This window comes from Furipterus horrens, unplaced genomic scaffold (genome assembly GCF_987537825.1).
Source record: "Furipterus horrens unplaced genomic scaffold, mFurHor1.1.pri manual_scaffold_3, whole genome shotgun sequence".
NCBI lineage: Eukaryota > Metazoa > Chordata > Mammalia > Chiroptera > Furipteridae > Furipterus > Furipterus horrens.
In genome coordinates, this window is record NW_028327173.1 from 37,312,945 (window position 1) to 37,367,849 (window position 54,905).

The 54,905-nt window shown below is 43.1% G+C and overlaps 2 protein-coding genes across 4 annotated transcripts; one reads left to right on the plus strand and one right to left on the minus strand.

The window, feature by feature from the left end:
• Positions 1–873: 873 nt before the first annotated feature.
• On the minus strand, positions 874–26,714 carry YIPF1 (Yip1 domain family member 1). Of its 3 annotated transcripts, XM_090269502.1 has the most exons (11): positions 26,601–26,714; positions 26,266–26,337; positions 25,829–25,908; positions 22,425–22,588; positions 18,514–18,594; positions 18,180–18,267; positions 14,918–15,034; positions 11,321–11,487; positions 10,788–10,970; positions 5,294–5,391; positions 1,263–1,360 (listed from the first exon to the last, which is right to left on the minus strand). In XM_090269502.1, exons 3-10 carry the CDS (start codon positions 25,857–25,859, stop codon positions 5,302–5,304), a joined length of 921 nt encoding a protein of 306 aa, XP_090125628.1. In that variant the 5' UTR covers positions 25,860–25,908; positions 26,266–26,337; positions 26,601–26,714; the 3' UTR covers positions 1,263–1,360; positions 5,294–5,301. The 3 variants fall into 3 exon arrangements, with proteins under 3 accessions (XP_090125629.1, XP_090125628.1, XP_090125627.1); XM_090269501.1 differs by lacking the exon at positions 26,266–26,337; XM_090269503.1 differs by lacking the exons at positions 5,294–5,391; positions 26,266–26,337 and having other exon boundaries at positions 874–1,360.
• A 3,489-nt stretch (positions 26,715–30,203) lies between these two features.
• On the plus strand, positions 30,204–47,106 carry DIO1 (iodothyronine deiodinase 1). The gene is made up of 4 exons (XM_090269504.1): positions 30,204–30,573; positions 37,392–37,535; positions 43,823–44,022; positions 45,994–47,106. Exons 1-4 carry the CDS (start codon positions 30,252–30,254, stop codon positions 46,060–46,062), a joined length of 735 nt encoding a protein of 244 aa, XP_090125630.1. The 5' UTR covers positions 30,204–30,251; the 3' UTR covers positions 46,063–47,106.
• The last annotated feature ends 7,799 nt before the right edge of the window (positions 47,107–54,905 follow it).

Below are 54,905 nucleotides of genomic sequence, written 5' to 3' on the forward strand. Positions count from 1 at the left end.
AGACACTTTGTCTGGTTTTGAGAGGTAACAAAACCTGGACTGCTCCAGCTTCTTCAGATCTTACTTTGCAGCCCTTGCCTCACCAGCTGCAAATGGGTTGTACAAAACTCCTCCAACCCAGTACCAGCTGCTCTTCTCCTATTGGTCCTCTGTACTTACCAGGGAGTACCTGCTAGCTATTTTGAGGTTCTTTTATTTTTAGATTTTTCAGACACCCTGTTGCTTCCTTCTGCTTCTTTCCACAAAATTGATTATACTGTGTAAGTCTTCGAACTGGCAGTGGTCTCCACCTACCTGAATTCTGGGGCTTGTGATACCTTGTCCCCCAGTTCTGTTGTAGATGTTGTCCCTAGATTTGCCAAGGTGACCTTAAGCTCATTATAACCTGAATTTGTGTGTATCTTCTTTTATCTGCCTTTTAAGTATAAATGTGTCTTTATAGCCTATTCAGAAATACATAGGGAACTCCTGAACTGAAGAGGACAACAAAAACAATTGGCAATCCTGACCTGGCAGAAGCTCAACCTCCCAGATGGTGTGCATTTTGAATATAAAGTATTAAAAAACATCTTTGAGGTGTCACTGGTTTCCCCCTTGAATGTGCTCTAGCCAGGAAGTCATGCCACCCTGAAGAGGCCCTCAAAGTGCCCTAAAAGAATTTTCTAAAATCACTGTCAAAAATAGGTTGTAAGTGAGCATATTCCTTAAACCAACTGTTTCATAATTTTAGGAGGAAATATTCAGGTGTTCAATTTAGCCCCCATACCACAGCAGCTAGCACATTACATCAAAGTCTCAGCAGCCTCCAGCATGCTAACGACAGAACATCAGGGAAGAACTTGAAGTCAAAGGCATGAAGTGCAGACACAGATGTTAGGTGAGGTATTTATTTTGCAACCATTAGGTTCAGCTGCCCAGTATCAGGTCATCAAAGACAAATTTTCAGGTTCCTAATGAATTCTAACCAAAGGTCACACTGTTTGGACACTTTAGGTTGGCAAGCATTTGGAGAGAAGAGGAAATCTACACAATTCAGAGAAAAAGACAACAGAAGTTAGGACGGATCCCCCTCAGGAATTAAGGGTATGCCGAACATGAAGCACATCACATGACGTGAGAGGCAAATCAGGGCACTTGAGCCTGCCTAACCCATTCCCTCGTATTTCACTCCAAATCGGTGCATAGTCACAATGATCACGGACAGGTGAGAAAGAAGAGCTGAAAGACACACGTGCTGAACAACATTCAATTTTTTTTTGTGAAACAGGTCATTAGGCTTGGGTGTGGCACCATCCGGATGTTAGGGGTAGGTGCCATTCCATCAGTTTTCCTGCTGGCTTTGGTATCCAAAAGAACCACACTGCAAAAAACATAAAAGAAAACTGAAAAACAAAAACGAGTCACTTTCAAGATAAAGACTTCCGCATACAGACAGGAACTAAATCATAGGAAAGCATATTATTTATGTTTAAAGACGTAACTTCAACACCAAAGCAGTGTGCCACCACCAGACTGCTTTTCTTATATAAACTATACCACTGGATAGTCAACAGTAGATGAAGGGAAGTTTTATAAATAAAGTGTTCCAGTTAATAAACAAAGAAGGAAAAACAGAATTGGAATATCACCATTTTGGAGCTCCTAATAAATAGGTCTAGGTGTTGCTTACTAATGGCCACTAATATCAAAAAGAGAAAGATGATTAGGCATTATGAGTTTATGGATTGAAGAATTTAACAGCACTTATCAAGTAGTCTTGACCCCCCCCACCCCCCGCAAAAAACCACCCTAAATCTAATCAAATCTTTAGATACAAACACCAATTTGCAGAAAAAAGGTGACAGGGCAACATGTTAGATGACACTGTGGAGATATAATCAGCAAACTCCAGATAGTGAGAAACTATAAGATAAATACTTCTTCAACAAATAAATGGCAAGGGGAGAAAGGGAGACAGAATAGGATTCTATAATTTAAAAGACATTTAAGCGCTGACTAGTGTGTCAGGTGGATTGAGTGTCGTTCTGCAAAGCGAGAGGCCACTGGTTCGATTCCCGGTCAGAGCACATGCCAGGGTTGCACATTCGGTCCCAGTCAGGGCACATATGAGAGGCACCCAATTGATGTTTCTCTCTCACATCAATGTCTCTCTCCCTATCTCCTCCCCGCCCTCCTTCTCTCTCTAAAAATAAATTTTAAAAAAAAGACATTTAAGAGATATATCAACCAACTTCAATATGAAATTCAAACACAGAAGTACTGTATTGGCCAAAAAGTCCATATAGTTGTTTCCATAAAATAGAAGACACACTTTTCATTTTCACCAATAACTTTACTGATTTGGATATTTTCAGTATGTTGGCTATCTCCTGCTATTGGCTTCTAGTGGGTAGAGGCCAGGGGTGCTGCTAAACATCTTCCCATGCATAAGACAGCCCCACAGCCAAGAATTATTTGGCCAAAATGTTAATGGTACCAAGAAACTTCGCAAACCACTTTGACATGTTCAGTCAGTCATGGCACCTTCTCCATACACTACACACATCTTTCTTTGTGTTTCAGTTGCATTTTTACCTTTCTTGAAATAATAAAGCATAACACGCCGAAAATGTTGCATATTTTCTTCCATCTTCAATATAAAAATGGCTGCACAAAAAAAATCACCAATTTTGATCATGTTTTTTAACGCACCCTAATATGACAGCTATCACAACACAATCTAACAAAATTGTTTCGAATGAAGTTGAAGGCAACTAAGCGCTATTAGAGCCATTGTACAGAAAAAAATGTAACAGACTTTTTGGCCAACCCAATATATTTGATATTAAGGAGCTACAATTTTATTAGATGTGACTATGGGATTAGTGTCTTTTATAGATACTGAATTTAAATATTATGGCCAAAATAAAAGGATGCCTTATATTTGCTTCAAATAGTATAAGGAAAAGAATGAGTGTATGGATGAAACAAGATCAGCCAGGAGTTGACATTCATTGAAAGTGGGTGATGAATACATGGGGACTCAATATACGAGTCACCCTGCTTTTATCTATGTTTAAAATTTTCCACTAAATAAGTTTTTTAAAAAAGAATAAAAAGTTATTCTATTGGCCTACTTGCCCCCTGATGTTCTCCCAATTTACCTCAAAGAAACAGAACAAAGAAGTGGAGAAAGAAATAGCCCAGGAACTGAAAATGGATTCTCTGGGTAGGGACATTTCAGACACTGTGTGGAAAAGAATAAGAGGCTCAAAGAAAAGTGTTAGCCATGTGTGAAGTCATGCAGTTTGGATGCTGTGTTAAAGGGGATTATAGCACTGAGTTAAAGCTGATTTCAGAATAAAAGAATTGATGTATATAAACCTAGTAAAAAGGAGTGTAGCTTTGGCTTATAAAATGAGCACTCTTGACATGAGTGAGTGAAAAGATAATTGCGTATAAATCCTGTGTATAAATCAGGAGGGTTTTAATTATAAAGGAGTCTCCTGATGCTCATCTCTTATTAAAGCCCTTCTCACACTGCAGTATAATTATCTGCTGGCTGCGCTGCTCAGGACAGACCCACTTGTCACCACCCCTGGGAAGGCGGCCCCTATCTAGATGCAGCCCTTCAGATAGTCCATCCCTCAAGCCCAAGTAAGACTTGTAGGTACAGTTTCCAGACTTTACCAGGGTTTTGTCTCAGAGAAGAAATGGCACTGGCCCTCAGGTGTTAAGCCAATTTTTTAAAAGGAAGGAAGGAAAGAAGGAAGCTGGATATTCTCATCTGTGATTTATATAGGGGCAGCTTCCCCAATTACAGTTGGAGGTTTCAGGGAGAAAAGGGGTTACTTTTCCTCCCAGTGATGCACTCTAGTTCAAGCCCTCCAATGCACAGATTTACATGAGGAAGGTTATCTGCGAGATTAGAAGCCATACTTTTTCAGTGAAAGCTGGGAGTCCAGAGAGTACAGGAGACGGCACAGCCAGCCCATAAATCTGCAGAGCCCAGAGCTCTAAACAGCCCCTCTCCCTGGCAAAGCGATTGATGCTTCTGCCAGGGAGGCTCCAAAGAGACTGTTCATCACAATCTCATTTGGAGACTTGACACCCAAATGGAGGTGCTGATACCCAAGTTTATAGATCTGAGCAAAGCCCAGAGGTATCAAATCTGTGTAAATCAGGGTGGGAGGTCTACAAGGGCCCTGAGGCCCAGTCTCTTCTCAGATGCCAGCTTCTGACTCTTTAAGATTACAGCTCCTGGGACACTTGGTCTGGAGCCTTCATAACCATAATATAAGGAAGGAAATTAAGTCTTAGCTCAGGAGTGGGCTGAGAGAGCCCCTGACCAGGTCCTCACCAGGTTGATGTCAGGTATTCTGGGCCAAAGCAGAGACCCAGGCAACTGTCACCACTGTGTTCTCTACCTCTGTCTCTCTCCAGATTTTCTTGTTCTTAATGATACGGCACACTGCACCCCAATGAACGGCCTATGTCTTCACCTTCCCAAAATCATAGCAAGCTGACTACTACTCAGAACAATGGATAACTGATTGCTTCTGCTCAACCTTCAGGACCCAGTTCAAATGAGACCCCCATCTGTGATATACAACACAATGTGTAACAGGATAGCAAGGTAATCTGGAACAGCAGAGGTAAAGGCATGAGGTGTCTGGCAATGACAAGAAGTTCAGCAAGGCTGTGCAGCCTTGGAATACAGAGGAGGTAGAACAGGGAGGCAAGGAATAGGCCATAGAGGAATTGACATTTTTTCCTGTACTCTCGGCCACTAAGCTAACCATTGGCAGTGGAATCCTTGGAGGCCCAGAGAACATACCAGGATGAGAATTTGTGAGCTTTGGAGAAGTCGTGAGTAATTTAAGAAAGGTCACACTCAGAGTCTGAGGCCAGGTTTAAGTCACAGGGAAACTAAAAACAAACAAACAAACAAACAAACAAAAAACAAACAAAAATCCTACCAGGACTGTAACCAAATGGAACAAACCTATATTGTACTGCTGGGAAGGGGACAGGGAGGAGAGGAGAGGGGATGCTGGGACCAAAAGGCAGGAGCTCCTCTTCTAGAAGAACCTAAGCGCTGTGTTTCCCAAATTTATGAAGTCAGATCATGTGGATTTCACAATTGAAGACTTCGGCAAGAGGGACATGCATGGACACAAACACCACACTAAACTGTGCAAAAAGATGGAAGGGTCTGGCCCTCTCTGTTCTTGTGCTGACTGCAACAAAACTGATGCAGCCGCCCATTTTTTACTATACCACACAACAAGAAGATAAAAATATAGTCTCTTACTTTCTTCTTTAGCTGGACTTGGTTGCTACAACTGTTTGGTTTGGAACAGCTATAGGTGACAGGTGATATGACATCTGTGGTGCATCAAAAAAGTATGTCTGTAGAAGAAGAAGGCCCATAAGAGAGTTAAAAAACAGAGTGTTCTAGACTTCATGCTAATAGTCCTCCTGGGTTCTCGTGGCCTCTATATTTCCCTGAAACACACTGGTCATCATAGCGAATTACAACTGTCTCTGCTTCTGTCTCACTTACTTGACTGTGAGTGCCTTTTTACATTTCACTACCATTTATTGAGCATTTACTACATATAACTTCATCATTATCCTCATCTGAGAGATGAAGAAACTAAGGTTCAGAGGGGTTGTCATTCCATCAGGTGCATATGGCTAGTGAGTGGTGAAGCCAGCACTAGAGCTGGGTCTTTCTAATTCCAGAGCTCAAGTCTCTCCTCCAGAGACTGTATCCCCCTTGTCTCTATGTCACCAGCGCCTCACCCAGGGCCTGGCACACAACGTAAAGATCAATACTTAATGCACTGAACTACGATAGACTGCTGCTAACTAGGTGGCTCTGTAAAGACCTTAAAAAGAAAGTGTCAGGCAGGCTGTACCTCATAATTCTTCAGCTTGGAAATGAAAGGTTTGCTAAATGCTTCCACTTACCATCTACAATTTAACTGTCAAAAATCAGAAGGAGATGAAAGAGAGAAAACATTAAGGAGGTTCTTCCCACCTATGTCAAGGTCTGAGAATCCTAACTTTAGCCCTGGAAAATACTAACCTCACTAGCCTTGAATACTGGATGTTCAAAGGAAAAATGAATCATTAATAACTCAAGGACCACTGACTGCACGCCCTTGGCATCTGGGCGTTAGAAAGGTAAAAAGATAACAAGCTAAGAACGATTTCACCTGCTCTGCTCTCCGTTGGCCAGAAGGGGGCACCAATATAACACGCTGGATCTTTCCCAAACAGATTCCCAGTTAATATCTACAATAAATAGTCCATTTCAAAAAGTTTCTGGCTACAGACTCCCTCTAGTTTATCACATTACCAGAGTAATTCTATTAGTTTTAAAAGTCTTCCTCCCCAGGAATTCTTCCAGCTTCCAGTCTTCCAGCAACTTTTCTGAGGCAGGGAAGAAACAGTCCCCAACTTAAGGGGGGGGAGGGGGGCGGGTAGGGGCCATGCCGCTCACTGAGCCATGGAGCCTGGACGATGCAGGAACAATGCTTTTCTTCCACACTACTGGAGGAAACCCTCATCAGATCGAATGAGACAAGAGACCCAGGTTCTAAACTGGGCTCTGCTAATAACTTACACTGTGATTCGGACAAGTCACTCCACCCTGCTGGGACTCAGTTTTGTTTTGTTGGGAACTCTTTAACTTGATAGTTTAATTTAACTTTACAGATTAAGCTGAGGAATTCTCTCTCTTAAAAGAGAAAAGGAATATCTTTTTTTTTTTCCCCACTGATTTTATATTTTTATTATTTGTTTATCCTCACCCAAGGTCATGTGTTTCATTGCTTTTAGAGAGAAGGGGAGAGTGAAACATCAATGCAGGAGAGAAGCATCGATTGCCTCCTGTATGCATTTGCATCTGGACTGGGGTTTGCACATGTCCAGAGCAGGGGATGGGGGGGAGTCACAAGCATTCACGCCTAGACAGGGGATTGAACCCGTAACCTAGGCATGTGCTCTGACCAGGAATCAAACCCTGAAACCTTTAGGTTACTACGGTGCTCCAACCAACTGAGCTACACTGGCTATGGCCCCTGATTTTAAAATACATATTGTAACAAATTCAAATAATACAAAAATGTGAAAGTGCTCTGTTATTTAAAAAACAATACCTTTTTAGCAACTTTAGGTTTTTTTAATCTTTACTGTATATTTTTCCATTACCATTTAGTCCCCTTATACTGCCCCCCCTTTTTGTTCTTATTCTAAAAATAAATGTGATACATAAGCCTTAGTTTTCTTACATGTAAAACAAAAGGATTGGAAAAAATGATCTCTAAGGGCAAGTTATAATTCTATGATTCATTAGTTCCATAAACTAGAGCACAGGACCCTCTGCTATCAGCAGTAACCACTGCAACCGTAGGCTCATACATCTCCAATCATACCAAAGATTCATCCTCTTCTGCTTCCTCTGTTGTCCCTGCCAGGTGTGTGCCAGTACCAATGCAGCGATCGTGTACAGTGCAGCACCAAGGGGACCTCAGTAGGTGTAGGGCTGTCATATGCCTCACTGCACTAAGGCAGAAACACCGATCTGTGCTCTCCAGGGGACAGTGAGAAGGCCAAGCTGTCTGGTTCAACCGGTGCCCCTTGGTTCAACTAACTCCCCTGCCAATTCCTCTCCCTGCCTTCCCAATAATGCCTTCATTTGTACAGCTTGTTCTGTTTTTCATGTTGCACATATCATTTGATCCGTAACAGTGAAGATGTTACTAGAGCTACTTTTTCCAAGTGAAGCGGTAGGGGTCTAGAGCAGGGAAATAACCAGAGCAGGGAGTGGTGGAGCTGGGACTTCACTTCTGCTTTGGCCCTCTTGCTCTGCACATCTCCAGAACAGAAAGGAGGAGGCAACCTCCAGTGTGAAGAACAAAACCTCAGGCACTGTGGGCCCTGGCTACACACCTGATCACGAAATGGCTCCCTTCTCTGAAGAAGAAAAAACTGTGCTCCCAAGCAGAGGTCCTCCACCCACAATTCCCTCCCTGCTCCTCCACCCACTCTACCCTGCTCCTCCAAGTCCCTTAGATCTCAACAGAGCAATGCCTTTTCTCCTGCCTCCTTCACTCCTCCAGCTTCCCAACCAGGTATATAATGGGTAGAAAGTTCAGGAGAGAGACGGGAAGATGCCGGTGAGAGGCACTGATGAATGGGCAGTCTTGAGCAGCTCTTCCTGGGGCACTCAGGAGGAACAAGCAGCAGAGGGACCCTGGTGGTTTCTGATGACACAGGGCTCTTTTAATAACTTCTTTATATATGAAGAAACTGTCACAGTATATGAAGGGCTTTCACAGCCATTTCATTGAGTCTCTAAAAAGCCTCCGAAAATATGAACCTCCCTGACAGATGAGAAAACCAAGGTTCTGAGAGTTAAGTCACTTGCCTGGGCTCACAATGCTAAGCAGTTCCCAGTCCAGTGCTCTTTCTACCTCATTACAGTTCTCTCTTTTAAAAAGTTCCTGCCCTAGCCGATGGGGCTCAGTTGGTTGGTACATCATCCCATAACTGAAAGATGGCAGGATCAATTCCTGGTCAGAGCACATACCCTAGATTTCGGGTTTCACCCTCAGGCAGACACACACAATCCCTGTCCAGGCACCAATCCCTGGTCCGGACACATAAGGGAGGCAACCAATGGATGATTCTTTCTTGCATCAATGTTTCTCTCCCACATCTATGTTTCTCTCTCCCTTCCTCTCTCTCTAAAAAGCAATGAAAAAAATGTCCTTGGGTGAGGATAAAAATAAAAATATATAAAATAACAAAATAAAAAGTTCCTGAGTAGCAAGATAGGCATGTAAATCCTAACTTCAATGTCATTTACCCCAAAAGAAAGTAACAAGTACAGGAAGTAAAAGATCCTGGCCACACGTAGCAGATGAAATGGGTTAATAATAGTAATAATAACAACCACAACCACACCTCCCTGCTCCATTATCCAGTCTACCTTGCTTGCTCCTCTCTATTCTTTACAGAACCAAAAAAGACAATGCCTTTTCTCCTCACCAACTTCTCAACCAGGTATACAATAAGGAAAAAAATTTGGGAGATGGGAAGATGCCACTGTCAGGTAGCCTTGCTCTGAGAAGTCACCTGGAGACCTCTCTAGGATTAAACAATGGGTTTATTGAGCGGAAGAGGGGGAAAGAGGGGCCCACAGGAGCAAGAGAAGTGGGGGGCGGGGGGAAGGTGATAACTCCCAGTCCACCTTGGATGCCCATAGGAGCAAGAGGAAAGGGGGAAGGAAGGGAGAGTGGAGATTCCTGGTCACCCACACTAGCCAGTAGGAATCGCCTGCCTGAGCCTCTGCAGGCGCTGGCTCCACACTTGCCAAGCACACATTTCAGTTACGGTGAGTTTACCCATCAACACGTTCAACAGGTCATCTATATCTCCCTGCTTTTCCAGCCCAGTCAACATATTGGGCTAGGTCCATTAGCATTTCTTCTGGGAACGAGCAAAGTCCATTTTCACTTCCTATGGGAGGGGCTAGGATCAGGTTAATTTGCATATGGTACATCAAAAGTTCAGGTGGGCAGTCCGGCTGCCTCCATGTTCTAACAGCCACTGAGAGGCATTACAGTGAAAGTTAGTTACAATGAAAGGGGCATTCTTCTTCAGCAAAAAGAAGGGTCACAGCAGCATTTCAAGGGATCATCCAGATACCACATGTCCAGAAATGAACTGCCAATCTGCTATGAGTCAAACTCACAGTCTTCTGTCTCAAGGGTTTAAAGCTTAGGCACATGTAGAGTGCGTGTAAACCAGGTCTGTGTTTCAAAACTTGACACTTTTTATGAGACTTGTTCAATGATAAAGTATTAGAATCTTATTAATGCACTTAATGAGACCATGGTTGTCTACACAAAAATTAAAGATCAAATGGTGCCAAAGAAATATTTCTTCTCATAACTGCAAAACCTGACTGAGGATCTGGACATGGGCTATGTGGACAACTTGACATGGCCATTTTCATTCCTTCACCAGTGACTATTAACATTCTTGAACTCAAGAGTTTTTTCAAAACCTGCACCAGGCCTTGTTAAGGCCATGGACAGTAATCTTCAAGCATCATATGTACAAAAGATAAAAAGCCATGTCTCCTTAGGATCAAAGGAAAGGGACCTAATTTATGGGCATTTATGGGATAAGTTCTATATTCTGTGCTCTATATGTATTATTTTATTTTATCCTTAGAACATCCAACTAAGGCAGGACCTATTAACCAATGTTACAGATTCAGAGAAGTTCACACAGCCAGTGACAGAGCTGGTCTTCACTTTGGGCCTGTCTGACTCAAAAGCACATGCTCTCCCTAAAAAGACACCTAAACACATAAACTCAATAACTATTTCAAATGTTGTTCACCTTAAAAATAATTCTCCCCTTTCTGTATTTGACTTCATTCTCAAGCTTTCCACTGATGAAGCTTTAAATTTCAAAACTCTTTTCTAGTTACGTGCAGAAAACTAGCAAAGGCATCCAAAAGCAGAACTCCCCAGCCCTCTTTAAAGACACTTACCCACCCTCATGTCCTCCAGGCAGACCCAAATCTTAATCAAATTTTAGAAATTAGGTAAAGCTGGAGATTACAATCAAATCCTCATGACTTTACCACTTCTCATCCAGAAGAGTCTATTTAAAATAGACTCTTTTTATTTCATGGAGGCAGTTTTTAAAGAACAGTCATGTCTTAACAGTTTGAAGCTTTTAAGTATTTGCATGTAAAGAACACACAAATGAGACCATACCAAGCAGCCCACAGAAAGCAGCGTGTGAAGCAACACAATTGTCACGATTGTGGTCAATGCGACGCGCCGGTTATCCTCACGAACAGCTGGCCAAAATGTCATTGCCAAGACAGACCCTGAGATGCCTAGGGCCATCATGACTAGAATCCAGCGAATAGCTTTCAGGGGGATAATCCACAGTATCTGAAAGAAGAGAGGAAGGGGAGGGGGTTTTAGAGGCATTTCAGAGAGGCATGTGTTCATTCCAGGGACACATGTTTACAAAGGCCCGAGAGTCAATCAGCACTGGGCCCCCACTGCCTCTCTGGTTTCTCAACACAGCCTGGAGAAACACCACCAGCATGCAGACTGGGGAAAGCTTTCACAGCAAAGGGTCCATGGAAGGCATTTGACTCCTCGGCCCCCATTCATGCTGCCCTTCTAAATTCACAGGATATTTTTCAGGTGCACATCAGTGTGAGGCTAGAACTAACGATGCTGGTTGAATATTCAACCAAGAACAGGACATCACTTAGAGTAAGTGTGGTACTTACTGCTGTGGGAATATAAATGAAGAGTGAATATCCATAGACGCACACAATCTCCAAAAACGAATAGGAAACGATGTTCATAACTTTGCTGTTTCTCCACAGGAGGAAACCCCAGAGTGCGAGAGGAACCAGCCAGGCATAGGCATAGATGACTGTGGCTGCTATGGACACTGAGGATGACAGGAGACAGTTTTAATCCCCATCAAGCCTTTAATGCACTCTCAGAGCACTCCCAGTACCTTACTGGACCTACTTTCTGACATGTCCACCTACTTCACTCCACCATGGGGACATGTCTTACTGGTCTTCATTGACTCTGAGCCAGGCACAGCACCTGACACATAGTAGGTGCTTTATACATGTACTAAATTGATGAATCTTTAGCATTTGTCTTTGTAGTGATTTTTTTTTTTTTAAGATTTTAATTATTTATTTTCAGAGAGAGGAGAAGGGAGGGAGATAGAGAGGGAGGAAAACATCAATTGGTTGCCTCTTACATGCCCCCAACTGGGAACCTGGCCTGCAACCCAGGCATGTGCCCTTGTACACTGACAGGGAATTAAATCAGCAACCTTTTGGTTCACAGGAAGGTGCTCAATCCACTGAGCCACACCAGCCAGGGCTCATATGGTTTTTAAAAATTTGTTTAATAACTAACAACTAATATTATTAAGTTGGTTATAAAAAACTGAATTATGCAACTGAAATACTTCAGAGGGCCACACTACGTGTTTAAATATACTAAGCATTTCAGTCAAATAAAAGCCAACTATCCCCTTGGAAGAACATGTCCTCTTTCCTAGTATAACAAGAGCTGACACTGATTTCTTTAGCAAATTTATTAAAATGCCCTAGGTACAGATTAACTTGCTCTGCTTGCTATTTAGGGTTCCTTCTGTCTCTAAAATAGGGAGTTCCAGCTCATTGATGAATTGCTTGAAATATTCTCCAGTTTCACTTCCTTCTTTAAATAATTCTGTCTCTGTGGTGGAAAAGCTATTTAGCGGCTCCTCAGAACAGCAATGTTCAGTATATTACTGTACCTCCCTCCTCTGGCAGCAGCACACCCTAGAGGTTTGTTCTCCCTCTTCTGGAGTGGAGGATCATAAAGTGTGGCTAAGCCTGTTGCACCAGCCCTTCCTACATGAAAATCAGCAGGTAATTCACTTAACGCTCTTGGCAAGAACAAAGGCACCCCTAGCAATTACAGTCAGACTCTGGTTAAGACATATGATTGTCCAAAATACTGTTAGCTTCCAAAGCAATTTTTTCACATTGGAAACTCCCCGATTAAGCCCAAAGTAAATGTGCTAACATACTGTTTTTTTCCTTAGATAACTAAAAGAAGGGGAAAAGAATTACATAGTAGTCTACAGCTAGCCACTGGGTGTCAGGCATTACACTGAGTGCTTTATCTAGAGGCAACACTGTGTAATCGTCAAGGGCACAAACCCTGGATGCAGACTCCATAGGTTCTAATGCTAGCTATGCCGCTTATAGCTAAGTAACCTTGGGTGGAAGTTACTTAACCATCCTGCCTCAGTTTCCTTATGGGAATAATAATAGTATATAATATCTTATAAGATTATTGGAATTATATGAGTAAAAACAGTTATACCTAAAATACTGATTGATAAAAAATAACCAACAATTACCTTTTTATACTGTTAAAAGGTATATAAATATGTTGTTATTTCATATGTTCTATATCTTCATTTTGGAGACAAGGAAACAGGATAAGAGATGCTAAATGGTCAAGGTCAAATAATTAATAAGCAGTGGCAGCAGGATCTGAATTTGGATGTGTGACTTACAGTCTTTACATAAAATGGAAACTTGTTTATTGATAGAGGCAATGACTATCTTACTTGTACATACATCCCCTGACTCCCTGATACTGAGATGCTCAGCCAAAGAGAATAAGAACAGATAAAGACCCTCCAGACTTTCCAGACCCTTAGGCAGATGATTCACTCCTTCTTTTCTGTCAATATACCTATACATACTTCCAATACAGAAATTAACACATACTATTTACAACAATATGCATTTACCTCCCTTTCTTTGACTAACCATTGAAGCTACTTGAAGGCAGGATCTGTATCTCATGGATAATATTTATTAAGTTACACTCTAACCAAACTCATTTGACAAATGGAGTTGGGACTGAACCCAGGTCTGACTCCATGATGGGAAGGAAAGAGAAGGGAAACTGGGCATGGAGGGTGGAGAGGAAGAAAGGAAGGCTACACAGAGGCACACCCACACCCACACAGGTAAATACATATCTCTACATGCATGCATATGTGTATATCTGTTCATACATCTATATGTATATACATATAATATTGCTTTATATATATCAACTCTTTATTCATACAATAGCCTTATAATATAGATATTATTATTTCCATTTCACTGCTAAGGAATCTGAGGTCAAGAGAAATGAAAGAACCTGCCCAACAAGGTAGAAGTTACTGAGTGGTGGGGCTGGACCTTGAAGCCAGGGGCCTGGTTCCAGAGACCATGCTTTTATACAGTCTGTGTACAGCCTCTTAGCAGGACGGCAGGCAGGGAGAGAAGGAGAAAATTGAGAAAGTGGCACAGGTTAACCTCCTAAAAGCCAAACTTTCTCATTTTGGAGTGGCTCTCATCTGCAAGTCCCTAAAAGCTGTTTTTGTTTTTGTTTTTAATTATCCAATACTACCACAAGAAAGGAAGTTTTAAAACAGGAATGTCACCCACAAACAAGCCCATGACTAGGACACACTCATTTCTGCATTTTCCCTCCGAGGCCCTGACCATTTATAGATTTCCCTTTAACGAAGTTGCTAACAGCACAGGCATGATGATCAGCCTTCCACCTTGTTCTAGAGCTTCACAATTAGTGGCTATAGACCTAGCTAGCTGAGTTGTCCTGACTTAAATAACAATATCTCTATCGTTCCCAATATTTAGATAACACAAATAATGCTACAATGGAAACTTTCATGCACACTGCTTTTTGCTTATTTTGTACATTTTTCTTTGAATACATTCCAATTGCTATTGGGCATTCCCTTAAGAGTTTTCCAGAAGATTATGTGGATTCACAATACTGTGACCGTACTTAATACTGCTGAATGTACACTTAAAAATGGTTAACATGACCCTGACTGGTGTGACTCAATGGGTTGGACATTGCCCTGCAAACCAAAAGGTCACTGATTTGATTCCAATTTAGGGCACCTGCCTGGGTTATGGGCCCCCAACTGTGGGTCCCCGGTTGGGGGTCCCCAGTTGGGGGCATGTGAGAGGCTACCAATCGATGTTTCTCTCCGTCTCTTTTTTTCCTCCCTTCCCCTCTCTCTAAAAATAAATAAATAAAATCTTTAAAAAATAAAAAGTAAAAATGGTTAATATGGTAAATTGTATGTATATTTTACCACATCTTTAAAATTATGTGGATTTATATAAATGGGTGATAAATTATGAGACACTAGGTATGTTTGAACCCTGAAATACAGAAAGCAGGGGATGCAGCATCTAGAGTTCAGTGGGTGAAATGAACTCATGGTTACAAATTGACAGCATTCCAAATGAGTCAAGCTATTCACCAACCTTTTCGGAATTCAGGTACATAACGGTATTTCTTCTCTCCCAGATGGATTACAAAGTTGGAAAGATTTCCACTAATTGCTATGGCAAAGACCAATGTGGCGCATATCCAAAAGGGGCCTGCAAAAGAAACCAGAAAATTCAGAGACAAGAAAATAAAGCACCAGCCTTTAGATTTTTAAAGACTATTTTTTTTCCCTTGCCCTATTCATGTAAGCAAGGAAAATGATTTTTAGATGCATTCAATACTCCTTTAGTAGAAATTTTCTTTTTTAAAAGGCCAAACACAGTAATTAGCTGCCTTAAAGACAGGGGGCATTGGAATGCAAAAGCCAAAACACCTCCCATAGTCAGGGGAATAAAGACACTGATTTGTTTATAGCTTCTTTCATTGGAGGATCACCAAACTAATTCACGGAAATCTTGTTAAAACTTTTACCATCAGGATACAGGAAGCAAGTTACTTCCCTTATCTAAGTGCTAAATGTATGTACCAGGAAAAAAACCCCTAAAATTAGACGAGTCCTTTTGAGAAGAGTGGGGCAAGCAGAACGATTTAGGGAAGAGTTAATGTAATCTACCAATTCACTATGGGTGTGTATGTATGTGTATAAGCTTTATATTTTTCTTTCTTTTTAATAAAAAAGTAATATATGCACAAAGTTTAGTGTTTGAAAGGTACAAAAGGGAATATAAAGAAGAGTACATTTTCTTCCCTCTCTATTCCCTAGCTTTGCATTTCCCCTCCCCAGACCTCACTATTGTAACCAATTTCTGATATATCCTGTCAGAGATTTCTATACACATATAAGCAAATGGATATTTGTGTGTGTGTGTGTGTGTGTGTGTGTGTCTGTATTGATGTCTTATACAAATGGTTACATACATATTTATTTTCACCTTAATATATCCTGGAGATTCTACCATAGCTATTATAAAAATCAGCTTTATTCTTTCTTCACGATTGTAATACAGTCCACTAAATGGATGACTATACCATGCTTTGCAAATAAATCCCATTCACCATTTTGCTTGATATCATGAACACTATCCTTGTTTCTCCCCAACTAGAAAAACTACTAGTAGAATAAATACAATTTTAAATCTGAAGATTTTAATAAATTTTATGAATGTCATTTTCAATTTCACTAATATTTTGTAATACGTTTTGGGGTAATTGTAGCACCTTGACATATCCTAAAATTAAGAGCATTATTGTGTTGGGTGAGATGACTACCAGAAATGGATTAGCACTTTTCAGAACCACACTGGATCCTGAAGGTGAGAAAGGAGCACAAATACTTGATTGAGTACTCCAAAGAGTCACCATCAGCTTTCTACACATTGCTAGTCAGTCACTAGCCTGCAAGCTCTCTGCTGTTGACAAGGACTAAATATTGTTCACCGTATCATTTTGAGAGCCCAGCACCTTAAAGATGCAACAAATAAACAAAAAAGCTTAAAAAAACCCCTATAACCAACAAAAATAAAAAAATTCCAAAAAGCTCTGTAGAACAAATGAACAAAACTGACCACCTGTTGTTGATGGGTGGAGGAGCATCCAAGCATATCACCACAAGTGGCCACAATATTATAGTACCCATAACTAGAAAGCTGAGAATATCCTATTCTTTTAGCCTTATTTACTAAGTACCCACTACCGCCTAGGCCCTGTGCTAAGTGCTGGGGTCACAACAATGAACAACAGACACAGTTGCTACCTCTAGAGCTCAGGCTCAAAGGAAACTTGGGACTCCAGAGACACACACCCACCTATTCATCCCAGGCCTGTACTTGCTTCATAGTGCCTCTCTCTTCCTCCTTCCTGCCAAATTCCTACTCTTCACTATGGGGTGGGGTAGAAGGGGAGCCTTAATTTAGTTTGTAGTATGCGGTTTTTATATTATGAAATATTTCTAACATCCAGGAAAGCACAAAGAACAATAAAACAAACCTCAATTGTTCTCTTTTGATAAGGCTACCCTGGAGTGTGGGAAATAAGAGTTTAAGAGAGCATCGAGTTCCATGCTTGGCACTTTTAGAGTGCTCATCATGTTAGTTCTCTCTTCTTCCCCTTGGGGGTGGAGACTATGACTTGATCTGTGAATCCTCAGTCTCTCTAGTACAAAGCAAGGTGCTCAGAAATTGTCTGAGCCAAGCCCTTTGCCAGGCACTGATGGCATGGACTACTCAGACAGAGAGTTGTCCTCTCAAGAAGCTCTCAGGCTAGAAAAATGAATGAGAGAGCTAAAAAGAAACCCCTTGGCAACCTCTGGATGAGGGGCCTGGGCCAAGGCAATGGTTTTCACACTCTGCTCCCTGGAGCTCCAGGAATTCCACAGATCTCTGGATGGAACTTCTGGCACGGTCACAGAGAGCTGCAGCTGAGCAGAAGGGGCCCCTTCAACGTCCCGGGCAGTTAAACTTTTACTGGTTTTAAATATTGGACATCTGTGCCATTTAATGAAAAGGTTCTGTAGCTTAAAACCTCTGATTGGCACCCAGAAATTTCTCATGAATTCCTTCTCCTCTTATAATCAATATATATAATCACTCTAATACTTACTACTTAGGATTGAGCATATATATTACTAAGCTTAATCAAGCATCGGCTTCCTCTTTTGAAAAGTGGGGATAACAATACCTATCCCAAAGGTTGTTGCAAGAATTGAATGTGACCATATACACAAAGTCTTTCATGGAGCACCTGCGCATGAAAGCACTCGGAGCCAATGGCTCTCTTCTCCCCTCAAACACAGAAACCCGCTCATGTTGGAGCCCTTTCCCATAGAGTACTGGGTGGACCTCTGACATTTCTCAGATAGCAGGGATATCAAGGATGACAGTCATCTCCTGGCCCATCCCTCTTATAGACTGCCAGTGCTGTTGACTGAATCCCAAGGGGAGGAGCCACTCAATAAAAAAATATAAGAGTACTTCTGCACACTCCCCCACCCAAGTCAATTCCTCTAAAATTAAAGTCAATAATCTCCTCTTAGAAAAAGTAACTTAATTTGTCTCCAGTTTGTAATGTCAGGTGAAGATTTTCAAAGGTTGTACTATTACTTATAATCATGGCATTAATATAACAGATAATTGCATTTTCTCCAAAATTCTTTGCAAGGGTTGCTACTGAAACTCAGAGAAGTCAAATAAAATGCTGCATGCCCTGCCAACAGTACATTCTCCAACTTTCCAGGTAACCTGCACACTCACCTGAGTTCACTGGGCACGTGGTAAAGAATGTAAAAGGCTCCATACATACCATAGAGATCTGGGTTGCTGCGGATATATAACCTCACAAAGTTTTTTCCTGGGACTGGCAAAAGGGACCCTTTAATTCTGTCAAAGACCTGGAAAACAACAGAGCAGTAAGTATACTGAAGAGTCTTTCAAAGACTGCTAAATTCAACTACTGAAAAATTGAAACTCAGTTATTAGAGCTTTTATGATAGTAGTATTTTCAAATACTAGTAACCCTTTTACTTTTGTAAGATCCTATGCAGTACACAAAAGCTTTTACATCATTTCATTGCTTAACCAGAGAAGAAACAAGTCTCCATTACATGTAAAAGGAAAGGTGAAACTGCTTTACAGACCTGGTAAGTGTCTATGTCGAAAAACGTTTGATAGTATTCAAATGTCCAGAAAGGGGAGCTTTTCTTCTGTCCAGCAAGTAACTGTCAGAGGTAAAATAAAACATAATGATTTCCTTAGTCCAGGGACACAGAGAGAAAGGGAGCTGATCTAATGTAAAACCAAGAAGTACGAAGGACCAAGCTCTTCTGTATTCATCAATCAATTTTGCAATAGCCACGCCCAACACTCAGCCTGCTATAAAACAAGCGTGGGGTTTTGAAATCACACCAAAAGGATTCAAATCCTGGTCCCTCCACTAGGGGCAGCTTCATCAAATCACTGGACCCCTGTCAGTCTTTGTTCTCTTATCTACAAAGTAGTGCTAACAACATCTACTTCATGGGTAGATTTAATCTATAGATTTATAGATAATATCGTCGTCGGCAGCCGTCCGTCTCGAGAGACGATGGTGTAGCTTCTTAAGAGTCTATCTGCACCGCCGAGAATGGCTGTGCAGTCCGACTCGGGAGTGACACGGTATCTGTCTCCTCCCGTGTTGAATCGACATCTTGCGATGACGCTGGGGTGTCCTCTCCAGTGAAGCTGAAGCTACAGAGCCTGGGCAGGGTGATATGGAGGGTCTGCTGTTGCCCATGCAGCAGACCCCCCCTCTCTTCGCAGCTGAAGGGTCCAAGGGAAAGACGGAGTCAGTACAGCTTGGCTTCAGGTGCGCCGCAGGAGTTGCCGGTGTTGACTACAACGTCAGACCGCCTTAGGGACTCCGGCTCCGGATTTTCTGTCGGGGTTTACTCCCTTAGCCTTTCCCCTGAAGAGGTATGCCGCAAGGCAGCGGAGGTTTTTTGGAGTCAGAGTTTTCCTTCTCTGATGTGCCCTGACTGGAAGATCGAACCAGCGACACTTAGCTCGCAGGCCGACGCTCAATCCACTGAGCTAAACCAGCCAGGGCATATAGATAATATAGATTATGTTAATCCTCACAGGATTAAAGGGAGGACTAATTATACATAATATATATGTACTATAGACAATAACATATATGCATATATTTATACACACATATATACAGAAGGCAGTCAGTGTAAGTATCTTTTCTTCCCTCACCCCTTCAACATCCATATTACTGTCACCACCTGAATTCTCAAAAATCTGATATACTGCTTCACTCTAAAGTACTAGAAACATAAAATATACTCTTCTGACAAAAGAAACAAATTGTAATATGTGCCCACGGAGGGCCACACCTGTCCCAGCAGCACAGCAGAAAGCAGGCCGCATGCCCAGAACTGTGACTGCCAATTATCTGAAGAGGATTCATACAGCAAAAGGAAAAGATACGCTCTGAGGAACTTTGAAGGACATGGGAAGTTACTCTTGGCAAGTATTTCTGTTCATTATACCCTGGCCTGTGTGCCTCAGCTGGTTGGGCGTTGCCTGACAAACCAAAAGGTCACCAGTTAGCTTCCCGGTTGGGGCACATGCCTGGGCTGCAGGCTCGGTCCCAGGTCAGGGCACATACAGAAGGCAAGCGATCAATGTTTCTCTCTCACACGCACGCTTCTCTCCCTCTCTTTCTTCCTCCCTTCCCCTCTCTCTAAAATCAGAATAAAATAAAATTTAGAAAAAGAAATATTTTTGTTCATTATAAAGGAAAAAAAGTTCACAAGTCAAGTTGTCCAACACTGGCAGTGGCTGCTTTACATAGTAATGAACAGCCTGTTTCTAGAAGTATTCATGTGCTGTCTTTCTGACATTTCACAAACAGCATTAATATCTTGGAAGGGAAACTAAACTAGAGGAAACAAAAGGTTCTTTCCAACCTTAATATCACAAGATATGGTACACCATAGACCCATGTTCCATAAGCTAGGCCAACGAATTGTCAGACCACTGGTAATCTCTTCCCAACACACAGACATTAAAATAATGGATAAAATGTTTTCAATTTTAAGATTTTTCTCCCCCTGTTCACTTCTTCTTAAACTTTTGAAGCCTGCTGTTGCTCAGTGTGATGATTAATTATATGCATCAATTTATCTGGGCCATGGTGCCCAGGGATTTGGTCAAACATTATTCTGGATGTTTCTATGAGGGTGTTTTTGAATGAGATTTACATTTAAATAAGTGGACTTCTTGAGTAAAGTAGACTGCCCTCCAAAATGTGGGTGGATCTCAGCCTGCATAGAACAAAAGATTGATCTCCTGAGCAAGAGGGAATTCTCCAGTAGACTGCCTTCACACTTGGCTTGCAACATCGGCACTTCCTGGTTCTACAGCAGAATGCCTTTGAATTCAGACTTCAATTTTTTTCTGAGTCTGCAGCCTACCAGCCTCCTCCATCAGGTTTTGGACTTGCCATGCATCCACAATCATGTAAACCAATTCTTTTAAACAAATTTCATTTTCTATGTATTTATATCCTATTGGTCTTATGTCTCTGGAGAACTCTAATAGACTTAACTATACTAATAATTACTCCTTTCTCCTGACAGTGCAAACCACTTTAATAAGTACTTAATATATACTAACACTAGTACAGAGGGGAGGAGCACAGGCTCTTGGATTCAGACTGCCTCGGTTTAAAGTTATCTGCTACCTGCCAGTGGGGTGTACTGGGGCAAGTTACTTAAACTCTGTTTCTCAGGTTTCTCATTTGTAAAATGAGGATAAGAACAGTTCTTGGCACTCAGCATTGTTTTGAGTATTAAATAACATGATCCAAGTTAAGAACTTTAAATGGTGTCTGGTAGTTATTAAACACTGAATAAATATTAACTACTGTGATGCTAATGATGACAATAGTCAACATACACATGTTCTTATATTTCAGATGAGGAAACCTAGGCTTAAGGAAATTAAAGTACCTTACCCAAAACAACATAGCTTTTACTACTGACCTGGACCAGGATTCAAAGTTAGGCTCCTAAGTCAAGAGCTCTTGTCACGGTATCTAGTATATAATGGTATTTGATAGCATAAACTTTGGTGCTTATTTTGGTATTTCATGGAGTTCCACAAAGAGCATCTGGCACCCAAGAGCTCCACTATTTTAATAAGCCTGGATGGAACCCACTGCTATAAACTGGATGCTCTACAATCATGATTCCACTTACAAAATATTACTAGAAATAAATCTTTGTGATAAAAAATGCCACCTGACAGTCATCATCCAACTAGGTGCAGAAACCCAGAAGTCTCCCTAGAATCTTCTCTCTTTTGCTCTCACCCCTTCGCCACTAAGTCCTCCTGAGCCCACCCTCTAAACATGGTGTCCAGCCCTAGTTCAGGCTTCATCATCTCTAGCCTAGACACTTCAACAGTCTCCTACCTGGTCTTCTGGCCTCCAGTCCATCTCCCTCTAATTTATATTCCATACGGCTGTCAGATCCTAAATATCTTTTAAAATATCTGGCCATATTGTTTAAAATCTTTTAAGAGCTCATAATAGTTTTCAGAATGTTCATATTCGTTGAGTTGATGAGTCCTTGCCTATCTCTGTAGCCTCATCTCCTGCCTTCACCTAGATTTTGTTCCTACATGAAGATGGGAGATATGCTGTCTGTACCCTGTTCCTTCTTGCCTGTGACTTAACCAAAACTGTTGTCTAGAACACCTTCCCTGCCTTCTTCTCCTGGCTACCACTTACTCTTTCATCAAGACCCACTTGAAGTGTCTCACAATCTCCAGGAAGCCTTCTGTAATACCTTTCTCTCTGCTCCCACAACCCTGGTGCTCCCCCATCCAGTGTGTTTCCCATGCATGACAGTGGCCTGTTTGCCTATCTGTTTATCCCCTCTAGACAGAGACCATGTGTGATGCCACTTTGTGTTGCCACTACCTGCCACTCTACCTGGCATACAGGAGACAGTAAATAAATGCATGAACAAGTTCAATTTCAAAGACAAGTGCAAACCTCAGTTTTATCAGACTCATCGTTTCCCAGTAATTCATCATCCTCTTCTCTCCCAGAGCTTCCTGGGGGTCCTGGCTGATGTCTGGGAGTTTCACCAGGACCCTCGATGCTTATTGTGATGGCATCTGGGTTTGCCGCTAGAGAAGTGGCTACATCACCAAATTCTGAAATCAATTAGAGCATAAGGGTATCAAAGACCTTACCCACACTGGAAGTGCTATACTTTTAATTTAAAGGCAAGCTGTTGTAACCTCAACTTTGCTACAAACCCTATCTGATACAAATGACGAAAGTCTCTGAAAAGAAAAGCTCATCTAGAAATCAAGCTGCCATAGAAAAATGGTTATGAAGATAGCAGAAGTTGAAGTCAGACCTATATTTCAGTCCTGGCTCAGCTACTAATTACATGAACCTGAGTAAGTAACTTAACCTCTATAAGCCTCAGTGGGGATAATATTTATTCTAAAGAATTTTGGTAAAGTTAGGAATATTACCTAAGTAAAGTCCTTAGCAGAGCACCTGGCCCACAGCAAGTACCCAATCTAAAACTTTCTTCTTTAATTCTAGTACAAAAAATTTAATGAAGTTATTTTTTCCAACAAGGTATATATAATCACTATAGAAAATATAGGGACAAAAATGACAGGCTACCAGCAGGGCACCATTACAACACTACAAGCACAGCATGAATCTTATGACTAACAGTAGGATGGGGCTCTTGGATAGCCAAGCCTACTCTACTGCCTTTCAGCTATGCAAACAGTTTTATGGAGAAAACTAAAGTGACTGGAGTTAATTAGGTGGCTGATAAGTTACAATCACTGAAGTTTCAGTCTCCAATGTTTTGGCTGTTGAAGCCACGTGAGACTGTGGAACATGAGGTCCTTTGTTTAACTTAAGATTCCAACACTCCATGACCCTGGGTAAATTACTCCATATCTCTGAGTTTCTTTTTCTTCAACTAGGAAACGTAGATAGTACCTATCTTAAAGAGATTTGGAGGATGATATGAGATTATAAATATTATAGCTATCATCTATTGACCTGGACATGGCATTGACATTTAAAAAGACACTCACAACTTTGCCTGAGGGAATCACACCAAAAAAAAATATAGAACTTAAGTCTCATATTTAAATGCAGTAGTTTACCAGGGGAAAAGGGCTGCCAGAAGAAAGAACAGAGAGCATCAGGTTAGAGTTTACTGAAGCCAAGGAAGTTCAAGGGAGGATGGTAACTCACCTAGCTGATGGGATCCGCAAAGCTGCCATAGGAGAAAGACGGTCAGAATGGTGGGGATGGGATCTCATACAAAGTAAATGGGATAAGCAAAACCCAGAAGTGAAAAACATGGCCCATGTTTGAGGAATAGCAGATGGCATAGTTTGATTGAAATGGAGAACGTGTATACCTCTCACATGATAATTATTCACACATTATGCTCTCTATTAGCTATTCTTGCCAATTTCTGCTCCTTGAGGGCAAGATTGGTATGTTTCTTATTTATGCCATCAATATTCTCTGCTTCTACATCCTGGCACATCCCATGCTATGTTTTGCCTCTGTTTCTTTCCTGACACAATGTCTTCTATCTGAAGGGTCCTGAACTCCACTTGTTCATCTAACACTGCCACTCTTCCTCAGGGAAGCCCTCCGGACCCCTATACAGCATCCTGTGTTCTTTTCTGAAGAGCAAGGTCCTTTACATGGTTTTATAAAGTCCTGGGAGATCTGGCTCCTCTCCCCTCTCAAACCTCACCTTGTGACAGCCTCTCCCACCACCTGTGCTCTGGTACCTTGGAAAAAAATTAAGCAAACTTCCTTCTTCCACAGACACTTTGTATATGCCGTTCTTTACATTTGAATGTTCTCACACTGTACTGGGATAAGGTGGCCAAAGAAGGCCTCTTGAATGAAGTGAGATCTGAACAGAGTGAGGGTATAAGCCATGTGACTATCTGGAGTAAGAATGTCCCAAATAAAAAAATGGCACAAAAGCCCTAAGCTCTGAGTGTACTTGGCAACCAGGAGGAACAGTCATGGGGCCTGAGTGGGTACAGCTGAGAAAGGGTAAGAACAGTAGGAGATCAAATCAGAGGCCATAGAGGGCTGGATCATGTAGAGCCTCCTAAGCACAGAATGGGCTCTAGCTTTCACTCCTAGTGAGATAGGAGCCACTGGAAAGGTTTACAGGAATGACAAAATCTGACTTAGTTTGAAAAAAATCTCTGGCTGTAAAATACCTACTGTAGCAGAGAAGGGGAGGAAGGAGGAAGACCAAAAGAAAAGGACTATATCCAGACAAGAGGTGATCGTGACCTTGAGTAGATAGGAGAGTAGCAGAGATGGTGAGAAGTGGTCAGATGCTGGATATATTTTGTAGACCTGACAGTATTTGCTGATGAAATGGACTTCTAATCATATCTTCCTCAGATAGTGTTGAAATAGCATGGTTATGAAGGTAGGCTACCTAAGTTCAAACCCTACTTTAGAACTTACTCTGTGACTTTAGAGCAAATTATTTAATTTTTCTGTGCTTAAATTTCCTCTAATAGAGTGAGATCTGAACAGTGAGGGTACAAGCCATGTGACTATCTGGATTAAGAATATCCCAAACAGAAAAATGGCAAATAGGAAAAATAAAATAACTTTGATAAAATTGACATAACAATTAAATGAGCTAATATTTGTAAAGCACTTAAAACAGTGCCTGCCATATAGTAAGAACTACACAAGTGTTTACAAGACAAATAAGCATTCGTCAATCCCTAGCATACATCAGGCTCGGGGTTATGAGTTATGAACTTTTCCTCCAGCACTTACACAGTTTGTAGATTATTTAATTTTGAAATAAGACATTTAAATGATCACTTAACAAATAAATGTCTTCCTCACTAGACTGAAAGCTTTGTAAAAGAAGAAAATAGCTATCTGTTCACTCTTCTATCCCTGATAACTAGAACAACTGCCTGGATCATGGTCACACTTGTGAGATACTTCCTGAGTCAATGAAGAAATGACATGACTATATTTCATCATAATTTCTTTTTATACTTTTATCTACTCCAGTAGCATAAAATATTTCTCCTTTATCTTTTCATGCCCTGCAGCTAGCATAGTTCTAAGAGCACAGTAGGTGCTCAATAAATGTGTGTTGAACTAAGGCAGGAACACTATACACATGTTCTGTAATCACTGTGCTAAATTTATGATCTTATCATCTGAATGGCTACTCGGCAAAAAAGAAAAGCTGGTATGGACAAACAGAAAAACTTGGGTGAGGCCAACATTCTTTTACCAAGATGTATGGTAAAATATATGTGCCAGCATTGCAATGAAAATCTGTTGCTGTGACTGCAGAAATACTGATCATAAAGACAAAGGTGGGCACCCAACTGATGTACCTTCAAACTGCAAGTCATCTACAGCTGCCATTCAGCCAGTAGGTCTTCTTTCAATTATTAGGAAGCAAATTTGCAGAGGTCTAAAAGAGAAAAATGAACAAACTTAATAGATAACAAAAATAAAGTATCTGCAAACAAATCTTATTTCCGCATTTGAAATGTTATTTGCCTTTCTTTTTAGTGGGGTTTGATAGGTTTATATAAAGATAACCACTTAACATCAGATATTATTAAAACTATTATAAACTAAGAGGAGTGGTGTCCAAAGGGGTTCCATCCAATTCACTCACTGTGTGAGTTTACAGACCAGGTGCAGCCTGGAGATGGATGAGGAAGGGGGTTCTGGGGTTGGGAAAGGTGGCTCTGAGGACAGTGAAGGGCAAAGGCAGTCCAGCCTCGCCAGTGGTTAAGGTCACAGGCTCTGGGGTCAGACACACCTGGGTTTCATTCCCGATTCTGCTGCTTCTTGCTGTGTGACTGTGGGCTCCTCAGGGCCTCAGTATCCTCATCTGTAAAATGCGTTCATAATGGTACCTACTCATACGGTATTGGGGGGCCATTAAAAAAGACAGTAAGACGCTTATGCACAGCCAAGCAATTAACAGGTGCTGTAGTGATGGCGCCGCTGCAGCCTGGGATACCCTGAGCCAAGGTAGGTCTGGGGAAAAGCTGCCTAGGTAGCAGAGGCAGTATTTTAGGTGGAGGGGCTGGGCCGCAGCGGCCCGGGCGGGTAAGGGATCCCGGGCCGGCTCCGCACATCTGGCCTCCTCACCTCGGGGGCCTCCGTGTCCAGCCCTTCACGAAGGCTGGGGCCTCAGAAGCTCCACGCAGGCTCCAGACCCTCCGAGTTGCCGGAAGCCGGAGATGCGAAGGGCGGAATTTCTCCGCCTTCTCCGGATAGAGCTCAGCCTCCTTAAAGAGACAGCAACGCCTTAACGCTTTGCTTCGGAAGATTTCAGCTGGCCTTGGGTGCAAGAAACTGCTCCCTTCTCTGCCTCTTCTGAGTGCGAGGCTCCGGTTCTTAGAGAGACAGGTGGAGAGGTGCGCGCGCTGAGAAGGTTCCCCGTCCTTCACCTCGCTCTGGCCGGGCTCAGAGAGTTCTCGAGTACGGAGTTTACTTTCTGTTCGTTTATACTTCTTTTCTTATTGAAAACGAAGGACGATTGTGAAAATAGAAAGTCTTCAATACCCTCCTCCCAATTATTTTAGGCCATAAAATTTGATTAACTAGTGAGGGAGGGAATGAGTCCATTACTCTGAGTTTGCGAATGAGTGATCGAAGTCAGGTTGAGATCTGTTAATAAAGACACCCCAGTAAGTGGGATCATTTGTTCTTTCACTCCACGACAGTCAGCCTAATACCCAGGGTTAGTGTGGGGAGGGGTTGGTTGGGGGCGGCGGTAAGAATTGGCTCACTCCCTCACCACAGTGTCCCCTTAGGGCATCTGACCGCCAACTCCAGTAGTGCAGGGTCCTTAAATACGGTGATGGAGCTGCATCCTCGTGAGACCGTTTTGCCCAACCTCCCGTCTTCGCCTGCCTAATGCCTCCCAAGACTTCTTTGCTCCCTTAGCCCATTGTGCTTGCCTCGACCACCACAATTGTTATTGTTTGCCCATCTTTCCCAGCCTGCGAGTGCTTTGAGGGCAAAGGTCAGGAATGAAGAAGGTCTCTGGGTCCACAGTGCCCAGTCTAGGGTGGGCCAACTAGTAGTCACTTACTGAAAGCTAGGTAGAGCTATCAAGTACTGGCGGCTCTCTGGTCAGCATAAGCCAAATTCAAAGATCACACAAGGTGGATCCTGTAACTTTGGCCTCACCACAATGCGCCCTTGTGGTCAGTTGGAAAGATTCTACATCTGACTGCTGTGTGTGTGTGTGTGTGTGTGTGTGTGTGTGTGTGCATGCACACACACATAAAAATAGTGTATTTGTTGAACTAACATCATACATAGGCTTTACACATGCAAGATCTGTAATTCTCAGAACAATCTTGTAAGCTTGAGGTGATAATCCTCAGTTTAGAAAGAAAAAGCTGAGACTTAGAGTAGGTGCAGGGTACTTTAGTTGAATATGTACCAGGGCTGAATCTCAAGGCACAAAGTCAGGTGTGCAGATGTATTAGACACCTCTTATGTCCCCATTTCAGATCCTCTTGGCCTCACCCGCTGCTTATTTCACCACCACTGATCTTATCCTGGCTTCAGCAGGAAGAACTAGATGAGCTTCACTTCCAGTCCATACCTCAGGCTTCTCACCTTCTGCATCAGGGCTTGTGTCTTGATACTGTGGGGTCATGGGACTGCTGGAACCACTCAGCACCCAGACAGTTATAACCCAGAGGTGCAGGTGCAGGGAGTGGTTAATACCTCAGGGGTCAAATCTTTGACCAATGGTGTTAACACCGGATGAGTACATGTTTCTTCCTTTTCCCCCTCAGATGTCTCATATAACTTTCAAACTATTTTGCAGGATCAAGCAACCAAATGCCTGATTTGATGATGGATCTTTACAAGGGCTCTCCTTCCTCCCCTGCTTTACAACCCCTGTCCTTCACTCCTGGTCCTTGGATTCACACTTGCCAATACAGTATGAGCAACCCACACTAAGGCATGTTGGTACTGAGAGTAGCCCCAGAAAGTAGCCCTTGGGTTGGAATTTTGGAACTGGACTGTTCATTGGTCAGATGGTAACAACAACCCCATTGCTAGTGATAAGTGTGTGTATGTCATGGGAAGAGATGATAACACCTAGACTATATATTTCTTCTCTTGGAAACAGAAGTAAAAATTACATTGATATATTAGGTATAATGACATGTAAGATTTGGCTCAAAATGAAACAAGAATCAAAGATAACTGTACTGGTTTAACTAAAACAGTGATTCTCAACTGGAGACTATTTTGCTTCCAGGGGGTCTTTATTTGGCAATCTCTGAAGACATTTTTGGTGGTCACAATTTGTGGGGTGCTAGGGCCAAGGTGCGTCTAGACATCCTACAATGCACAGTATCTAGTTCAAAAGTTCAGTGATATCAAGGTTGAAAAATTCTGAGCTTAAATGTTCAGGTTTCTTTAACTTGTCTGGCTAAGTATGATAAGATAGGTGAGCCCAGCTTGATGATACTAATCAGACCTTTACTACTCTGAGGGAAGAATGAACCACTGAGAGATAGAACCCACACACCCTCACTTAGATAGAATGAGGAAAGGGGGTCGGGGAAAGGGAAGCTGATGAGCTTGCTCTGATGGACAGGATTGGGGGTGGAGGCAACACTCTGAAAAATCTGAGCCTCAATGAGATGCTGCATGTGATCCTGACCGAGTCCCCTGGCGTTCTGTGTAGAGGAAATATGGCAACCACACAGTGCAGCCATGCTCCAGAAAGTGTCTCCAATGCCCTCTGAGCGATAGCCATCCCAACTGTAAAAGCATCCCGTCCTCGCTCCAGGGGTTGTAAATAAGGGATGGGCAGTTGGTAGCACTTTAATCTTTTTCTTTTGGAGTCTCAACAAATAGACCTCTTTTCCATTTTTTATGTACCTGGTGTTAAGAGCTAAGATTGTTTGAAGCCATGTGTCCACAAGGGAGAACTGAAACAGGCTGCGCTTTACATCCCTGTGATTATTTTGTAACTGCCAATTTGTACTTCTTAATCCCCTTACCTTTTTAACCCAACCCCCCTCCCATCTGGCAACCATCAGTTTGTTCTCTGTATCTGTGAGTAAAATTACACACATCTTTAAAGACAAAACAGTAGACTTCAAAGACTTTGAAAACTGAGTGGTAATTTTCTGTTTGTTTCTTCCCCACTCTACACTCCCACACCACTGAGATCAGAGAGGACTGTGTTTATACTCTGCCAGTGATCAGGGAAGTCAAAGGCCCAGTTTTCCTTGGGGATGGCCCCAGCTCTGCCTCTGCTTGGGGAGCTTCCAGTCCCAAATCCTCCAGGGAGGGCTATGACTCCAGAAACATTCAACTACCAGCTAGAAGCTGTGAGGGGAAAAAACATCTTTCATTAGCAAGAGAAATATTTATTTTATTAAAAGAATAATTAACATTAGAACTTACTTGCAACAGAGCCTTTCTAAAGGTCCACAGAGTCCCTTCAAGTGTGATCTTTTAAAGTGTTTTTCAAAACTTATCAGAGGGAGAATTTAAGATCTGAAGTCTTCTAGTCCAATAATCTCTTGAAGGATAAGGCAAAGACTCAGAAGTGATAATAATTAGAACAGATCTTTGAGCACCTGGTTTGGGATTTTCCATTCCGTTGACAGAAAGGCAAACACCTTCTGCCCTGGTAGCTTCCTCCTGTCCAGAGTTGGCTACTCCCACCCTGCACCTTTGTTCAGCTCCGCCCAGTGTGACCTAGCTGCAACGTCTCTGTCCATCAGCCTCAGAGCCCGCTTTGGCTGTGCCAAGATGGGGCTGGCCCAGCCAGGGCTGTGGCTGAAGAGGCTCTGGGTACTCCTGCAGGTGGCCCTGCATGTGGCCTTGGGCAAATTACAACTAAAACTGTTTCCCAGGAGAGTCAAGCAGCATATCGTGGCCATGAACCAGAAGAACCCGCACTTCTCCTATGACAACTGGGTTCCAACTCTCTTCGGCCTCCAGTATTTCTGGTTTATCCTGAAGGTTCGCTGGCAGCGATTGGAGGACAAGACGGAGGAAGGGGGTCTAGCCCCAAATTGCCCCGTGGTTCGCCTCTCAGGACAGATGTGTAACATTTGGGACTTCATGCAAGGTAAGGAGGCTAATATAGCTTGAGAGGGGCTCGGAACTGGGATGTTCAAGGTGGGTGGAAGGTGGGTTGGAAAGTCCTGAATTCTTCTTTTACTACTCCAGCTCCTTTTTTGGCTTCTTGGCTTCTTCCTACTTCTTGAAAGCAGGACTTTCCCTGGATTCTGCTTTCCTGAGTGTCATCAGCACCTTTGCAGGCACTCAAACCACAGACCGCCACTCAGGCCTTCAGCTCCTCCCGCTCCACTATGGCCACTAATTCATTTCTGCCTGAGATGCACTTCACGCCCCTCTCTGCCTGGTCAACTCCTGTTCATCCTTCAGACTTCTACTCAGTGACACTTCCTGTGACAAGCTAACCCCAACTCCCCTAGACTAGGTTAATCTCTCTTGTATACTTAACATCCTAAACTTTTCTTTATTATTACACCTGTCCTGGCTTGTAATTATGTGTGCATATATGATTAATGTCTTTTGCCCTCACTAGTCTGCAAGCTTTGTGCAGGTGGAGACCACGGCTGTAACCTGCTATTGAGCCCCCATGGCTACTGCTGACTCATGGTAGTTGCTCAGTAAATATTTGTTGAAGGTCTTTCATGTGTACTCTGTCTCTTCCAGGCAAACCAGCTCTATTTGGGTTCTTAAAGGCCTCTCTGATCAGTTTTCTCCTTTTGTCTTTACACCTGCCTCTTCCTTCCAGGATTTTCCCCTCCCCCTCGTGACCTCTCTTCCTGCCCAATTTGTGAATGTCTGCCAGATTGCCCTCCCACAAGCCCATCCCTGACCCATCGACACCCCAACTTACCAAACTTTGGCAGCAGCGTTCAGCACTCAGGATGAATGCTCAGGGTCCTCCCTGGGCTGTGCTTTGTGTTCAAGGTCCTTCCTGGACTGACTCCAGCTTTTTTCCCTACTTCACTTGCACACTTCCCCTCACGTCTACTGCCTACAGACAACGATTGGACTTTTACATCCCTTGTGCTTTTCCTTCTTTGTCTTTGCCGAAGTTGGTGGCTCTTCCACTCCATTGCCAACAGTTCAAAGACTCCTCGTCATTAGGGTCCTGCTCTCCTGCCTCCCCAGCTGTGAAGCCATCTCAGATACTTACAGCTGGGCATGCACTCTCTCTCTTGCGGGTTCATGGCTCTCCATCTGCACATCTCCTTAGACACTGATTGTTCCTACCCAGCCTCAGACTGCCTAAGCACAAGTGTTCTCTTCTTGCCAATGGGAAGCCTTGCAAGAGGGTTGTGTCTGATTCATCTCTGAATTCCCAGGGCATAAACACAGCAGAGAGAGTAGAGAAGGTCCCTGAGGCAGATGACTAATCTAGTTCTTTTCAAAGTGTTCTTTGAAACACAAATCCCACAGATATGCTTTATTACATGAAGTCCCCTGGTCCAAAGTACTTTGGGAAACCCTCCACACTATCCCCTCCTCTTGGAAATTCATAGTGAACATGAACATATAAAAGGCTCTGGAAAGACCTGAAGCTTAGAAACAAACAAACAAAACTTGAAAAACTTTAACACAGCCTCTACAAATTTTCCTAACACACACACGTGCGCACGCGCACACACCTGCCCTCTCTCCACCAGAGGAAATGCCTGTCATCATATTGGTTCCAAAGAACACCCTTTGGGAAATGTTGACCTAATCCAGTCCCCTCATTTTAGAAAGGAAATGGAGAAAACTGAGAGGCAAAGGTAACAGAGCCAGTGACTAACTGAGTCAGACCCAGAATCAGGGCTTTCTTTTTCCTGTTTTTTTGACTGCACCTCAACAAACATTCATGAGCCCCTCCTCTGTGCTAGGCCCTCAGCTAGATGCCAGGAACAGAGAGTTAAGTAAGATCTTGCTCCTTCACTCAAGGAGTTTATGGTTCTATAGCACAGATGGATGTAATAAACAAATTCTTACACTTCTGTGAGATGGGGGAGGCTATAGAGGCATGAACTTTGCCTGCAGGGCTTGGAAGGTTTCCTGAAGGAGATGGCTTTGGAACTAGGCCTTGAAGAATGAGTAAGGTTTTTCCTGAGAACAGAAAGGGGGAACATATTTCAAGGAGAAGGAAAGCCAAGAGTTTTTGCTCATGACTTTAAACCAGTGTATACAAATGACCTCTATAAATATTTACCAAGTGACTGCTGATAATAAGAGCAATGAGAAGAACAACTAACTTTTATTGTGCATCTACTATGTGCCAGGCCGATGTGCTGAATATCAATTATCTAGCGATCAATTCCATGAAAGCCAACTTGCCTCATGGTCAATTCACAGAATTTACTTGCCTCTTCTAATTGTTCAGTTTCAGTGAGCCAGTGCACATTTCAAAAACTGTTCCGTTTATCTCTGTTTTTCTGCTGTTGTAAAGGAGACTGAAGAAAAAGGAGAGGAGACTGAAAGGCAAAAGAACACTCTCTTGATGAAATGGAGTTGGCTTTCAGCTCATTGACCCAGAGTCCCCTGGAATAATATGTGCTGGCGGTACAGAAATCAACATAACTGGTCTCTGTCTTGGTAGATCTCATAATCCAGAGAGGGAGATGGGGTCATGAGACAGGGAGCCAGAGGGTTCTGGAACAGGTGGGGTGGGGTTGGGAGGCAAGCTTCCTGGAAAAAAGGATGGTGAGCTGATTGTCTAGGGACAGTGGAGCCATGGGGTGGGTGAGGAAGGGGGAGTGGGAGCAGAGCAGGACAGAGGAAGAAGCAGCAAAGGTCTGAGATGGGGAGGAGCATCGGTCAGTCTGGCAGAAGTGGGGTGTGGGAGACATGAAGGGGTGAAGGATGAGGCTGGAGACACCATCGGGACTAGAGCTTGGATGGGGGGCTTATGTGTCTTACCAAAGAGTAGTCTTTATCCTGAGGGTATTGGTGAGTTCTAGAAAGATTTTCAAACAAGGAGTTAACACGATCAGGTCTGCTTATTAGAAAGACATCCTGTAACTGCTTGGGAAACCCATGAGGCCACTAAAAAGCTCTGTTATATGCTTTGAGTATAAATCTGAATTCATTTTAGAGTCACAGACTGGAAGGTCTAGAAGAGTCTTTATGGATAACCTAAAGCAAGTCTTCCACTTTTTAGAGACAAGGGCCCAGAGAGGTACATTAATTGCTCAGAGTCACACAGCAAGTTCTTATAGAGCCAGAACTAGGATTTGTGCCTTCTGACTCTCAACTAGTGCACTTTTTCTTATTGAGTAAGACAGCAGATGCTCAAATTCTCAGCCACCCCCATCCTCTGCATGTACATGCACATGCACACACATGACATATACATGCCTTAGGATACACACAACAAAACATTGATTAACTGGTATATTGTGGTAGAAGGCAAGTCAGGTGATTTATTTTCTAGGTCGTCGTCATCGGCAGCCATCCGTCTCGAGAGACGATAGTGTAGCTTCTTAAGAGTATCTGCACCGCCGAGAATGGTTGTGCAGTCCGACTCGGGAGTGACATGGTATCTGTCTCCTCCCGTGTTGAATCGACATCTTGCGATGACGCTGGAGTGTCCTCTCCAGTGAAGCTGAAGCTACAGAGCCTGGGCAGGGTGATATGGAGGGTCTGCTGTTGCCCATGCAGCAGACCCCCCCTCTCTTCGCAGCTGAAGGGTCCAAGGGAAAGACGGAGTCAATACAGCTTGGCTTCAGGTGCGCCGCAGGAGTTGCCGGTGTTGACTACAACGTCAAACCGCCTTAGGGACTCCGGCTCCGGATTTTCTGTCGGGGTTTACTCCCTTAGCCTTTCCCCTAAAGAGGTATGCCGCAAGGCAGCAGAGGTTTTTTTGTTTTTTTTTTTTTTTTTTTTTTTGGAGTCAGAGTTTTCTAGGTACCTAGGAGTTAATCTGCAAACAGATTTATTTTACCCCTTATTTAATATTATTTAAAATCTCCCCAAGCATAATTATGAGGTGTCATTCAGTAATTATAAAGGACTTTCTCTGCTGAGAGAGCTCAGTGTGGGGTTAATTTACTGGTCTGGGGGTCACGACAGGAGGTGTGAGTTCAGTGCTATTACAGAGCGGTTTTCTCATTTATACTGACAAGGTGAATTTGACAGTCCTTGACCAACTTCCCTGAGTTGTGTTCTCTGAGCCATGGCCTGTGGACACAGGCAGGGTGTCAGCCGTCAGCACCGCTACCCCCTTGGACTCATTTTTCCTCTCTGCTTCCAGGAAAGCAGGGAACTACGTTTAAACTTTGCCTCAATATTGATCACTGCATGCAACCACAGTATAGATAAACAAATGACTCTGTCACTCCTAAGGTCCTAATCAGTGGATGTTGAGTTATTTTTTTTTTCAATTAAAAACAAATTCCAGACAGCTAATATTTAACTATGGTCCTGACCTTATATCTTTTGAATTCTTATCTAAAGGATGACTCCCTGGGGTCATTTGAGGCCAATGGCCGGCCACTTGGGCATGACTGGCTTCTGAGCTTCTCCTGCTGAGGCCTGGGCAACCCTGTCACATGGGTGAGGACTCTGAAATCAGCCAACAGCAACTGAGGCCCATTCAATACCCTCTAGGGCCTCCTATGGGAAAATCTGTGAGCCACAGACAAGGAGAACTGTGTATCTTCAGAGAGACTGGCCTGCTTTCTCCTCATGACAAATGAGAAATACAGAACCAATTGTTTCCCCTTTTCCTTGGCCACCAGAAACTCAGAATCAAATATTAGCTCAGTTATAATGAATTCAGGGGCCTCAAGGCCTATTTATTTGTGTTCCACATTTCCCTCCTCTTTGCCTTCCAGAGGAGCATAATTTTTAAAATTTTCTATTTAATATTTTATTATTTGTGTAAGCTGCTTCAAATCCTTTGCAGAAGTAGGTAAGGGACTAACTAACAAACTAAACCACATGCAAGTTAAGATGCCCTCTACTCCCCTCCCATCAGCAAGTCCTGTCAATTCTAGTTTTCCCTTCTCTAGTGCCCACACACTAGCTCACGTTCCCATTATCGCTCATATTTCTCATTGCTTCTCTCCAACTTCCATTATCACATCTGTTCTTTCCCCAAAGAGCAGCCAGCGTAATCTGTGTAAATCTGATCATTTTTTTCATTATACAGCCCTACTGTAGCCATCAGAGTGCTGGTTTGCAAGCAACAGAAACTCACTCTCGTTTTCTTGGTCTCTCTCTCACACACACACATATATGAAGGAATTTATTGGAAAAGTGTTGTAGGATGTCCAGAATCAACCACAGCTGGAGCACTGAGCCTGGACTGTGTTTTAGTATCAGCACTCAGGCCTGGATGCTGCTATCACTGTGGTTGCCATGGGAAACCATCAACACTGTAGGACGCCATCATCACTGACAGGGGCACTACCACCGGAGCATAGATGAATTCTACCATCTCAATAACTGCAGAATCAAAGATCTATGTGGGAGGGTCCAATCAGCCCTGCGTGAGACGCTGACTGTGCCCTGGCTGCTGTGGGCAGAGAACAGACCTAGCCACTCTGTCTTTCACAGAGCAATACTGGGCACATTCTCCCACCAATAAATAGTACACGAAACAGGGAATTCCAAGTAGGAAGGAGAGTTAGCAGCTGGGCAGCCAAAATTGTAACAAATATTCACCGTCCTTGGTTTGTATCTTCATGACGTCCTATTCAGATTCTTTATGGTGTAGGAGAGCCTGCCTGCTCCGGCCCATATCTGCCTCTCCAACCACGACTCTCATTGCCTGGTTTGGGTTACATTGGCCTTGCTGGTTCTTGAACACACTAAGTTTCGTTCAACCCTCCTCAGGGCCCTTTATACATGGAGTCCCTTTATCTGGAATGCCCTTTTCCTCCCTTTGTCCCCTCTTGCTCATTCCTAGTCTTCCTTTCCCCAGTTAAATGGCATCTCATCAGAGGCCTTCCTTGACCCACCTGTCTAAAGTATGTCACTCCTTTATAGTCTCTTTTGTAACACTTACTACTACTTGAAATTACTTCACTTATGCAATGTTAAATAGCAACTAAAAAGTACCATGACAGGGCAAGAGAAAGACCATGAAAGATAAGAAAAATCTTTGTATTTTAATATACTAAATGGCACTTTTTTGAACAAGGGGCTCTGCACATTTATTTTGCAATAGAGCCAGCAAATTATGTAGGTGGCCCTGCTCCCACCCTGTACTCCCCTTGTGGAGTCCCTTTCACTCCCTCCCCTACTTTATAGCTCAGGGAGGAGATAATAGCTAATGACAACAGATTATATTTACTGAGCACCTACCATGGGCCAGGCACCATTTTAATCCCTTACCTGTGTTAATTTTTTAAATTCTCATAGCAATCCTTATAAAGTAAGTGTTATTACTATGTCCATTTGTGGATGAGGAAACTGAGGCACTTAGAATGGAAAGAGCATTGAATTGAGAGTCTAGGAGCCAGAGTGTTAATTTTAGCTCCACTACTGACCTGCTGTGTGATATGAAACAAACTTATAAACCTCAGTTTGACTATAAAATGGGGGGAAATTATCTTCCTTGTAGTAGTATACTAATCACCATCACATGAAAGAATGGATGTGTGCTTGCCTTATAAACTACATGAAAAGGACTCTTTTTATCATTCTTTTCATTCCCACTCAGCAATTGCAGGTGGTCCACTAAGACCACCTGATAAAACTCCTCATTTTATAGAAGAGTAAACTGGCTCCAGCTTCTGCTAAGTCATGCTCTCTACGCTTCAGCTCCTCACTGTGCCCTTGATCCATCTCAGAGGGGAAAATATAACAATTGAAGCAGAAATGAAGATGGAGCTTGCAAAATAACTGCTGTGTGTAGATTATTGGTTGATGATTGTTCCATTTCTGTTTCAGGCAATAGGCCACTGGTGCTGAATTTTGGAAGTTGTACCTGACCTTCATTTCTTTTCAAATTTGACCAATTCAAGAGACTTATTGAAGACTTCAGTTCCATAGCAGATTTTCTCGTCATTTACATTGAAGAAGCACATGCATCAGGTACACAAGACTGCCTGCCTCTACCTCCTCCTGCCCTCTTTTCTGGCTCCCCTTTTCCCAGGGTTGGAGGTGGGGAGAGGTGTAGGAGGACAGAGGGAAAGAGTCCCTGTTCACCATCATCCCCCAGTCCTGGCTAGGTTTACCCACCACTTGCTAACTTTAGTCTGTGCTTTCAACTAGGAACACAGAGCAGAAAACCTGGAGTGGCAAGGTCTAGCTAGGGGAGCACTTAACATTCTGAATGGATAAATAGGGAAATCAAGGGAGTGGAGCTAATATAAGCACAGTTACAAGGAATTTAGACCTAAAATACCACAAGTGAAATGACTGCTGTTATGCTACTTAGGAAATCCATCCTAAGACCCTCTGGGCTCAAAAGTACATTGTGGTTCCTCTCCATCAGTGGTTCCCAGGCTTTAGTGACCATCAAAGCACCTGGAAGGCTTGTTCAGACTGCTGAACTCCACCCCAGAGTTGGAGTTAGATCTGGGGTGGGGCCTGAGAATTTGCATTTCTAACAAATTCCAGGTGATGCTGAAGCTGCTAGTCTGGGGACCACACTATGAAGATCACTTCCCCAGGCCAGATTTTTGCCTGGGACAGGAATCCTTTCTTCAGTCACTAACAGGTGGTCACCTGTCTATTACTTCATGGGAAATCTTGGCCCTTTGCCAGACAGCTCCATTTGTGAGTAAGCCCCTCCTTGCAGTGGGCCAACACATCCCTCCCTGAAACTTCTACAGCTTGGTCTAAGGCCTGTTAACTTTACAAAATGGTCAGGTACAATTTTATCTTCCTGGTTTTCATGGGGATCAAGTCTTACACTCATAGACTGAAGAAGGCAAGAAGGTGGCCAAGTAGAATGAATGTCGTGTACACACCCATCTTCCCACAAGATTCGTCTTTGTCAGCCAGCACCAGGCATAGTCCATGTCACAGACTTAGAGCTCATAAAAGTTGGGTTAATGAGTGAGTGTTTTAGGCCAATGTTGGCCTTGCTGGCTTATCCACATGTTGTAAGTGTAGAGATTACTATTAATTATTCATCAGCAAAGTTGGTCCAGCAGCACTTTCTACAGTGTGGTCCTAGGATCCCTGGGGTGAGTGCCACTTGGGTTGCTTGTTGAAAATGCATATTCTAGGGCCCTACCCCAGCCCCATTGCATCTTGATTTATATGTACCCAAAGGTTTGAGAACTGCTTTTAACTTAATACTGTGTTCATTTAACTAGCAGCTCCCATCCTCATTAAGATTTCAGGACAACTTAAAATATTAGCATAGGGTAATAGGCACATAGAGGTTTTGCTGTCCAGTTCTCTCAGCTGTTATGTATATTTAAAATGTTCTACTCTGGCCAGGCAGTTCGGTTGATTAGAGTATCATCCCGATATGCCAAGCTTGCGGGTTTGATCCCCAGTCAGGGCACATACAAGAAGGAACCAATGAATGCATAACTAAGTGAAACAACAAATTGATGTTTCTCTCTCTCCTTCCCTATAAGATCAATTTAAACAATTAAAAATTTTTCATAATAAAATTTAAACAGCATAGATAACAGAAGAGCAAATGCAAGCACAATGTACCTTTCTGTCAAATACTTCTTTGGGAGAACAATAGCCATTAGTTACAGAAAAAGAACTTGAGTGCCTACAGGTGTCTGCGGTCTCTATGGCTGAGAAGAGATGATGCCTTGATTTCATTACAGCTGACAGCTGAAGCTCAGCCAAGGTTGACTTAACTGTCTTGGGGCAGCATTTCTCAAATTTTAATGTTTGCACTTAAATCACTTGGGGATCTTACTAAGATGCAGATTCTGGCCCAGTAGGACTTCGAAGGGGTCTGAGGTTTGGCACATCTCACCAGTTCCTCCAGTGATTGTGAGACTGCTGGTTCAGGGACCACACTTGGAGTAGTAACAAGGTCCTAGAGCAGGGATCCCCAACCCCAGGTCATGGACTGTACTGGTACCGGACCGCACAACAGGAGGTGAGTGGCAGGGAATGGAGCAAAGCTTCATCTATATTCACAGCTGTTCCCCATGCCTCTCGTTACCACCTGAGCTCCCCCTCCTATCAGATCAGTGGGGGGCATTAGATTCTCATAGGAATAAGAACTCTACTTGGAAGTGCACATACAAGGGATCTAGGTTGTGTGCTCCTTATGAGAATCAAATGCCTGATCATCTGAGGTGGAGCTCAGGTGGTGACGTGAGTGCTGGGAAGTCACTGCAAATACAGATTATCACTAGCAGAGAGGTTTGACTGCATGGAGACCATAATAAATCAATTGCTTGCAGACTCATATCAAAATTCTATCAGTGAATGGCAAGTGACAAGCTGCATCTGGTGGCAGGCTTTATAGTGGCAAGTGAGTTGATGTACTTTAATTGTACAGCTGCATCTGGTGGCAGGCTTTAAGTCAGAATCAACACTTATTTTAGTCCGCACATGGCCTGCCCATTATTTTACTGACCACTTTTATCTGCGCCTCTTTTCCGCACTGCGCACTTATCTTAGTCACGGTTTTGTTAAGCCCACACGTTAACCCTAGCATGTGGCGAGTTGTATAATTATTTCATTATATATTACAATGTAATAATAATAGAAATGAAGTGCAAGATAAGTGTAATGTGCTTGAATCATCCTGAAACCACACTGGCCCCCCTGTCCATGGAAATTGTCTTCCATGAAACTGGCCCCTGGTGCTGAAAAGGTTGGGGACCGCTATCCTAGAGGGTCCAACTTTAATCTCTAAAAAATAAGTTGCAGACTATGACAAGAGTGATCAGATCATCACAGAAATTGTTTCTGGTCCTGATACCTGTTTCTTCACCCATCTCTCTTGGAGTCAGCCCTTTCCACAGTCCAGGGCTGCCTACAGAGGAAAAGTTTTCTATCCCTATCCTGACACGGACCTGATTTCTTGCCTCTGTGCTGTCACTCCTAGTTGGGGCATTTCTTCCACCTTCCCACCTCCTTCCCCAGGGTACTTGCTTCTATCAATCAGGCAGAAGTGGGTGAGTCCTGAACTCTATGACTGAAGTGAAGAGGGCTGTTGTCCACTGATCCTAGGAGGTCTGTGGTCTGCGGTCCCAACCAGTTGGCTTCCTTCTTCACACATATCACATTCTTACCTCTAAGAAATTCACAGTTGAAGTTGGGAGGCAAGCCAGCACTCCTCTCTGGGCCTCCGTGTTCTCAGCTGCAGCATGGGGGCAGACACCTCTGCTGGCCTCCCATAGGAGGCTGCTGTGAAGCTCCATTGAGCGAAGGGTGGACAAGACTGCCTGCCTAAGCGTGATGCAAACAGAAACTGGTGTTATTGTTAGCTATAAAGGTTTGATGTCTTGGGGCAGGTAATAAATACTTTAAATACTGGTTTTTCTTGGGGGAAAGGCACTAAGCAGAGGACTTTGAAGCACTCAGAAGGTGAAGCAAATACTGCTGATGGACTTAAGCAACTTATATTACCCAGGGAGGCAACTATTATTGTGAATACAGGCCATGTGGCTTCCAAAGAGCCCATCACCATATTATCTGGGTTCCAGGCTCCTGAGAAATGGGACAGGTAAAAGGGAACATAGCAATTTATAGTTAGTTTTTTCAATCTGTGAGCCCGTTAGCTAATGAGCGCCACCTCCTGTGAGTGGGCAGTAGGGCATCCTGGCAAATGAGGCCAACTAAAAATCTCCTTCCATTTAAAGTTAAGCAGTTTTATAAAGTTAAGCAGCTTTAAATGGCTTGGTTTGGGGGTGAAGGGAACGAACATCTCCAGAGCAAAGAAGCAGAAAATCGGTGGTATATGATAAAAACTGGGTTCTTTCCCACCTGTCTGTTATTTTGGGGAAGTTAGACAAAATAAAGCAATATCTTTTTAGCAGCTTCTATGAACCAGGCAGAGTACTGGGAATTCCATACATGTTCTCTCATTTAAACCTCACAACCATTTGCTCAGTAGATTCCATTAATGAGTAGATTCTATTAATCCCACTTAACAGATAAGAAAACTGAGAATTTAAAGATATTTTAAAGAGCTTGCCCAATATCACACAGCTTATTGTGTCAGGTTTAGCTCAGTGGATTGAGCGTCGGCCTGCGAGCTAAGTGTCGCTGGTTCGATCTTCCAGTCAGGGTACATCAGAGAAGGAAAACTCTGACTCCAAAAAACCTCCGCTGCCTTGCGGCATACCTCTTCAGGGGAAAGGCTAAGGGAGTAAACCCCGACAGAAAATCCGGAGCCGGAGTCCCTAAGGCGGTTTGACGTTGTAGTCAACACCGGCAACTCCTGCGGCGCACCTGAAGCCAAGCTGTATTGACTCCGTCTTTCCCTTGGACCCTTCAGCTGCGAAGAGAGGGGGGGTCTGCTGCATGGGCAACAGCAGACCCTCCATATCACCCTGCCCAGGCTCTGTAGCTTCAGTAGAAGCTACACCATCGTCTCTCGAGACGGACGGATGCCGACGATTGTGTCAGGGAAACCTTCCTGGAGAAGATGGTGTTAGAACTGTGATTCTCAACTAAGGGAGGTTTTTGTCTTCCAGGGGTCATTTGGCAATATCTGGAGACTTTTATTTTTAAATCCTCACCCGAGGACATCTTTTTTTCGTTGCTTTTAGAGAAAGAGGAAGGGGGAGAGAGAGAGAGAGAGAGAAACATGGCTGTGAGAGAGAAAGTGACTGGTTGCCTCCTGTATGCGTCCTGACTGGGGTTCAAACCATGACCTTTCATTCTACAGGGCAACGCTCCAAGCGACTGAGCCATACTGTCCGGGGATGGAGACCTTTTTGGTTGTCACAAATTGAACGTGGGGGGAGTGCTACTGACATCTAGTGAGTAGAGGCCAGAGATGCTGTTCAACATCCTACAACACACAGGACGGCCCTTCACAACAAAGAATTATTTAGCCCAGAATGTCAGTAATGCCAACACTGAGAAGCCCTGCATTAGGGTTGAGCCTTAAAAGGACATGTAGAATTGCACACATGGAAGAGATGGCAAGGAGAAAGAGCAGAGAGGTGTCAGCATCATTTTAAAGGGGAGTCTACTTTGGCTAGATGTGGAAGGACTAGCAGCTGTGACTGGAAATGTAGGTGGGGAGAGGTGACAGAGATCATTAAATGCTATGCTGAGGAGTTGGTCTTGTAATTGGTGTTCAAGTAGAGAAAAAATATGATCAAATTTTGTGTTAGAAATCATTGTCAGAGATTTTTGGATGACAAGGTAGAAGGTAGTAAGATCAGGAGGCAGGAAGACTGGTTAGGATGAAAATAAGGGTCATTGCCAGGCTAACAGTTGTCCTTGGCTCTAAGCTCATCCTGAATGGCTTATCACGGGGCTGTCAGGAGATCTAACACATCAACTGCTGTAGCAGAAGTCACAATACCCAAATAAGAAAGTAGAAAGTCCTGCTCTACTCACACTGCAGTTGGAGGCAGGAGCTGTGATGAAAAGGGAGGAAGTGAGAGACAGCTTGAGAGTGAGTGGGTCAAGGAACCCAGAGTATTATAACCACCTCACTGGAGTGAAAAGCTGAAGGAAGACTGGAGAGAAGGGCCAGGTCACTAAGGACCTGGTAGGCCGTACTGAGGACCTTGGGCTTTATCCTGAAGGTGATAGGGAACCACTGGAAGATCTAAGCAGGCAAATGGCATAGATTTGCATTTTGGAAAGAACACTAGTGGAGAATAATTGGAAAAGGGAAATTGTCTAGACTTTAGAGAAATAGTTCTCAAACTTTGGCACATGTTAGAATCATCTGGAAGGCTGTTAAAACAGATTGTTAGGCCCCATTCTTGGTCAGTCTAGGATGGGGCCTGAGAAGTTGCATTAACAAACTCCCAGATGCTGCTGCTGCTGCTGGACTGGACAGCTCACACTTAGCAAAATATTGCTCTAGGCCATCGTCTCTCTAAGTGTGGTCCAAGCACGAGCAGCCTTAGCATCCTGGGAACTAGCTAGACTCAGTTCTAGACAGACTGAACCAGAATCTTCCTTCAGTGACGTCCCTGAGTGATTTATTGGCACATTAAAGTTTGAGAACCACTGGTCTGTTGGACTGTGTCACATTGAAGAGCCAAGGTCTGGAAGTCAGGAACTGTGGGCTTCAGTTCTGGATCAACCACTAACTCCCTATGTGATCTCATGCATTTACCCATAGTAGGAAACTGGGCCAAATCATGGCCAAGGCCCCTCTATCTGGGACCTGCGGTTAAAAGCGAGGGGTATTTAGTCCGCAGGAAGCATGTACCATGCCTGTGGGGGTCCACTGCTTGGCCTTTCTCTTGTAGATGGCTGGGCTTTTAAGAACAACGTGGTCATCAGGAATCACCGGAACCTCCAGGACCGCCTCCAGGCAGCTCACCAGCTACTGGACAGGAGCCCCCAGTGCCCTGTGGTGGTGGACACAATGAAGAACCAGAGCAGCCAGCTCTACGCGGCACTGCCCGACAGGCTCTACGTGCTCCAGGAGGGCAGGATCCTCTACAAGGTGGTGACCACCCCACCCGCACACCCATTCCAGGGGCAGAGACCCAGGGAGGGCAAATGACAAAGAGTGGAGCTTTGTATCAGGGAGACCTGGATTCAAATTACTGCTCAGCCATTTACCAGCCATGTGACTGTGAGCAAGTTCTTTCTTTTCTTGGAGCTTCAGTTTCTTCTGCAAAATGGAGATGTTGGCTCCCATGTCACAGGGGATGACATAATGCACAGGAAAGTCCCTAGCATTTAGACTAGAGCTGGAGCCTCTTGGCAGCCTTCTGAACCCAGAAGACTGGCCCAGCCCTGGTTTAGTCTGAAGCTGAGAGACAGAGAATGTTGTTTCCATTTTATAAACAATGCTCAGAGAGGGGAACTGACTTGGCCAATGTCACACTGCACAAGGCTGATTTTAATTCTGAGTCCTCTGGATGGGATGAATCAAGAGCGGGAGGGTCTGAAGCAGCTTATCTCTGAGGCAGGCCTGAACCTAGTGGGGCTGAAGGAGGCTGGAAGAAAGCAAACCCTGCAGTTCAGAGGTGGAAGTGCTGCAGCAGGAATTCAAGGCAGGAATTGAGCTCAGGCTCCATTTCTAGAAAGATTGTGTTCCTCTCAAGGCTTCCAGCCTGGCCAGGGTGAGGGATGTAAGCACATCTTCTGATGCCCCTGGCGATTGTTGGCCTCCTCTGCGAGGGCGGAAACTAAGTTTGCTGTCTGCTGGAGGGATCTCTAGCCTTGGAGAGCACATGAAGCCCAACCATATGGATACTCCCCTGTCCATGGATCTAGCTGGCCCTATGTAAGCAAGTGAAACACAGAACAACTTATAGATGAATCCCCAAGGAGCCAAGGGTCACAGCATGAGGATTCAGGTCCTTTCTTCTTTTCCCTTTCCCTGAGACACGACTCTAAGATGGCATGATTGAGGCAAGCTGAGCACTGTGTTCTGACCCTGACTTAGGTCCTGTGCAAACACTAGAATCACAAAAATGAATTTAAAATGGCCCACACCTTACTTAAAGGAAGACCCAAATAAAGTGTTATAGTACCTCAAGTGCTGTGAGACTCCAGAGCAGGGGTGAGCAAACCTTTCCTGTCAGGGGCTAGCTAATAAATATTTTCAACTTTGTTGGCCAAACAATCCCTATTGACATGATTCAGTTCCACTGGTATAACACAAAAATGGCACAAAGTGTAAACGAAAGGGTGCAGAGGCATCAGGACAGATTTAGCTCTCAGACAGTTAGTCTTCCAACCCCTGGGAAAGGGTGGGCTTTTCAGAGGAGGTGACAATTGCTTGGTTAAGGGAGAAGGAGCCAGCCATGTGAGCATGGTGAGTGAAAATCATTGCAAATATTAGGAGGAGGGGTAAAGGCGCTGTCATGTTAGGGCAGAGTGTGAAAGGAGAACTGAGGGCACTTGGGTTACTGGGCTCTCATTCCGAATCAAGGAGTTTGGCCTTCATTTTAGGGCAAAGGAGAGCCATTGAGAAGTTTCAAGCAGGGGAGAGGCTTGCTCAGATCCTTACTTTAGAAACATCATTGGCTGTTGGGTGAAGAATGGAGTTGAGAGAGCAAGGGCACAGTCAGGAGGTGAGACAGCTGCCTAAGTAGAAGAGGAAGAGAGCTGAACTAAGCAGTAGGATGGAGAGGTAGAGGTGGTTCTGATAGAATGAATAGAACTTGATGTGAGGGTTGGAGAAGATAAGGCCAGTCTGAAGGTATGATTATGGAAGAAAAGTCCATTTGTATAGACCCCTTTCTCTTTTTGAAACTATTCCTTTACCCACCTCTGGTGTTCCTCCTATTTACATCCTGTCTTCCTTTTAAGTGTTGGTGCCACTCCACACACTCTCCCTGGGTGATCTTGCATACCTTGTCCGCCATTGACTGTACCGTCCTGATGACTCCAACAGGGATATCACTAGCCCAGACATCCTGCAAGTCAGAAATCTGGGAATGCTGATTTACTTCTCTTGCAGGGGAAACCTGGCCCTTGGAACTATCATCCAGAGGAAGTTCGTGCTGTTCTGGAAAAGCTCCACTGTTAATCTGGACAGATCCCCCAGTTCTAAGTGACCAAGAAGAGGGCTCTTCAAGGCTTAGTTCTCCCTGCAACCCAGCTGGCTTTTACTCTTGACCTGTGTCCCCAGTTGAATTACTAGCTCATATTTTTTTGGTCTGAGCAAACTGTTATAATCAGAAAACGAAGCATCCAGTGAGCTGAGTGGTAAAAAATGTACAGCTCCACACTGCCTATACTGTGGAGGCCACTTTTCACTGCATAATGTTTCAGAGTGACAGCACTGGTACTCCGTGGGTATAGTTACTTCTGAAAGGTGGTCTCTCTCTCTCTGTAGTCACTCTAATACTAAGTGGTTAGATATGGCATCCTTTACATTAGGTAAACGCCCTTTACCAAACTGGTCATTTGTGGAATTGATATTTAATCCAATAAATGGGTTTTTAGAACCAAGCATGGGGAGAACTCCAGGTTCTTAGAGAGAGATGGGGAATTGGAAAAGAAGGGAATAGGGATGAAAGGAGACAGTAGAGATTGTAACCCTTTCCCTGCCAAAAGACTGAAAAACCAGTCAATAGTGGTGGTGGTGGTGAGAGGTGAGTTTCCATGGTAACAGAACTCTGATGCTACCATAGAAGAGGAGGTTGGTTACTCAGTTTATAATCTTTGAATATATTTCATAGAAATCTGACTCTCTGTACTATGGAATCTTTCACTATCTTATCAACAGAGCCACTTGGGGGCAGGGGAGGACCGACTTCCCAAAACATCATAACCTTGACCAAACTAGACAATAGGCACCAGCAAAGCTATCATTCAGGGATGCAGAAGCTCATACTTGAAGTTCTATTTCTCACATTTTTTTTGCAAGTCTCCTAATGGTCATTTGTGTTAAATTATGTCAGGCTAATGGATAACCATTGGTATTCGTCTGTTTTAACTCTGCTTCTTTTCATATTTGTTTATGATGGCCACAGCCTAAAGTACGCACAGCTGTGACTTGATTTGAAACAAAATATTTTAAGATGCAGCAAGCTAATACAGAATAATTAAAATATATCAGCCCATTTGGGATGGCTTTAGTGTGATCTGTACATTTTCTTTTCCAATTTGTGTCTGCCTGTACAGTAATCTGATCAGCAAAAATACCATAAGCTGGAAGGGCCTCGTTTTCTGGGAAGAACACTGTCTCTATGTTACATGTCAAATGTGGTTTTGTCTTGTGAACTCCCGCTGGAGAATTTTTCCACATTGGAATAAAACTACCTTCACAATATGACAAAAGAATGAACTTGGGAGACATTTTTCTAACATGAAAACACATTCTCCTTAGCTCTGCCTTAGTTGCAACAATGTTAATATTATTAATGTGCTACTTTACTCTTTTAAAACTAGCTATCTTTAGTCATCTACCAAACACAGGCACTTTCAGATATGTTATTTCATTTAATTGCTATATATCTGAGAGAGGAAATTATGATCTCCATTTTACAAACGAGGAAATCAGGCTGAGCTTTAAGTAATTTGTGGAGGGTCTCAGTATAAGTAAGAAGCTGAGATTCAAACCCCATCTCTAACTTCAAGGCCAGAGTCCTGGCTCTACCCCCTACTATCTGTGTGACTTTGGCTAAGTTGCCTTGATATCTAGAATTATAATGGGATATCCCATTATAGGGTAGTGCCTACTCCATAGAGAGAATTCGTGAGTGAAGCACTCAGAACTGTGCCTGGCTTGAAGAAAATGTCATGGAAGTGTTGGCTATTATTAATATCATCATTATGGTTCCACAACTGCCTCCTTGGGCTCCCTTTTTAAGAGCTGAGGTATGGAAAGAAGACAGGACAGCAGGGACACAATAAAAATTCTTCAGCTTGCCAAAGCAACCGTTCAATACTGGCATGAGTTTATGTAGGCATACTGAGAGTTGAGTAGCTGTGAATATGGTGGAACCAAAGCCCATCTCAGCACTGTCCTTCCTAAGTCCTAAATTCCACAAAAGGAGAGAGCCTATAAGACCACACTCCTCTAAATCACTTCTCAGAGATCCTCCAACTTATGTCTATGAATGCACAGAAACCTCCCAGTTTTCAAAAAATAATAGTAGCCGGAACTGAGGAGTTCTCAGAATGATAAAATAGAGTCCAAGTGTTCCAATTCAATTCTCTCCAATTTTTGCATTAACTGAGCACTGACTCTTTTCTGAGTGATGCAAAGATGGACAAGGTCCAGCTTTGTCCTCCAGAAGCTTAACCTCATGGGAGACCAAATGTACACTGTGATGACCATAATTCAAAGTGAAATAAGATGGGTTAGAGCTGAGGTGAAGACTAACTGCTCAGGAAGTACAGAGCAGAGAACAGTGCCTCTGGGTCGGGTAGACCTGGGAAAGCTTTATGGCGGTGACCTCTGGGATGCCCAGCACTTCCATAGTTTGGCATGGGAACCTGGAGAACATGGGAAAGGAGAAGGGCACTTAAGTGGAGAAAACTACATGGGCAAAGGCAGAAAAAGAACATGTGTGGCGGACCGCAAGAGGTTTGGGCTCAATTCTAATTCATGATGGAGAAGTGCTTTTCTCTTTACAGTTGACTTCTCTGGGTCTAGATAGCAAAAATAAACCTGTTCTGTTTGGCTAACATTGTAAACTACTGGTAAGTGAATGAAACTTGTTAATATGTCCTGTCCAGCTCAGAGTACAATTTGCAGTCAGAACATCAACTGATTTGAAGGAAACACTTCATTATGACACATCTTTTTACTTTTGACAGGTTTTCTCCCAGTGCACTTGTTCTCTGAGGGTGAGGCCCTTTGCAGTACCTGGCTTTCTGTAGTGCCTTGTGTGCCTGGCAGGAGGCCCAGCAAACCAAAACTCCAACTATCAGGAATTAGGATATACCCTCAGAACTGCCTACGACTTTAATGCTTGTTCATGTCTTAATTCATTCCCGGCCACAGACTATGTCCTTCATTTCTGATAAACTCAGTCATTAATTTAAGAAGGCATATTAAAGTATTTTATCCAGCCCTGTTAGGTGTTCGATTGATGAAGGATTCCAGGATGCCTAATAAGTTTCAAGAAGGTTTTTCAAGAAGGGCATGTAAGTCCTGTATTCCCTGAAGTCTTACATGCTTGCAAATGCCAATCTGTAGTCTTTAAACCTGAAGGCTACCTGGCCGGGTTTCAGAGTCTTGTGTTTCAATCTCCCCACCTCAGAGACTTGTGGACATTGCTCCACTGTTGTCTAGCAGTAACACGAGAAGTCTGAAGCCAACCTAATTTATTTCTCCTGGCACTTGAATTGCTTTTATTCTGCTTGGAAACCTATCCAATTCTTTCTTTATATTAGAACTTCACTAACTTCACCAAGACATATTCCAGTGTTGATTATTCTATTTCAAAATTTCCTGGAATACTACTATGATCTGAATGCTTGAGTTCCCACCCTCCACCCATATTCACATGCTAAATCCTAAAACTCAATGTGATAATATTAGGAAGTGGGGCATGTGTGAGGGGATTAGGTCATGAGGGCAGAGTTCTCATCAATAGGATTAGTGCTCTTATGAAAGAGGCCCCAGAGAGCTAGCTAGCCTGCCCTTCTCCATCATGTGAGGATACACAAAGTCTGCAACCAAAAGAGGGCCCACCCTCCAACCTTGTTGACATCCTGATCTTGGACTTTCAGCTTCCAGAAGTAGACTAAATTTCTGTTGTCTATAAGTCACCCAGTCTATGTTTTTTGTTTGTTTGTTTGTTATAGTAGCCCAAACAGATTAAGGGAATACTAATATCCTCTTTTCATTCTAAAACTTAGATTGTTTCTTTCTGGGACATTTTCTTCTGTTGCCTTGAATATTTTTTCTTTTGTATTTTTTCTCATTCTCTATTATCTTCTCTATACCTATTTTTTTGTGTGTGATTTTCCTCAAGTTTTATGCTCTGAATCTGATTCTCCTTAAATTCCCACTTTTCCAAACTCTCCTCCAGATTTCGGGAAGCTGGAAGCCTGAAAACTGCATTTCCCAGACCCCCTTATCAGCAGCGTTCTGGTTAAGTTCCACCAATGGGAAGCACTGGTGGGAGATTAGAAGGTGGGTGGAAGGGAGAAGCCATTTTTTCCATTTCTGGCTGTAGTGATCGTAGTGATTGCAGGTGACTGCACACTTCAAGGAGCGGCTCTGGTATCACCAGTCATGGCAATGGGTTGGATGGCTTCTGTTCAGGGACAGCGATGAGTCAACAGCGAGTGTGGCTCATGGACTCCAGCTCTGCATTACATCCCTATCTCCTGCAGGGTTTCCCAGCCTCTTTAACACTTTATAACAAATCCTTTGCATCTTTCCCTCTCTGCTTCAAATATATATCTAGACTGGTTTCAGTTTTCTTAATGGACTGCTACAATTACCATCATCATCCCTTTACTTATGTACTTTCACCTCTGAAACAGTTTCATTTTTCTCTTCCATTTCTTTTCTTAGCTCTACCAGCTCACTTTTTATCCTTTGTATCAATTTTTTCTTTAAGTCATTTTATTTCTCCTTTGCACTCTTTCTGTCTTTTTGAGATATAACTACAGCTCTCAGTTCTTCATATGTTCTTCTTGGTGTAATTTCTCTTGCAGCAAGTGTTCTATAGCTGCCTTACTGTTCCTTTCTTCCCCCATCCTTTAGTTTTAGTTTCCAGTCACAGTTCCTATAGTATAGTGGATCTCGAACTTTGGCATGCCTCAAAATCACCCAGAGGGCTCATTAAAACACAGATTCATGGGCCCCACTCTCTGAGTTCCTGATTCAGTAGATCTGGGGTTGGGCTAGGGAATTTACATTTCTAAAAAGTTCTCAGATGGAGCTGATGCTGCTATTCCAGGGAGACACACTTTGAGAACCACTGCTATAATAGATGCTGTTGGTGCTCCACCCAGATCCCTTTTACCAAGTTCAAGTACCCACCCACAAGCTCCTGTGAGTGTTGGATCCTAATGGCTCAGAGATGCCCCTTCTCCTGAGTGTTGCCAAAAATGACAGGAGGTATGTTACCCAGAAATGCCTGAAAGGATATTGTCCACTGAAGGTGACCCATGGCCAATGATTGATGGCTTTGGGTAGTACAGAGGCTTGGTCCCTTGCCTCAAGATCAGGGAGTATACCTCTCTGGTGCCACTCATGCTCCAGGACTCCCTATAGGGTCAAACTGAGACTAGACTTCAGCTGAAGCCATATCTCTAATGAAGCTTCTACCCTGCCCTCTCTTGCTTCCTAAAAGAACTTCTTCAATAAAGTCACTCTTAAAAGAATCCCTGTTTCAGGCTCTGTTTCTAGAGAACCTGACCTAAGGCAGTCCCCTTCTGGGTCTTTTCTGATTACTCTTCTTTAATGGGGCTTATTATTTGCTGAAACTTAGTGTAGAAGAATACATAAGCTTGGACAATCTGTAACTGTCATTTTAGGTTAGTTGTCTTAAATATCCTCTTATTAAGTTCCTCTGCAATGGTGAAACAGAACCCACAGGCTATTCAGGTATGAGGGACTCGATGCCTGCCACCAAAAAGCATAACTCCCAATACCATAGTTTGGTGAAAAGGAAAAGAATTATTTATTTAAAAGTTACACAGATTTGGATTAATAGTGGATTTCTACCATTAAGTCTTACTTTCTTTAAAACATCCACAAACACATAGCTCTGCCTCCCCCTGCCAAACCAGGCTAGTTTTAGAATAGACAAGTCAGAGGTACCATTTCCTTCTAGGAAAAGGCTTTATATTTCGCAGACACAGTTCAGCTTTACCGGCAGCTCCCAATGATTTGTGCCTGACTGGGGAGGTTTTGCCTGTGTCACGGTGTTTTCAGCTCTTAATTCAGAACCATGTGGCACTTTCTTACCCACCCGAATTTAAGGCTGGCTGGTGAGGTGCTTATGCTCTCTTTCAACTCATGTGGCTTTCTTTTCTGCTTAATGGCAGCTGCCCTGTTTTTAAATGCCTGACCTCAGTCTGTGATGCAGTCAGTGTGTGGTGACCAGTCTCAGTCACTTGTAGAATTTTACGCAGGCCTCGTAAGCTTTTTGTCACCATTCTATGGTCAAAGCCCCTCCTATCTCTTTGGAGCGTGGAATGCCCATAGCTACTTACATATTAAGAAACTCAGGTAAATGGCTGTGCTCCACTGAGTCCCATTCCCTACCCCCAAACCACAAGCTGTGGGAAATTTGGGGGGACCCCGCTCTGTAACAATGTGGCTCCTAGAGTTCCCCTTCACACTCTCTCTGCTTTGGCTGACTTCTTCCCATGTGGTATGGGCTGAATTTTGTCCCCTCCAAACTCATATGTTGAAGTCTTAAGCCTCCAATGTGACTGTATTTGGAGATAGGGCCTATAAGGAGGTAATTAAGCTTAAACGAAGTCATAAACCTAGGATCCTGATGCAATAGGATTAGTATCCTTTTAGAAGAGACACTGGAGAGCCCACCCTCTCTCTCTTCCTCTGCCTCCCCATATGCACAAAGAAGAGGTCACATAAGTACACAGTGAGATTGTGGCCACCTACAAACCAGGAAGAGAGATCTCATCAGAAACCAACCCTACTGGCACCCTGACCCTGAACTGTTGTTTAAGTCCATGGTCTTTGGTTATGGCAGCCTGAGCTATCTAAGACAACTTCCTTCACCATGCTATACTTCCAGCAGTCTCCTCTGGTCTATCTTGCCTGGTTTCTCCTTCAGCTCCATCTCTTCTGCAATTCTGAGTTATTAATCTGAGTACTACAGGGACATTCTTCATTCCCTGAAGCCACTAGAGATGAAGATTGTGTCAATCTAATCAGATTGTTGGATAAGCCTTTCATAACTGACATGTTTAAAATAATCTCTAGCCCTGTCTGGCATGGCTCAGTGGATTGAGAGCTGGCCTGCGAACCAAAGGGTTGCCAGTTTGATTCCCAATCAGGGCACATGCCTGTGTTATGGGCCAGGTCCCCAGTTGGGGGCGAACAAGAAGCAACCACACATTGATGTTTCTCTCCCTCTTTCTCTCTCCCTTCCCCTCTCTCTAAAAATATATAAATTAAAAAATCTTTAAAATAAAATAAAGTCTCTAGCTCTGAGAAAGCAAGTCAGTTCTCAGCTTCCTCCTTCACCAAATCCTGATCTCACATTCCTTAGTGAGTATGCTTCCCAGTTAGAGATTGTAACTATTTCCTTGAAGATAAAATTCTTTTTCTTTTTATAATCTTTTTTTGTTGTCAATAATGACTTTTGAGAAGAAGATGGAATAAAAATCCCTTTAATCCACTATATTTAACCAGAAGTATTTATATACATATGAGGTCTGTCCAGAAGGTATCCAGCCTGGACATTTGAAAAATGAAAAATAGAGACATTTTTTGAAGAAGATACAAGAAGCATTGTACATAGGACAATGACGCCTCAGTCCCCTTCAAAGTAGGCACCTTGGGACCTCACATAGTTCTCCCAGTCGCCATTAGCTGCCCTGTCGTATTTTCCTGAATCTCATCGATGGTCTGAAATCTCTCCCCTTTCAAAGGTGATTTTAGTTTTGGGAAAAGCCAGAAATCACAGGATGCCAAATCTGGGCTGTAGTGGGGCTGAATCACCTGGGTGATTTTATGTTTCACAGAAAAATTCTGCACAAGACATGATGCATGAGCGGGTGCATTGTCGTGATGAAGCTGCCAATCACCAGTTGCCCATAGCTAGGGCCTTCTGAATCATCCAAATAGTTTCCATGGAAGAATGTTGAAGCTTAATGCAAAATCTGATGCAGATTTGTTGCTCTACTTGCTAAGTCATTTTGAATGTGACAGACACATAGTACACATGCTCACTCAATGGCAACTACCATCCCCACTGACTAGGACAGTAAAGTCATCATTACTCACATATGTGCATTCCAGTCCACCCTGCTTGGCTGCCAGGTTATATCAATGTCACACAAACCATTCTCATTATATTAACAGTGGCTGGACTTTTTCTGGACAGACCTCATATATATAATATATATCCCATTATAAAGTATGATATACTTTCTAATGTAGGGATGTATAGTCATTTCTAGTTTTGTATCTTATAAACAGCATTGCTATAAAACTTTGTTCATTTGTCACTTATCTGGTTATTTCATTAGAATAGATTCCTATAAATGAAATCCCTGTGTCAAAGGCTATATATGCCTGTCTAAAACTTTGATCCACTCTAATCCACTTTGCTACATACTATTTTTTAGAAGGCATGCTATCATGGTCAAGCTACCAAGAGCCATTGGAACATCACCTAGAAGGTGAAACCCCCTAAGGAAATCCTGCACAGAAGGACATTCCTGAGACAGGATTCACAACTGCAATGCTTTAAAAAAAAAAAGTCTGTGTAAATGAGTGACAGACACAATAATTTTCATTTGTGTATTTCTTTGCCTTTCTTGAGTACATGGTTAAAAAGTTATTGGATCTTTGCTTTTTCAATCCATCCTTCTAAATAAATATTGATTGGTTGTTTAAATGTTATGCAAGGCACTGTGATAGATACAGGGCCACATAAGTGATCCCAAAATGTATATATTATTAACTGGCTTTATCAAAACCCCCTCAAGGATTATACAGTATAAAGAGACACAGACATGCAAATAAAATGAACAATGTTCATTTATTCAGTCAACAAGTATTTATTGAAAATCTACTATGTACCAGGCACTATTCTGAGCTCTGAAAATATGGTCATGAACAAAAACAACAAAACTCCCTGCCCTGTGGAACTTATACTCTGGTGAGAGAGAGAGATAATAAACATGCTATGCATAATAAATAAGAAAAAAAAGTGACAAGCAAGGCCGTCCCTAAAAGGATATGGGAGTCTAGGGTAA

Coding starts and splice junctions, on each gene's coding strand:
- YIPF1 (XM_090269501.1), bottom strand. CDS start 25,859: ATGGCAGCTGTAGATGACTTGCAGTTTGAAG. Junction 18,268..18,513: donor TCGACATAGACACTTACCAG/GTCTGTAAAGCA, acceptor GTTGTTTTCCAG/GTCTTTGACAGAATTAAAGG. Junction 11,488..14,917: donor TGTACCTGAATTCCGAAAAG/GTTGGTGAATAG, acceptor TGTCATCCTCAG/TGTCCATAGCAGCCACAGTC.